The following is a 72,089-nucleotide window of genomic DNA, read 5'->3' as shown; positions in this document are numbered from 1 at the left end:
TGCTTCCGCCTAAACTCATCGTAGTTCCGCCGCCAGGGACCCATGTACGAGGTGTTTAGTTTATGAATTAAAAACTGGTATCTCGGCAGGTTCATATATTCATCCGGATGGTTTTCCAGATAACCGGCCGCAAATATGAGCATGCCCTTTACCCATTTATTATATGAACGAAAGGCCTCCTCGTTATAGGCTCCCTTCTTTCTAGCTGCTAGGAGGGCCCGCCTATCCTTGCTTGTTAAAGCAAAGATGTCCACATACCTGCCTTTCTTAATCCTATCCCTAGCCCTTGGGGCACAAACCGCGCTTTACAGCGGTGTTTGCGCATTGCACGGTGTCTGATTCTACCGATACATTTGATGAACCTGAGCTATGGGACCGATAATTCCGACGCCTCTTCTTCTTGCGACGCCGCACACCGCCGTCCGAAGATGAACCACCCTCGGATGACGTTGATGCCAGCGAGGAGTCGGAATTTTGATGTCTGCATCGTCTCTTGCGAGACTTGTCAGACCTCCTATGTTCAGACGCCCCTCGTGAATAGGAGCTCCCCGACCCATCACCAGTCAACACAGTGTCACCCTCATTTGTCCAGTCAGGGTCATTTGTTGACTCACCCGTATCAGATGCCGCTGCTCTTTGTCTTGCTCCTCCATCGCTGCCACAGATTTTTTGACGGCCTTTCCATAACTTCCTGCTCCGATCCCCGACCTGCCAATAGAGGTTCAGTAACAACCCCTATAACAGACGCATTGGCGGGTGATGGCCTCTGAAGCGAGGAAACCCCTTGTTCGCCCCTAGCCGCAGCAATGCTTGTCGCTATGCCTCTGGCTATGATGTCAGACACTGAAGCCACTGTGGCCGTAGGAGCAGCGCTCCCCTGCCCGCCTGGGCCGGCGGTCATCAGAGGAGCCACTGTAGACACCACTTCCGCACAAATTGATGTTAGCGCGGATGCATCTAGCGACACTATATTCCCTGCCGCATTAGTTCCCCTTACCGCATCCGCATAAGTGCGGCCGGGTTGCAACCCAGCCGTTGGCGAAGCCCTGCTGACCTCTGCCGCCCTATCCGCTGCTAACCTTCTACGCTCACGGCGCCTGGCCTTAGCATTACTGCGGTTGTTCCCACTATCTCGGACTGTTAGCAAAGAGCCCGTTTGATCCCTCTTGCTTCCCCTTCTTGCCTGGCTGCTCCGTATCCCACTGACGTACTCCCATCTCGCTGTCCCTATCCGATTCATCCCCCGATTCAAACCCTGAAGATAATGATTCATCCGAATCCTCACTAGAGTCCCGGCACAAACCTATAGCGGCCTCTTCTTCTTCTTTTTTTTTTCTCTTTTATTATTATTTTCTTTTCTTTTTTTTCCTCACTACCCGGCGTCCGCCCGCGCGAACACCGCGGGCGGACGAAGCTGCAGCCCCTCTCGCCACGGCGTCCACCCGTTAGGGAAGCGCGGGCGGGCAACACCAGCACTGTGGGCGCCGTCAACGCACCTCCTTTACTCTGCGCTCTGATGGGGGGATTCGCGGGGGCTACAGTATCCTCAGCCCCCGTTCTGCGAGCTGGTGAAGGGGATAAGCCCCTCTACTCGACGCGGACGGGAGGCCTGTTTCTAGGCCTACCCGAATTAGCCCCAGCGTATCTAGTGGGAGCCCCCACAGATCTTTGGGCCTAGTGAACATATTTTGAATAGGATTAGAATAGGAAAGAAATAGAGGAAAAGATTTTGTAGTGGTGAAGATAATTTAGCAGTGAGATTATAGATAACTGGGGTGAGAGAGAAAAAAGATAGATAGAGAGAGTATAAGAAATGTTATATCTCTAACACAGGCTAATAATTGTTCTGTACTCAACAGTCCAACGTTCCCTGAAGCAAGAGGCAGAATCTTCTGGAAGCAAGAACATCACCCCATCAATCTCCACCTCTGACCTCAACCAGCCTATCCTGAACCGTCATTCAAATCAGCCAACCCGTCAATCAAGATAAGCCGAACCCCCGGGCCCAGATCAAGTGTGTGAGCTAAGGATTCCTGCCAATAGCCAGGTGAGTTTATGCTGTTTTCAGCCAGACAAGCTGGCTTCTACAGTCTTTATGTAATAGTAGTAGAAAGATAGTGAGGGGGGAGAGATAACCATTACGGATAATGTTAGCTCTTGGTGGTTTAGACCATTATTTTTAGGCATATAAAATGAGTTTTCTTTGTACTGATTGTGGTAATAATAACTGTAAATTCACTTATTATTAATAATAATAATAATAATAATAATAATAATAATAATAATAATAATAATAATAGAGTATATTGGATTGTTTTATACCTGTACATTGTTTAATGATTTGCCGTACATTTATCAAGAGAAATGCACATAATTAAAGAAAACAAAAGAGTAAACATCATGAATCTTGTAACCTCATTGTTTTGAGAAGCAGCACTAATATACTACAGTATATAATGTGTCTGTCAGCAGTTCCTTTAATCATGCCTCATTGGAACATGTTTTCTACTCCATTTTCCCAATAACTAAACTTTGATGCATAATGCTATCAATCAGTGCAACGTATAGAGGTCAGTACACTATGTACTGTAAGCAGACAGACCTCTCACTTGTAAGTGCTTTTCTGGCGTATTTTACAGTCAAATTCCCGAGATAACAATTTCAATGTCAGAATAACAAAAGAAGAAAATGGCAAAAGTTCACAGCTTTTAACTTAAAATGAGCACATCTGAACAGTTTACAATATTTTGTAATTATATTCTGGAAAATGTTATTTAGGAGTCCAAGAGTAACACTATTCCTAGCAAGTCCAAGAGTAACACTATTCCTAGCAAGACGCCCGATAAACCGTGGTTAGCTGGCATTGTAGGAATAGGGGTTGACACGTGTAGTCTGTGTTCTTCCCAATTTCTTTACTTATTCTAATAGCCTCACTACCTTCCAATTCTAATGATGTACTGTACACATTAATAAAGGCATAGCATTTCCACTATGCATCCAAAAATAATCCACCCAATGGCCTTTTGTGGCATATCAAAGAGGGGAGTATTTTAAAAATGTGAAAAGCAAATTCTAACTTTTTCTAGTAAATATTAAGGGCCAGATGTATCAAGCTTTAAAAAGTGATAAAGTGGAAAGTGATAAACATCCACCCAATCATCTCCTACCTGTCATTTTTCAGACACAACCCTTGACAGGGCAGTTACGAGCTGATTGGCTGGCTGTTTATCACTCTCCATGTTATCACTTTTCAAGCTTAGTACATCTGGCCCCAAATCATTGTGTTTGATTTTTTTTTTAAACTAAAGTGCAAATTTATAGATGTAGAGATGTTGCCCACCACAAATTAGATGCTACGTATTTATCTTGTACCTTCTAGAATTTGTTTGGTCTCTATGAGCGACTAGCTGTAGCCCCTCCTCTATTAAAAATAGACCCACAGGATCCTCTGAAGTGCAGCCAGTGTTGACAAAAAAATCCTGTCACCACCATCAGCTCACTCATCTCCCAGCTCCCCAATGTAGCATCGCCCATTCACCCATGCCACAAAATGAATGTCTGAAGTCCAAACCACTGCATGGCCAGTCTGAAAACTTGTCCTGAATCTGCTTGAGGCTTTGCCGTCGAACCGTCTGAAGCTCCAACCGCATATCACTCGAAAGTCCATCCCACATCCCTTCCAAAGTTATTTCTTACCATCATTGTCGGATTTCAAGTATAGAATTCAGGACTGCTTCCTCCTCAGGTAAATACTGCCACTACTCTGTCAGTGTCTTTCTACCTGTCACTCACAGACACTACAGGTAATTTCTTCCCTCTGGGACTGACAGATCAGGATGCGATAAACAAAGAGATGGCTTTTTTTTTAGAAAACCACTCTCTGCCTTTTATCCATCCCCATCCATTTCTACGGGCTGCAGCTGATGCAAGCCACAGAAGCTGGGGGCTTATACATGCATAGTCACACCTGCCAGATCCATTGCACAAGTGCCTGGACCCAGGATTGGCTGTCTCCTCTCCTTTTCAGGCTCAGGTGCAGCAGCACCCCCTACTAAATGCATGTGGCAATTGGATGCAGGAATATTGTACTTGGAGAACAACAATGATGGCGCTTGACTCCAATTGTAGAGTGATGGTGGACCAATTGATGAGGTGTATATATAAAACAAAAATATAAGAAAAATTTGTGTCAGGTGATGATTTTTTTCTAAACAAATAAGTGAGGTGAACGGAAGTGGTGACTTAATTCGTATTGAACTGACAAGGTTAATTGTGAGGCCCCGTGTATAAAGTTTTCTTTAGATGGACCACCTTCTGTGTAAAGACACTGTGGGTAGATAATATGCTGCGTACCGTACTCACTAGTGAATAGAGCTTTATACTCTCATAGCAGTTTCTTTATCTCCCATCAGACCATCCAATCAGACTCCATACATGATTATACATGGGTGTATCAGATGATGGAAAAAAAAAAGGGAAAATATATATATATATGTAATTCAGGATCGTGTTAAAATCATTTTTGCAATGGGGTATTTTGCAATATAGTCTTGACCCTTATGCGTACCGAACTCACACAGAAATTAGTAATCACCTGTTCATAAAGGTATCTTTAAGGGATATCACCATCTGTGTAGGTACATCCTTTCAACAATGATGCGTACCGTACTTACAGCCAAATAGCATTAAAAAATCACATCAAGGTATCTTTGGGTGCCAGATCATCAGACCAATCGTCAGTCTCGTGAACGGGGGTGTATTAAAAATAAATATAGGAACCGTCTTAGGGTCACATATAAATTTAATACAATAAAAAACAAAAACAATTAAAAACACTTAAATACCTGGGTAGGTGGCTGGGAGTGGGAAAAGCCACAACCCAGGTGAAAGTAAGATCAGTCACTCCTATTTCCAACGCATTTCAACAGCTACCTGCTGTCTTTATCAAGGCGCATTGATAAAGACAGCAGGTAGCTGTTGAAACACGTTGGCAATAGGAGTGACTGATCAGACTGATATACAAGTGGTTAATAAGTTTAACAACAGTGCACACAGTCATATACTGATTGAAGTGGCCAGGTACTGGCTGGGCTGGCAGGCACTGGCAGTGCAGAGCATACAACAGAGAGCAGAGCAGACTGTGGCACTAGTAGGCACTGGCAGTCACCCCAGCAGCAAAAAAAAGACAGCTCTCTAACCTAGCTAACCTAACAAAGCTCCACACACAGACTATCCCTACTCTAACAAGCTGAAACCATGAGTGACAAATGGCGCCGGATGCTCGCTATTTATATAGCGGTCCGGATCTCGCGAGAATCCGGCACCGGGCAATGACGTTTTGCCTGCGCACCCGGATCCAAGTCAGGTGGGAAGTGCTCGGATCCAGGCTCGGATTAGTGACGTTTGTGCGGGCTCGGATCTGGGAAATCCAAGCCCGCACATCTCTAATATACAGTCAGATCTGCTGCAACTGAAAACACAGCACTTATCTACACTGCCTCCACTTCTGAATCAGGACTTTGCAGCAGTTAAATGGACAGAAATTTAACACTGGAATAGATTGCAGCTTCCTAGCCAAACATCTAGTTTCAATAACTGACCTCACAGACCGCACAGAAGGCAGGGATGAAATCAAAAGGTCAATGAATGCAGCATTTGTGCTAAAACACAGATAATAATTAATGACTGCAAAACCCCATAACCTTTCTCTGTATAACTACAATTTTTCCCAGAAGGAAGATAGATGGAATCACAATTTTTTGAGTAACACAGAGTAGCTCAATTAGTGTGTAAGTGATAGAAACCATTCATGAGGGCCTATTTGAGTCATTCCAATTCTACAACTCCTTAGAGAAATGTAATGCTGTACCCCATTTGGGAAGATATGATCACCACATATTGATAGAAATTCTCACAATTGAGCCCAAGACTATCCTAGATCCTGACATCTAAAGTTAAGGCGGCTATTCACTAATGCGATATGGACACTTTTTATGGGATTCCGACACATTGCTGCGATGTATCTCATAAAATTAACACATCGCATGTCATTTACCTGAGATCGTAATGTGAGGCTAGTTCCAGTGCACCTGACATCGCAGTTGCAGATCCTATGGCTGCCATGAACATTTGTTGCAACCCGTAGCCCCTGCTAGAATCGCATAAGATATATTTTGTGCAAAAGGACCACATACAATGTACAATATATGATCATGCCACCTGACAGCTACCAAGTGAGTTGGCGGGGTATTGCATGCGAGCTACCACATGTGATACCTCGCACTAGTGGATGGGGCCTTTACCTGTATGCTCATAGGACAACATAAGAAATCCTTGATTAAATCCTAAAACAATATAAAGAAAGCTCTAACCCCTTTATGTGGAAGGTCTATTTTTGCTGACAATTTCTATGATTATTGCTCAATTGTAGTTGATAGCTGATGTTTAGATACAGTACTGTATACAAACATTTATATGTAAATTAATCACATGGCTAATGAAACTTTGTATTTTTCCCATACTACATAGGTGTTCCCATGTTTCCTATGCATAATGAGGGGGTCATTGCATATATTTTGGGTTAATTAGTAGTTTTCAAATAGTTTTCGAGCATCACTGTGCTTCCCCAGAGATCTTGGATATTTATTTTTATAGAACCTTTAGCCAGCCCCCGGTCCCAGTAGTTGTTAACATTTCCTGTATTATCCACAATGGATCCGCAGCACCCACAAGCACAGCACCTCCCAACAAGAGGAAGTGTTGGGAGTAAGTTCAACTTTCTGGAGAAATTGAGGGCATTTATCAGTATGCCCTCTATGATAAAGAAATTAACAAATATGACTTTAATTTAAAGTCTCTCAATTACAATATTTGTAAGCATCACAAAGTAACAGGCCCAGCCAATGCATCATCAGTTCCCCTTCTTTCCTTTTGAATTTGTTCATGGCTGGGGCAATCAATAAAATGTGGTTACTTATACACCTTTCATATCGCACAAATGATCTAGGGCCGACCCGGTTGTTGCCAGGTCGACTGAGATGAATGTGCGGTATGAAAGAGCCTTTTGAAATTTCCTGGGTTGCTGTACAGTGTGAACGGATAACATATTCATGCGACCCGGGTCCCGTTCACACTATAGGAAGGAGGCAGCATCAACTCCAAGCGCTGCCATCTTACTTGCCCTCCAATGACATGCCACCATCTCACCATGCCCCCATTCTGACCTCAGCCACCTGGCTTATTGCTGTAAATGACTATCATTGCAAATGCCAGGTCCAACCTGGCATTTGCAATGTGAAAGGGGTATTAGTATATCAAAGGTGAACTTGAAACACTGAATTTGTAACATAAAGGGGAGACTTAGCATAGCATGGAGAGAGATAAAGCAGAAAAAGATAATGGGTGGAATTTAATTGGATGAGAGATTCAGGAAGTGAGAGATTTGGTAAGAAATCTCACATATTTTTTAAAGCAGCAATCATTTACACTGCAAAATCCAACTGGTTTTGCAGTGAAAATGATTGCCACTTAAAAAAAAACCTGGAGATTTCTTACCAAATTGCCCATGTTAGTGGTATAAACCGCCACCATAGAGGCTCGGACAATCATTACAGAGTGCATTGTTTGGTCCCTTGATTAGTATTTATATTAAATACTGAAAGTTCGTGCATGATAATGTACCAGATTAAATAATGCAATGCCCTCTATAGTTCTGTGCAGTATATTATAACATGTGTAATGTATAATTTGACCACTTAGGGCCAGATGCACTAAGCTTCAAAAAGTGATCAAATGGAGAGTGATAATGTGTTTATCACGCTCCATTGTATCACTTTTAAAGCTTAGTGCATCTGGCCCATAATCTGGAAGCTGATCCCTAGAGGCGGGCCTTCAAGTCATGGAGAAAACTAGAGGTCTCCCCTGTACCAATGTGGACCAGTCCAACCCTGAACATCCCTTCTCATCAATGATGGAAGTTGTGTGCATGTTACCAGAGATGAGGGACTATGTTGAGGGTACCCCAGGGCTAACTTAGGTGATGTACATGTTCACATTGAATTTATAATGTATTATATATATATGTATATATGTATTTTTTTATATATATATATATATATATATATATATATATATATATATATATATATATATAGCAGTCTAGGCAGGCACAACCAAGATAGCAAAATATAAGCACAATGATCCGGTGCCCTCCAGAATGGGGATCCACTGGCGTGGTCCACAGCATGTAGTAGCAATGGGGGGATGGCGGCACTCGGCAATAAAGAAATAAATTCACCCGCACACAGGCAGTTGTAGCCAACGTTTCAAAGCCTCCTCGGCTTTTTTATCAAGGCAAATACAGAGAACAACACATACATAAATGAATCTTACCTATATAGTGTCCCTCTAGGATCCATTCCTGCTTCCCGGCCCGACGCCGGCCTGGCGCGCCTGCTGATGACGTCATCACGCTCGGCGTCCATCGAGGAGCGTGGAGGGAGCAGTGTCACCTGACCGCCACGGCCAATCCAAAGAGTCCTGGTTGCCGTGGTGACCATCCTACACAAAACATGAAAAGAACGTAGTGAATAAATGAAAAAAACATTAAAACATTCTGTGCAAAGAATACAAGGTGCCTGTGAATATTGAGCAATGCTGAAAAAAGATGTTCGGGAAAAAAAGATACCACAAGGTTTCTTTGTTAAAAACGTCCCCACTATTGGCAGGTTTAACATTCCCTTCTGTAAAACGTGGACCTCAATCCTCAATAAGTGCCTGTTTGATTTAATGGTGGCGGTAACTGAGGAGGTTTCATGAGAACTGACCACTATTCGAAGCAAGATCGTGGATTTAGAGCAGCAACATAAGGAGGCCCTCAGATTGGACACAAGCACAAATTGGATTGAGAAACTCACGCTCCAATTAGACAAATACAAAAAGGAACTGATCAATTATAAAAGAAACAAGAAGGAGAAAGTAAACAGCGACTATGACAAACACGCCGTTTACCTATGGCTTACGGGTGGGGACACCAACCAACGTCCTTTCAAAAACAGACATTCTCATGCTTTCATCGCACAGGACATTAACTCATCCAGGGACGATAACTCATCAGCTAGTGAAATGGAACAACCATCTACTAGCCAGAATCAGCTCCCTCCGCGGGCCCGCACAACAAAATATTCTCTGTGCGGGCCAGAAGGCATACACGCCAAGGTGGCCAAAACAAGAGGTCGGGGCCGGGGTGTCAAATCCCGCATACAACCCAAAAGATTCCCGAAGAGCTAATATTTAATTTGTCGGACCGTCCCTTATCCACCATGGAACATCGAGTCTTGTCCAAAGGTCTTAATTTTATTCCTGTGTCTAAAATGGACCCCTTCCAAGTAAAAACTGAAAAATACAAATTGAACCGCCAATTAAAACTGCGCGAGTACTTTCAAGACAAACAACCTACCGTACAATCATCTGAGGTCACCAAATCATACCCCAAAGCTCTACATACAAAATCAAAATTCAATCCCATCACGAACAATCCGTTGATTAAAAGTTTTTCTCGCATGCTGGAGCATGATAAAGTTGCCTGTGGGCAACGAAACGCATCAGGCAAGGTGCTACAGCTCTGATTATTGGGACTCCAGACAAAGACTATCTGACTTGGACCAACTCTCCTCCATTCTCCCCTTCCCAAGTTGTTCATCTGGGATATTCATACTGGGCATTGCAAAGGGACACCACCACCTGAAAATCACCGGAGCCTTCTAACCAAGGACTGAGATCAGTATCCCCACAAAAACCAGGATCAGGTTCTACTTTCTCCGGTCAGGTTTATGGACACCTGCCAACCCAGTCTTCCCCACAACCAATTGGGAGCATATACATATTTCGATCTAGGAGAGTAACCTCTGGAAACAGTGAGATAAACTGTCTAATGTCTATATCTATATCCCAATTTACCAAATATATCAGGCTGTACACCAGTGTTTATTGAATTATATCAGTGTTTATTGATTTATATCAGGCTGCATACCAGTCCCCGTTATTAATGTTATTAATTGTGTGCAATTGCTTTTATATGTGAAATATCACAAAAATCTTTTTTACTAGTAATAAAATAACTTGTAATACCCAATATTTTTCCATTTCGAGCGCTCCACCACCCCCTATATACCAATCGTTTCCTTCTTTTTTGGGGGGTTGACCTCCCCACGGTGGTAGCAGCTTGCCAAACCACTCAGCTCAAAGCGCCTGTCACATTACTCCACCTAGGTGGCGTAATAGTTACTAGCATATATATATATATATATATATATATATATATATATATATATTACCTGAAACATGTTTGTAAATACAAGCGGTATTCTCTAATTAAAGTTAACCCGATGCACCTGAGCATCGGGTATGTGAGGTGACTGAGCGACGCTAGGCCAGCCCTCTGACGAAGTCCTTGTGATGAAACGCATAGGGGCGTGGCCTAGCGCCGCTGAGACCGGAGCCCAGATGAGAGAGACCGAGAGACCGCTCTGTATTGGTAATAGTGCTGTGCACTAAATCTTTTATGCTGTTATTCCTGTGGTGTTTTATACCGCCAATTGCGGTACGTTACCCCATGTGATTGGGAACGTCGTTATCATATAATAAAACCGAATTTTAAAGTGGTATTGCACTATGGAGCGCCCGTTTGCTTTGTTTTAGATATATATATATATATATATATATATATATATATATTTATATATATATATATATTTACAAATATATATATATATATATATATATGCTGGGATGGATGTAGGCGGCACTCTCGGATTTAGTGAAGCAAAGAAACATTTATTGTGGCTCCAACATGTTTCGGGCGCAGCCCGTCCTCAGGGAACCACTGCGCCCGAAACATGTTGGAGCCACAATAAATGTTTCTTTGCTTCACTAAATCCGAGAGTGCCGCCTACATCCATCCCAGCATCTACAAGAGCTTACTAAAGCTATAAGGAAGGCACCGGGTCATACTAAAAGACATCCATAGGAGTGCCGGGCACTTGGAATGATATATATATATATAGATATATATATATATATATTTTTTTTTTTATATATATATATATATATTTATATATATATATATATATATTTACATTGATATTATACTTGTACAAACCCTAACTCCCCCCCCCTTCCCGCAGCCTAACCCAAATTCCCCCGCTAATACCTAAACCTAACCTCCCCCCCAGCCTAGTGCTAACCCGCCCCACATACTCCCATTCGGGATGTCAGCAGTTGGGATTCCAGCGTATGCATTCTCATCAATGTTGTCATTCCAGTTCTGGTTTTGTGGCTGCAAGTTAGGATGTCCGGTATATATCTTCATTCATGTGGATGACTTTGCACAAAATCCAGGAAAATTCAAACATTTTTAAAGTGATACCTAACAAAGGAAAGTATACGGAAATGGATCAATGAATATTTGCATAAAAAGTTTCACTGCCACTATCATAGATTACAGACCTTTCTATAGGAATCAAGAACAGGATGCCAAAGGACCACAGAATTTCCATGGGTTTATGATACACATTACCCTGCTCTGGCTCATATTACTGCGTCAAATGATGTGACAATGTGTTCAATGAGGAGATGTGGCGTTCACACATGCATGCTATTTATGGTAGGATTTGCAGCACATTAACATGCCAGAGAAGAGAAATCGCTTTAGTTCCATAGTTTCAGCAGTGAATCAAGATTTCATTCTAGAAGACTTACTTCTGGAAATTATTAACTGGCAAACAGTAAATAATAATAATAATAATAATAATAATGTATTGACATGGAAATAGAAAAATGTCTAGAATAATATCAACTGGATCTTGACATTAACATTAATGCTTTGGGCGGAGGAACTTAAGCATTGGCCATTAGCTTGCTGACTGTTTGGGCCCAGTGCTTGGCTGCAGTGCTGGTTTTCAAAATATACGGGACCCCTACTGTTTGTCCCCCATATTTTGGTAAACAGGACTGGCCCCTTTTTTTTATTGCTTTTGTCTGGGCTCCAGTTTTGGCTTTTATCTGTGCATGCATACTGTATGTGAAACCCCTTTTACCTCTCAGTGTCATTATTTGTGCCTCCTTCTGCCTCTATTTGTCCCCCTAATTATTATTATTATTATTATTATTATTATTATTATTATTATTATTATTATTATTATTATTATTATTTATAATTCCCCTGTGTGATTCAATCTGTAACTTCCTACTCCCTCTCTGTGGGATATATATGGATGACCAGCGTTTGGGGTGCTGATGGTCAGAATACAGATGCCAGCATTCTGATGGGAGGAAACATGACAGGGGTAAGGCAGGGCCGAAACTAGGGTTTCTGGTGCCCGGGGCAAGACATTCATTTAGTGCCCCCCCCCAAAAAAAAGATATATATTTTACACTGTATTCTGAAATGAAATATATATTTATAAATGATCCCTCTAGAAACTATATGAAACTGAAAACAGGCTAAAAATTTAGGGCATGTTTTTTGTGGGGGGGGGGGGGGGGAGAAGTGGTGTGGTCACATAGTAGTATCAATTCACATTATAGCACACACCGTAATGCCCAGTACACATTACAGCACACACCGTTATGCCCAGTACACATTACAGCACACACCGTTATGCCGCATTACACATTCCAGCACACACCGTAATGCCCAGTACACATTCCAGCACACACCGTAATGCCCAGAGCACATTACACCACAAACCGTAATGCCCCCCCAGTACACATTATAAGCAATGGTTAATTGCTACTGCCACTGGATAGAACACTGTCCCTGAATGATACACAATATGCCACACTGCAATGTCCAATATGTCACAAACATACCTCCCAACACTGGAGGCAGAGGAGAGGAGGCAGAGTAGAGGAGACATCTGCGCGTGCCGAAGGCAAGCGCCCAAAATTAGAGCGTTCACCTACTACCGTGGTACTCCTGCGAGACTACATCCCCCATTTTTTCCGCTATGAGGGCATGGTCAGCTCTCTAAGGGCCTTATTCTGGTTGGTGCGGCCGGGCCGTACGCGTACGTCCCGGGGTTTTTTATGATCTGCGCATGCGTACATTCGCTAATGCGCAGGCGCGAACACTCCACAACGCTTACGGACGGGTCTCTACGTGCGAAAAAACCTATACGCGAGTGTACGGGCATTGGGGGCGGCATAGGGGCGTGATGAGGGGAGTGGCCGAAATAATGAGGGAAAATGGGCGTAAATATGGGCGTACACGGGGGTGTGCACCAAAAATGAGCGGTGCTACTACCGCACGATCGACTAAAGCACCGTTCATTTCGGACACAAAACAGGCGGCCGACAACCGCCATCTCAAACCACCCCTACAGATACCGCATGCCAGCGTGCGCCTGGGTTTGCTAATTTACGCTGATTACTACCAAACACATACTGTACACCTGAATGTAATAACCAATGCTGCAGTCTATTAAGTCCAAACCATGATTTCACTACCTGCAAGCCACACACAGCACTCAAACACATTGGAAGCTTATCTTTCGAAACTTCTCTACATTTAAAGGTTTGCTTAATTTAAGGTAAGAATCTTTGTAAGACCTGCTTATATATGCTAAGGTAGGTATTTGTTAAACAGTTATACACATTCACTACGTGCTTTCATAGACTTTACACAGTAGCACACTCAATCTACACAAGTCGACATGTGTCAACGTGTTCACTCTAATACAAACATAGGTTTTGTATTTAGGATACAATAACATAAACCACATCTAACACCTACAAAGGATGTTTCAGCAATGTTTTAAGCCCATGGCCACTATTTTGCACATTAATTAATTCAATCAAATAATTAATTTTCATAATTATAGTTGAAAGGCAAGATTTGCAGGTCCATATATGTGAAGGGTATGTCAGCGTACACGGACGTACGCTCACTCTCACGAGCGGTGACATAAGCTGACTTTTCTATTGAAAACAATAGGGACCCGTCCGTGCAAGCTGGCGTACGCTCAGATAGCCGCAAGAAGTCGGTGGGAAGACGGACGAGAGACGTCCGTAAACGGTGGTGTACGCTCAATTGTACGCCAGTTGTCGGAGTGTAAGGGCTGGCCCGTCCGTGTACGTTGGCGTACGCACAATTGTACGCCACTCCCCTTCGACGTTGTTTCTGGCCGTACGTATGCGGCTGAGTTGTGGGTGGACTTAACCCCAACGGCCGCGTACGGATAGCGTACATTAATAGCGAACGTACGCACGTTTGGCCGCTCCGATCAGAATAACCTCCTAAGAGCTGTAGCCACATGGGGTGCGGCCATAGAAAATGGAGGTGTGATACACATATGCCCACAATAGTGCAGTGCCAGATACACATGACCCCAAAAGTGCAGTCCGTGATGCCCAATATACCTATGCCGCATACTGTGATGCCCATTATAAATATGATCCGCACCGTGATGCTCCATTATACATATGCCCCACACCTGGATGCTCATTATACATATGCCACACACCGTGATGCCCATTATACATATGCCGCACACTGTGATGCCCATTATACATATGCCGCACACTGTGATGCCCATTATACATATGCCGCACACTGTGATGCCCATTATACATATGCCACACACCTTGATGCTCCTTATTAATGAGTGGGTGGATCATGGGTGGAGATGTTTTACCAAAGGCATAATGCCATGACACCACAGGCTGCTTCCCCTGTACAATAATAATGACACCACAGGCTGCTCCACCTGTATAATATAAAAGTAATGCCATGACACCACAGGCTGCTCCCTCTGTATAATATAATAATAGTAATGCCATGACACAAATTATTATACAGGGGGAGCAGCCTGTGGTGTCATTGCATTATTATTAATATACATTAAACAACAGATATTTCATTTTAAGTGTTTAATATTAACTTACTGTGTGTAATTTCAATTCCCATGCGCTCCTGTCCTGCTGTGGCTCCACTCCAGGAATTTCAACTATCCTGCGGTCTGCGGCCTCCTGCTGCGGCCCCCACGATTCTTCCTGCAGCCTGCGCCTGCCTGCCTTCCTGCACTCTCTGCAGACGCGTGGGTGGGAGGCGTCATCGTCATGACGTCCCCACCCAGCGTCTGCCACTGCCGCTGGCCGGGGAATAGAGGAGCCGTGGAGCCGAGGCTGGCGGCCATGTTCCTGTGGCCGCGCCGCATACACATCATGTAAAGGACCACAGGAACATGGCCGCCGGCAGACAAAACACGGTAATGCGGCCTCGGAAACGGCCGCGGCCCGCGCAGACCTGCCAGTGCGGCCTGGGGGGCAAATGGCACCCTGCCCCCCGGCCCAGCCCGCCGCTGCTGACAGCGCCCCCCCCCTCCAGCGCCCGGTGCGCGTGACCCCCCAGCCCCCCCCTAGTTACGGCCCTGGGTAAGGTAAGTATACTTAACCTCCATCCATGAAGCCTAACCTCCCCTTTGTAGCCTAACACTAACCCCCCCTCCCAGCCTAACCCTAAACCTCCCCACTTGTGCTAAACCCTAACCCCCACTGCCTAGCATTAGCTAGCCCTCCTATTTGGGACATTTGCTAGCCCTCCTATAGAGGGTCTCCCACTAGTCAGACACCAGCACGGCAGGACCCTTAATTAAGAATTTGAAATCTACTAAATAACAAGAGGGCACAAGCCAAGGTCCCCTCCCCCCTGAAACTGCCACTACAATATACCTACTACATTTTGGCAAATACATTTGTAGTAAAGGTATTGCTAAAAGTTAACTTAAAAAAACCTTGAGACAAATGCAGACTTCTTGTGTCCAGACCATACCTCACCAAATGCACAAGTAATGCCACTTTTTATTTTTGCCACTCTATGACAGATTCATATCATATTTTACTAAAAGAAAATTAATGACTATGTTCTATGCTGTAATAATAACGATTGAAATTCAGATCTCTAAATAAGTCAAAATGTAAATAGGTTAATATTAATTTCAACACAGATGGTTTTACTATTAAACACATGATTTTTAAGTAGTACATTGTTTTAAAACACACACACACACACACACACACACACACACACACACACATATATATATATTTTTTCATATACAAAAATGAAAAAATAAAAAGATTCTAGACTTTTTAATGCATGAAAAATAGATGTCCCATCTCAGGTAATCCTTGCAATAATTTTTTAAGCAGCAGGGCACAGGACTATCAGACTGAGTAGATAATGATATCAGCTGTTTTCTTCCAAAACAACAGGTGCTTTGGCATGAAAAAGTATATCATCATACTGAGATGATGACATCAGTTCATACTTCAGTTTAATTATAAACTACCTCTATTAATCCTCAGTTAATTAAACCTTTGTGTATTATACAAGGTGAAATATAAACATAAAAAATTAAATTACCGACCAAGAATAACAGAATTTATAATAGATGTCTACATTAGCTGTAACCTCATCTAGACTTTGGCTGTTATCTTACAGAATATATATAAGTTTGTTCTACAATTTACATATTGTTTTTTTAAAATACTTGATTTTATGCTGAAATAATTGTTTAAATGTACGCTGAGCTGCAAGCCATAAAAAATCCTCCTAATTCAGCTGTAAGGCGTTAGTATGGCAATTGAGTCCTTGCAATATAACAAAATCTTTTATCACCAAGCACAACCTTCTGGAAAGATGATTCTGTAACAACGGGGGATGGTATCACATTCTGATGACCTAGAGAAGCATATTGCAGCTTGATCAATGGCTCCATCTTATCTTTTCATGGAACTGGTATTAATCATTGTGTTTATGATCTGTGGCAGCCTATTATACACAAAAAATAATTCAAAGAATAGAGACTGTGAGATCAAATTAAATCAAAAAAATCAGTGCTGATTTTCAAGCAGTATCACTATTATTATTATTATTATTATTATTATTATTATTATTATTATTATTATTATTATTATTATTGTTTCATTGTCCAATATTTGGAAACTGAATATTATAAAAATAAACGTGCAAATTAAAATTAACTATATTTTGTAATTATCTTAATTTCTAAATATAGCAAACTAATAGCAAGAGATATTTTCTGTTATTATTCGGACAGATGCAAGATGTGTTTGTTGCATTTGGTGAAACTCCAAAACAACAATTGTAAAAATGTTTTTCAAGTTAATTATAAACTTAGTTGGACACATCAACATATATTTGGTGCACCCTGGCTGGAAAGGATATTTCTAAATACAATTTAACTTTGGTTTATATTTAAATATCACAAATAGTATACAGATGGCTTTTTGTTTCTTATTTTCCTATTTACTTATTTATTTCAATATTTACATTTAGAGACATATTTATGCTAAATAGCTCACCAATAATTTGTTTAAAATAATATTTTCATGATTATCAGAAAGTATGTCTACAATGTGTTGATGTTATTTTGGAGGAGATTTTGCAAAAATCTCCTTCAAGCTGTTAAAATCACATCCTTAATGAGAGCTGATCACATTTCACCAAACTATAATTGGAAATCTGATCATTTTTAATTTACCAATTGTGAAATGTGTTATATTTTTATATAGAAAAAGAAAACACTACACAGTCAATCCCACCTCTGCTTTACCAGTAAAAGCAGGATCTTCTCAGATCACTCCCTGTTCTCCTCCCATGCCCAGACCCCTCTCCAGCTTTATTGGTTTTACATGGGCTAACATATTAATGTTAACTGATGGAAGGGGAGTTCTTTACTGTCAGTGCTAAGCAGTGGCGGCTCCTGCTATTGGGCTGCAGGACTGCAGCCCCTCCAGTGAAAACCAGGAGGTTTCCATTGTATAACAGATAGCCAGCATCAGAGCTCCGGTGTGCGCACGCGTTCACTGATGCGTGTGTTCGCGATTGCGGATGCACGTGTTCATAGGTGCTTGCGCGCAGTAGCGCATGAGGTGGTGTGCATTCTTCCCGCGGGGAAGGGGGGGGTTGCTGAATCTACCTCACTGCTGGCTGTCTGTGTCTCTCCCAGTCCTCATGTGTCACATGATCACATGTCTTTCCTGTCTGGATTCCCAACACCAGGCTCCATGTGTGACCTCCTCTCATGTGGGGAGGAGTTCAGCATGTACTAGCTTCCTATTGGAAGCTGCTACTGCCCATCATACAGAGGACGGAAAACTCCTCCCTCACTTGGGCTGCCAGTACATGGAGCGATGACAGCAATAGCTTTCCAGCAGGAAGCCATTCTGTGCACATCACAAGAGCTACAGTGCTTCCATAGGCTGCTGCCTATGCAGCCCAGCAGAAGCAAAATCCTCTCCATTGAGCATGCCCAGACTTCAATGAGTCACTCAGTGTGATGCAGCTGAAGGAAGGTATGCATTGCACCAGAGAGGTGCATGGAAGTTTATTTTATTTTTATAATATTTGAGCCTATGTGAATAATATTTATTTAAACTATTATTTGTGTGTAGATCTTTAATATGAGTATAGTTTTCTGTACTTTAATTAATATTAAAGTTATTCAAACAAAGGGTGTATTTTGCTCTTTACCTGTGTGCATATGAGTACATCATTTGTTTACAGTATATGCACAAAAACACTGGTACAAAGCAATCACAATCAAGGTTACTTTATTCCATAGTTTTAGGTGAATTAAAGTAGATTTTCTGTATGTTGTGTTCCGTTTGCAACGAGCAGTACCCAGACAACTGCAGCCCCCCTTAAGACTTAAGGCAGGAGCCGCCACTGGTACTAAGTACTTGAAATTCTCAATAATCACATGGATATATACTGGGCCAGATTTTCCGTAACTGCTATTTAGTGCCGGGACCGCATTTTTATGCAACAAATGTCCTGAAAGTTTTTATTTAATTCATTCCAGCTTACATATTACTGTTTTCAGTGAGATTTTCTGCTGCATTATCCCATGCAAATCTCTTATTGGAATAAGTGAAAATAAATCTTTCCCTTCGTAAAAGGACCATGAGAAAGTATACAATATTGATTGCTTATTGGGGGGTAAAAATTATATGGGACACAATGAAAATAAAACAAAAGAGCACTTAGTGATGAAATTGCCATGAACATTTTTAGAAATCAGTATTACCTTTTAATTCTGCTTCTGTAAACAGGGGAGTAAAATATTTTACAATTGTTATTGTTTGGAATATGATTACTATCAAGCCTTAATTGGTAGTCATAAGCATTACATGTAAATCCTTAAAAGTATAGATTTATTAAGCAGCACATTTGGCAAACTGTAACATTTAAAGCAATAGTATAAAATATAAAACATGTCTGTGCATTTAATGGTATTGTCATTTAAAATTTTAGGGTCAGTACTGACAAGAATCTTCAGCTTGAAAAAGATTATTAAATCTAGCCTCAAGTCTATCTTCCATGAAAATGCTTCCGGGAGCCCTCATAATTTTTTATGTGAATGAATGAACGAATACATACATTCATTAATTATTGTTTGCCCCCAGCCAAAAATAGCAACTAAAAATATTTATTTTAATGTTATTGTGAACAATGTAGAACATTGGAAATGATAAGTTAATTATCAATAGGAAACTTAATTTACACTCATTAGTAGTAAACTAAATACATTATTTACTTAAAACTGGGATGCGGCTTACTCCCACATTTATACTTTTATTTACCATAAAGTATTTATTTGACAGTGCACCAGGATTACTAAACTATACATTTTGTTAATACCAGTTGTGAGGCTTTTCACTTGCAACCTCTAGCTGCTCATATACAAAAAAATAACCAGCACCTGTTAGCAGTGGCGTAAGTTTGTTCCATTTGACCGGAGGCAAGATATATGTTGGTGCCCCCCAAACACACACACATACACAACACAACCCAATAAAACCTTATATAAAATATATATTTCTGTTAAGAAATATAGATAGATAACACATATATCTCTCAGAACTCAGCCACAGAAGCAATATCGTTGACTTTTAAATAACTAATTTATACTTGCAGGGGGAGGAAAGGTGCCCCCTTGGGAGCAGGAGCCCGGCGGCAGATGACTCCATTGCCTCCCAGAGTTCTGCCTCTGCCTGTTAGTGTGTACATTAATATGCCAAAAGTAGGTGAAAAATCAGGCAAACTTGATGAAGTTGATCAAATTCAACCAAATACAACCTGGATGTATTTGTATGGTTGCTTAAAAATGTGGTGACATTTTTTTGTGCAATCTAAAGCTTTGTACACATGGGGGCGATAGGGGCTGAAATCGCTGGAAATATAGTCGCAGGCGGCCATATTGCCAGTGATGGGAGTGTGCCCTTATCGCTGGGTGCGCGCTCCCGTTTTCAGCCCCGTTCTAATCGCTGGTCGCAGGAGCTTGCTCCTGCGACCACCTGATTACCTCTGCGGCACCGCCGGCAGAGGTTCCCTTTCTGGTCGCTGATGAAAAGGAGAAACTGAGCAATATATTGCTCAGCCATATATTGCTAGCAATATATGGCTGAGCAATATATCTCCCCCGTGTGTACGGGGCTTTACACTATCAGGCAGCAGTGCGCCATTTAGGTCCAAAATCCCCCCAAAAAATTTTGAAGTTGATACTTCTTAACTTGCAGATGGTTATTTAATCAAATAAGGGCATATTTATCCATTTGAAGAAGTCCAAGTACAGGTATACAAACACATTTCAGCTAAAAAAAGACTTCTTCAAGAGAATTAAAGTCTATTTTAGTCTTTTTTTAGATGAAATGCATGGGATACTTGTACCTGGACTTCTCCAAATGGACAGATAAGTTCTTATTTATTTAAAATCTTGTACATTTTTTGAACCATTTGTATGTCAATTCAGTATTAAAACACAGTCTTTAACCTTTATTATTATTTATGGATTTTGAATTATGGGACTGGATGGCTACTTAAAAGGTTATCTGTTGTTGAGATTATTTAACTTTTCAGTGTAAAAATCGGTACTTACTGTATGTAGTATCTGGACGCCCGATTTTAAAATCGGGTCGGAAAATCGAATCGCATCGCATCCAATATCGCATGCGATATCACATGCAATGCGATACCACATGCAATGCGATATGATTTTCCATAGGATTGAATGTTAACATAGTCCTGTTCATTTCTCCACTAGTTGACTTTATAAAGTGTGGCGAGCGAAGCGAGCCACCGAGCCCGAAGCGTGGCGAGCGCAGCGGATTACTTAAAATGTTTTCCGCATCCCCTCGCAGGTCTCGCCACACTTCGGGCTCGGTGGCTCGCTGCGCTCGCCACGCTTTATAAAATCAACTCTATGCCCACTTGGATAGTGGGGAAATGAACAGGACCTTGTTAACATGGAATCCTATGCAAAATCGCATCACATGCGGTATCGCATGTGATATCGCATGCAATATCGGATGCAATTCGATGCGATTTTGCCGAAAATCGCGTCGAATTGCATCTGATTGTATGCCTTAAAGTAAGGCATACAATCAGAAAATCGGGCGTCCAGATACTACATAAGTACCTAAAAATCATTACACACTATGTTGTTTCCCTTTTTCTGTTTTACATATTCCTTTCTACTGGTGGTCGGATAATTGCAATGAAGATATAACAGGACTGGCTTAAAATCTTGGGTCTTCAGGGGGATTGTTTATTAAGCAGGATAAGTAATGAAATAAATGTTAAATAATAACAATAGAAATAAAAAAGCATAATGAATAAAGTGGTTATTCTACCACTGCTAGTAGCTTCTCTGGCAACTAACCATTTAGCCCCAATGAATCGCGCTCCTGCCCCCAAATCCGACACTTATCAGGGATAATGCAAAGATAGCCATCAGAGCCCCAGCCATCAGAGCCATGATTACACATAAGATCAGGAACTTATCCCATACACTTTAACGCAATTAAGGCTAATTTTTCAGCCAATAATTGGATGCCCAAGGAGAGTGTCTCTCTGGTTTTTATCTTATGCTGGCACTGGGACTTTTGTACTTTTACTGATATATAACATTATGTACTGAACACCTTCTGAATATATTTGTACACATTATACAGGTGTATTGTACTATTATAATATGCCAAAATATTATTTTTCTTCCAAGTTTGTTTCACACTTAGCACAATAACTGCAAAAAAACCCCACATACTTATAATTATTATTATCATTATTATTATTATTATTATTATTATTAATATTAAAATCATACCATAGCTTATTAATATGAAAATCATACCATAGCTTACAGAGGTATTAATGCATCTTGCATAATGAAAATTGGCAGCAAATGACCCTTATTTTTCTCTGTCTTCTAGAAGGAAAGGCTATGTTTTTAGGCAGATGTTCTAGGAGTTGTTTTCTATTTTGGGAGGCAGATGTATGCTTGACAGTTACATATGACAAATACTTTCATCGACACATACATTTATAAATTAATAAATTATGCATTGGTCATTGAGGGTGCATGGCTCATGCAGGCATCACTTATGTCAATGAAAGTGTTTTGTCCAAAGTTATGATATTAATAATTCAGGGTAGATAGCATTTAGAAAAATAAAAATAAAAAGCATTTTAAGGTTTACCTAAATAACCTTGCATACAGACATTTTAATTATTTATTTAAGTTCTCAACAAATAATTCACTCTTTATCAGTAAGTAATGCTATTACTGTGGCTTCTTGTTGTCCATGATAATAGTGTGTGTGTGTGTGTGTATTTGTGCATGTGTGTAAAGCAAAAATATATAACATTAGTAGGTATATGTATATGTGTATATATATATATATATATATATATATATATATATATATATATATATATATATATATATTAGAGTTTTCAAATAATGTTGAAATAAGTTTATCTGCAAATGGAAAACATAAAGAATTAGTTCTATACACATATATTAATGTTCACTTTCAGTGGCAACCAATTTCTACAGCCCCTTAAACATATAATAAAAAAATGTCACCTGCTTTTTTGTGTTCTACAAATTTATGTTTTAGTACCTTGACAAAGAAGAGTTTTATTTCCTGCTTGTAAAATTTTATATCATACGTTTTAGGTAGATTTAGTTGAAACATTTGGATGACCATATGGAACTCTCAAATGCACCATGGGGTCCTTGGTTATAAGAAATCTGATCACTATGTCCCAAGTGACAGCTGGGATCTTTACAACATCCGAAAATATTTCGGCTTCTAATTTGTCATAACTACCTCCCGTGGAAATTAAATATGTTATGCAGTTTCCTTGCATTGCTATTTACAGAATAAAACTGGAATCACTGATGATTAGCCACTTACCAATAGATTTGACTTTCTTATGGAATAAAACAAATATTTGTTCATTTTCTAGAGTTTCTGAGCATAAAATTGTGATGACTGTAAAATGCCACCTAAGTCTCTATGCAGTATTTCTATTTCCCTATTTTTCATTTCCTTAATAATTACAGAAACAACAATTATTTTTTGTGTGAATCAGAGACAATCATATAAATGGCCCTTATTCTGATCTAGGCGGTACGGCCCGCGTGCGGCCGTACCGCCGATGTTTTCGCTCTGCACATGCGCAGAGGTCACTCTGCGCATGTGCAGGGGAATTCGCCGCACACAAATTTTATACGCCGCAAAGGGGGCGTATAGGGGCGTGAGCGGCTTAATAGCCTCATTTACCTATGAATACGCCCAGCGTTTCATGGGCGTTCCCATGCAAACGCGGGGCGTATGCATGGTAATGAGGCTATGACGCCAGTGATGGGGGCGGAAAGCTGACATCGCCGGATGTCAGCTCTCCGGCCCCATACAAGCTTTCACACGGACGATTGTCCGTGTGGTCTAAGCTTGCGTGAGCGGGTGGAGCGTGCGGCCCTGCCTTCGATGGTCGTCGACCATCGAATGCAGGGGGCAGCTCCCACCATGGTGGAGGCGTACGCCCCACCATTTTCATGCGGATCGCCAGCCGTCCGTGTACGGACGGCCGTGGCGATCCGTCTTGGAGGCGGGGATTGGTTTGTGCGGCCGGAGCAACGTATGCGGCTCCGGCCGCACAGATCAGAATAAGGGCCTAAATCATACAATAGAAGGCCACATTTTGTAAACAATATTAATTAGACACCACTCAGTGGGGTATGCCAAGAAAGCATTTAGGGCAAATATATTACTCTGCCCCTTTACTTAGTGCTAAAAGACATCCTATTGTACCTTACCAGGCATTGCCAGTTGCTAATCAATTAATACATACAGTAGAACAGCTTTCTTGATTTTTAGGGGCAGACATCCTAAGTGGAGAGAGATAAAGTACCAACCAACCAGCTCCTGTAATTTTTCAAATGCAGCCTGTAACATGGCAGTTAGGGGCTGATTGGCTAGAACTTTATCTCCCTCTAAGGCAGCAACCACCTTATGCAGTTGCTTCTTTCGACATAATATTGCACAGTGTCTGGAATACCCTAAATATATTCTCCACTTGCTTGAGTAATACATGGAACCATGCAACTCAAATTGTATACATCAGATGAAAATATACCTAGCTGCAAGTAAGAGCATACGGCGACCTATACACTAGTCAATCACATTCCTATTTGAATACAGAAAATAAAGAACACTACTTAAATGCTTCATAGTCTATAGCCTATAAGGCTTGCCTGCCATCTAAGCCTGCATCTTAAGCATGTCATCTGAAGCATGAGTTGATTGGAGAGAAGTTTTGAAACTATCTCATCTTCTATTTTACAGGTACATGAATCCCATTTTGAACATCTGATGCTTTTCATTTAAAGAACAGTCTGTATTGTAAATTGTTTTGTTACTGGAAGCCTGCAACTTCCCCCACTATTAATTAGCTTGTTGAGCATTTTGTGCAAACACCATCCCCCCCCCCTGTACCAGCTGACCCAAACTTTCCTTTAAAATTGGAAATATTTGGAAGCCTGCTCAATGGCTTACCTACCATCTAAGCCTGCATCTTAAGCATGTCATCTGAAGCATGAGTTTGATTGGAGATTGGACTGGATTTGGACTTACATCCACACATTGCATCATGTTATTTTTATTTTTCACCAATTACCATCTCTCTCTGCCTCCAAACTGATGAAAGCTATGTATTACTTTTTTGTTTACTGTTTCTTTACCATGATTTGTACCATGTACCTCTGCCACCACTGTATGCAAAGCCTGTATGCTGTACCATCACTGGTTGCACACCCTGCCAGCAACAAGCTGGCAGGGTGTGCCATCTATGGAAGAAAAGTGCTATATGAATAAAATTATTATTATTACTGCTGCCTTTGAGCAGCATGATCAAGATGGCGCTGCAAATGGCTGCCTAGTAACTGTGCCACTCAGCCATATGTACCCCTTTGTCTCCCCTGTCTTGCACACTGCATAGCAACCTAAAACTGTACTGTCCCTGCTTAACTGTTACCTACCTGGCTGTTGCAATTAACAGTGGCTCCACTTTTGGCTACCTAGGCACTGTGCAGCTCGAAGGGTAGGTGTTCCCTGTGTCTACAATCCCCAGGGCACATTGAGCGTATACCTGTATGTGTCATCTATATCTGTACTGTCTCTGTTTAACTGTTACCTAAATGGCTGTTGCACAGCAATCCAAATTCCTAGTATACGCAAGTATACCTGGCCAATAAAGCTGATTCTGATTCTATTGATGAAATACTACAATGTGCAGTGTAAATAAGCCATTGGTAGTTCTTAGCATTTATATAATAAACACATTGAAACAGTAAACTCTGACATACCCTATATATTGGCTAGTAGAATGTATTATTTCTCTGTATTCATAGATTTCATTTTGTGGTTTAATAAATGGTGTACAACATGTATATGGATGTGGGTGTGGTATTCACAGTCATTACTCAGATGTCGGAATCCCGACTGCACAGCGGGGGGAGCGCAATGAAGCCCCTTCCGGGCTTACTGCGCTCGCCACGCTGCGAGCCACCTATTCTATTCCCCCTCTATGGGGGTCGTGGACCCCCACGAGGGAGCAGTCGGGATTCCGACGTCGGAGTATTGACTGTCGTAATCCTGACTGTCGGGGAGCTGTCCGGCATCCATGGATGTATGGATGGAAATCTTACACTAAAGATTTTTATTTCCTTTTTCCCACTATACAATATACAACTTATCATGCTCCCTCATTCACTAAATAGACTTGTAATAAATTTGCCAATATCGGCACGCTGCAGGTCAATGACTGTTGCAACTGAGACACCAAGGCCATGAGCACTGCTTCCAAAGATGCAGTTGCTCGCTGTGGTGAACTCTTAAAATGTTTGTGACACACCATCATTTTAGTTACCACTTCTTATTACCTCCCACAAATGGTTACTGGCTCTAAATCACTTTGCATCTAAATCCACATTTGGAATATATGCAGTGAGGCTCAGAGGTATGTGCAATAGCCATTGTTGTGGCTGAATCTAAACCGTGTCCATTTCTGATTCAGGGCTAAAGTGTGGAAGACATCATTGCTTGCAACTGCACAAGAAAGTAAATACCCGGTGTTAGCAGGACCCAGATTAAAGCTTGTGGGGGCCCTAGGGCAATAAAGTTGTGAGGGCTCCCACCAATAAATGAAACACTGCTCCACAGTGCACCCCCACATGTTGCACAGTGTCCCACTATATTCCACCTTCATGGTGCCCCCCTATGCTTATTTATGCTTCATTTCCCCCATATATACCCAGGCCCCAGAAGTTTAATTGTACATACCAAATAAAGGCCTCCATCTTCTTTTTACTCTCATGTCTGCCCAACATTGGCTCCTCTGTCACTGAGCTCAGGCAACATTGTGTTGTCAGGCAATCATCAGGTGTGCAAAGGCACGGGGTAGAGACAACTGCTGTGTATTGAATGCTGTGAAGACCAGATATATACACAGCCATCTGCGGTACCTTGGTATATAAGAGGCCTAAGTCCTTACCAAGGGTGAAATAAGCACAGCAAGGTAATTATATGCTTATTTCACCATTGGCATAAAAGACACCTTGCCATGTTTATGTTACCATCTACATGTGGTGATTGAGGAATGCTAACCAGTTTCTTACATTGGAAATCATTTGAATAAAAACACAATTGTAAACAATATGAAAGAGAAAAATTGCCAGCGCTAGCTGAAATCATGCAAGACTGTTCAAAATAATATAAATGTATTATTCAATTGAACATAATTAAAAATTATAAAAATATAACAAAACAATAATGAATAAGATATAAAAATCGATGTAATGACCATGACGTTAGACTATCTCTGCTTAATATATTTAAGCTTAAATAAAGTCAAACTCTTCCAACTCAAATAAACTCAAACTCTTATAAACATTTGTAAACAAATTTCTGATTTTGAGAACTTTGAATTTTTGGATTCAAATGTGAGAACCCCTCATTAGTTGAGTGTTGAAGCCGGCCACTTAGTTCTCACAGATATCAATCGTTTTGTATATCACTTGTTGTAAATAATTTTACACATTGGTCTCTTTTGTTTGTTTCCATATGTCCTGAGTTAGGGCACCTCATTAAGTTTCCATTCATTGGAACAAAAACATCTCATCTATCCTAAAGAAGTAACACCAGGAACAAAGGATGTACTATCATATATATTGTATCTACCAGCTATTTATTTTGTGCCCCGTGATTGTGTCGTACCCCCCCCCCCCCCATTTTTGGAGTTAATGTACATGGCCCATAAGAATAAAATGTTGTGAAAGTAGGAGCTAGATAAAATGAGGAGTTTAGGTCACTTGCAGTATAGCCAAATAAAGCAGTAAATTTGGAGGTAAAATGGGCTAAAGTGAAAATGTAGATCTTAATAGAATGATTGAAAAATTGAAGTTTGAGAGTTGATGTTGGGCTTTTACAGACATCCTTTTCTGTTCCTTATTTGGAAAGTAGCATTTTATCTTAGTTGGAATATGGTGACCGGAATTAAGAGTATTAATATATATATATATATATATATATATATATATATATATATATATATATATATATATATATATATATATATATATATATATATATAGTAGGCTAGAAAAGGGGCGCTGCCCCGAAACGTTGGTTTGCTGAATACAAATTTCTAAGAAAGACCTACGAGTGCTAGTCTTCTTTTCTAGCCTACACTGTTTACTGAGACAGGCACCGGGGCCATTAACCTTTCGGAGTGAGTGCCGGACCGTACTGCGACTATATATATATATATATATATATATATATATATTAATTAGAGTATTATTATTATTATTAGTAGAAGTACTAGTAGTAGTAGCAGTAGTAGTAGAAATAGTAGAAGTAGATGTAGTAGTAGTAATTTTTAATTATTATTAGTATTATTTTTACTATAATTATTATTAGTAGTAGGCATCATTTATTATTATTATTATTATTATTAGTAGTAGTAGTTGAAGTAGTAGTATTGCTTTGTAATACATAAAAGTTATTATTATTATTATTATTATTATTATTATTATTATCTCTATACTTTTGTTTATTTTTTATCTTATAGTTCTGTTGTAGTAATCATTCAATTTGAAGTGTGAAAAAAACTTTGCCTATTTATAAAGAAAGAAAATAACAGATATTCCAGTGTATTAAAACAAAAAAATGTAGAAATTGACATATCAGTTTTAATTTCATAATCTGTAATGCTCAGTTGGCAGATCCTTCTGGAAAGTAGTGAAGAGGAAAAACTTGTAAAACATGTCAAATAACTCAGTGATTAAAATCTAAGCGAGCAATATGACATGCAGTAGCTAAGTTGTAATTTACTTTGAAAAGTATGACATGAAATTATTTTAATAAGTGCCCCTATAATAGCTACCAAGCTAAAGAAAGAAATTAATATATCCATTTTAGATACAAGGTGTACTTTACATACTTTATATACTAAGTTTCTTCGTACAAATATACTCTTATTCTTTCTGCTGTTCTGTGGTCAGTGCTTTATCCATGGGAGATTCACAGCAGGGCAGGCTACAAATATATCGCTGAATTATGTTTATTGGTGCAGAATAGGACTTTTCTACTCAGCGTGTGAAGCTCAACAGTCTGCGTATTGGCGACAATTTGTTTTAGCACTGGTTTATGTCATGCTTTGAATAAACAGTTGGTAAATCATTGATTAAAACCTTACCTTGTAAATTGGTCTATCTGAGTACCCTGTAGTAATCCTGATTTCAAGTTGCATATTTATATTTTAAATTCTTTTTACATTGTTCAGAATCAGAAATCCCCCTCCCCCCCGATAACTATCATCCCTTATCTTGATACTCACTGTGATAAAGGGTCAAGAATCAGAGCTATTTAACATTCTTTTGTGCTGGGACAGCTGCTCCAATAAGCAGCTGTCCCTGCAAATGGTGACACCTATAATTTTACTCCTGATTGCAGCGGCAAAAGATTACATTCTGTACATCTGTGTTCTTTCCAAAAACGTTCATACCCTGAGAGCTATTTCCAAATGAAAAAGCTGCTAACTCAATCTGAAAGTAACTACAGCTATGTTGACTAAATGTATCATTTAGACATCCACATACAGTATCAAGCAATATAAGTTCCATTAATAGGCTTCTAAATTTCTAAAGTTAAAGAAGCTTATTTATTTTCTTAGTTTTACAAATACATACTGTAGGTTATATTTCCATTTAAAACTAAAGAACTGGAACCCTGATTTGAACTTAGGTTCTTGGGTATCTGGTGGTCTGGTTTCCATTAACGAAGCTACCGATGATGGTCACCTACTGCCGTTTAGCCAACTTCAATCCCGCTTCTCCCTATCACATAGGGACTTCTATAAATTCTTACAAATCCGCCATTGGCTATATAGTCTAACACAACCCCCTATAAAATTGCTGCAATCCCATACTACCTACAGTACATGACTTACTATATAGGGAAGACAATAAAGGAGGTTTTAGTAAATGGTATAATTCCATTGTAGTTTATTCTCCCCAGAAATTAAATGCCCTGGTAAGGTGGGAAACTGATCTCTCCTGCTCGATATCAGCTGAAGAATGGCATGGGGCAATTTATACATGCTTCCAGGTATCCAACTGTATATAATCCAATTTTTATAAATTGCTACACTGTCTATATCTTACCCCTGCCAGGCTTTACTCTATCTGGCCGTCTCACTCAAATACTTGCTGGCACAATTGTGGTGGCGTTGGTACATTGCATCATACTTTCTGGTCCTGCCCTGCCATCATGCCCCTCTGGTCAGCAGTTTTTGCCCTTATATCTTTGCATATTTACTTTGGTGCTCTTTCCCTGGGTGATAAGTAAGTAATGGGCCATATAGTGATATCGACTAGGTTAGGGATTGCACAACATTGGCGTACCCCCCAAGGCCCTACCCTGTCAGAGGTTGAACATGCAGTACATTATCACTATGAATATGAAACTGTGAGTCTACTCTTCTCCGGTGGCCCATCCAATCATGCCCTTCGATAGTCCCCATGGAATGTATATAGATCCCTCAGTCCACTGAGATAGGCCTCTAGTCCATCAGTCTTAACCCCTTACCGCCGCAGCCTGTTTTTGCCTTCCTGACAGAGCCCTTTTTTTCAAATCTGACATGTATCACTTTATGTGGGGATAACTTTTTTTTGCTTTTACTTATCCCAGTGATTTTGAGATTGTTTTCTCGTGACACATTGTACTTCAAGTTAGTGGTAAATTTTGGTCGATACAGTCTGTGTTTTTTTGTGAAAAATACCAAAATGTCGTAAAAAAATAGAAAATTTAGCAATTTGCAAAATGTTAAATTTTCTGCTTGTGAGACAAATAATCATACCACTCAAAATAGTTAATAACTAACAAAGACCATATGTCTACTTTATGTTGCCATCATTATTTCAACCTCCTTTTAATTTTTTGGGACACTAGGAGGCTTAAAATATGAATAGCAAATTCTCAAATTTTCAAGAAAATTTCAAACACTGATTTTTTTAGGGACCAGTTCAGTTCTGATGTGACTTTGAGGGACTTGTATGTGAGACACCCCCATAAATGATGCCATTTCAAAAACTGCACCCCTCACAGTATTCAAAACAGCATTTTGGAAGTTTGTTAACCCTTTAGGTGTTTCACAGGAATTAAAACAAAGTGTAGGTGAAATTTCAAAATTTCATTTTTTTTGCAGATTTTCAATTTTAATACATTTTTCTAAGGAACACAGTAGATTTTACTAGAGAAATGTGACTAAAAATTGATTCCCCCAATTCTTTTGTTTTCATAAATATCCTATATGTGGCCCTAGTGTGCACGTTGACCAAACCACAGGCTTCATAATAGAAGGAGCACCTACTTGATTTTGGAGCCTCCTTTTTATGAGATTATTTTTTAGGCACCATGTAGGTTTCTAGGCACCATAAGATGCTAAAAGTTAGGAACCCCCCCACAAGTGACCCCATTTTGCAAACTACACCCCTCAGGGAATTCATCTAGGGGTATAGTGTACATTTCAAACCCCCAGGGGTTTCACCAATCAATTTTGGTACAACTGGGCTGTGAAAATGAAAAATTACATTTTTTTACACAAAAATGCAGTTCTGGCTCAAAATTTTTCATTTTCACAAGGAATGAAGGAGACAAAGCACCCCAAAATCTGTGCCGCAATTTCTCCCGAGTACGGCAATGCCTCATATGTGACCAAAAAATACCATTTGGGTGCATGGCAGGACTCAGAAGGGAAGGAGTGATATTTGGATTTTGCAGCACAGATTCTGGTGGAATGAATGGTGGGTGCTATGTCGCATTAGCAAGACCCCCGAAGCACCAATACAGTGGAACCCCCCCACAAGTGACCCCATTTTGCAAACTACACCCCTCAGGGAATTCATCTAGGGGTATAGTGTACATTTCAAACCCCCAGGGGTTTCACCAATTTTGGTACAACTGGGCTGTGAAAATGAAAAATTAAATTTTTTTACACAAAAATGCAGTTCTGGCTCAAAATTTTTCATTTTCACAAGGAATGAAGGAGACAAAGCACCCCAAAATCTGTGCCGCAATTTCTCCCGAGTGCGGCAATGCCTCATATGTGACCAAAAAATACCATTTGGGTGCATGGCAGGACTCAGAAGGGAAGGAGTGATATTTGGATTTTGCAGCACAGATTCTGGTGGAATGAATGGTGGGTGCTATGTCGCATTAGCAAGACCCCCGAAGCACCAATACAGTGGAACCCCCCACAAGTGACCCCATTTTGCAAACTACACCCCTCAGGGAATTCATCTAGGGGTATAGTGTACATTTCAAACCCCCAGGGGTTTCACCAATTTTGGTACAACTGGGCTGTGAAAATGAAAAATTACATTTTTTTACACAAAAATGCAGTTCTGGCTCAAAATTTTTCATTTTCACAAGGAATGAAGGAGACAAAGCACCCCAAAATCTGTGCCGCAATTTCTTCCGAGTAATGCCTCATATGTGACCAAAAAATACCATTTGGGTGCATGGCAGGACTCAGAAGGGAAGGAGTGATATTTGGATTTTGCAGCACAGATTCTGGTGGAATGAATGGTGGGTGCTATGTCGCATTAGCAAGACCCCCGAAGCACGGTGAAATGATGAACCTAATAATCCATAGATGTGTGGTATATTTTAAAACACTCAGGGCCGGTGCATGGCACCGGAGCGCCCCAGGCGGGGGGGTGCCCCAGCGCTCGCCGGCGCTCCGTGCGGTGGGGGGGAGGGGGGGAGGGTAGGAGGAAGAATTTGTCCGTCTGCAAGTGCGGGGGGCAGCGGTGCGGCCATCGCTCCGTGCGGGGGGATGTGTGGTGTGTGCGGCCGTCGCGCCATGCGGGGAGGGGACGGTGCCGGGTGATGTACTGTGCAGCCCGGGCATTGCTCAACAGGGAGGGGCGGGTAGGGGAGGGGGGAGATCGGCGCTCACCTCCATCTAGACCCGGCGCACATCCGCTCCATCAGGGGGGATGGTTCCGGGTGATGCTGGGCGGGCCCCACCGCATCGCTCGGGGGGGGGGGGGGTGTCGGATGCGGGGGGGTGTTAGTTGCTCACCTCTATGGGGGGGACCTCCTGCTCCTTTCTTCCGCCCTCCAGTGGCCTGAAAACACTCCTTCATACATAGGCCGGGTTTGTCGGGGCAAGTTTCACAGTTGAAAATAGTTTGCTTTCTTATTCCCTTTTTATAGCAAACTTTGCACCTTTTTTGTGTCCTGCCCTTTTTTCCAGTGGAGGGGATTTCGTTAGGAAAATGCTGCCCTGATACAATACGGGGGCCAGTACTAGAAGTACTGGGGCCCTCTGCCTGCTGTTTCCCAAATATTAGGCCCTTTATGACTTCCTCTTGAAAGTGCATAAATGTCCCCGTCTGGCTGGTAGAACGGAATAGTACGTAAGCGTTATACAGTGCCATCTGGATGATATACACGGCCAGCTTCTTATACCATATTTTTGTTTTCCGCAGGGCACTGTACGGCTTCAGTACCTGATCTGAAAGATCCACTCCGCCCATGTACTTATTGTAATCTAGGATACAAATAGGTTTTGAGGTGTGGGTACTGGTACCTCGTACAGGGACGGAGGTGGTACTGTCTCCGTGAATTGTTGTCAGTATAAGGACATCCCTCTTGTCCTTATATTTGACCAACAACATATTTTCGGTGGATTGTGCCCTGCTTTCACCCTTTCTCAGTAATTGGGCAACGTGCGTTTTTGGGAGGCCTCTTTGGTTCTTGCGCACAGTACCGCAAGCTGCTGTACCTCTTGAACCAAGGGCCTTAAACAGGGGGATGCTGGTGTAAAAGTTATCCACATAGAGGTGATAACCCTTATCAAGGAAGGGGTGCACTTAATCCCAGACAATCTTTCCACTAACACTTACGAGGGAGGGGGGGCATTCTGGCGGTTCAATTCTTGTGTCCTTCCCTTCATATACCCTAAACCTGTGGGTGTACCCTGAGGTACTTTCGCACAGCTTATACATTTTTATGCCATACCTTGCCCTCTTATTGGGAAGGTACTGGCGGAATTTAACCCTTCCTTTAAAATGTATAAGTGACTCGTCTACACAAATGAATTTTTCGGGGATGTACATGTCAGCAAATTTGGTGCTGAAATGATCAATGACCGGCCTGACTCTGAATAGCCGGTCAAAGGTGGGATCATCTCTGGGTGGGCACTGTGCATTATCGTTGTAATGCAAAAATTTAAGGATCGTCTCAAAACGAGTCCGGGTCATGGCCATACGATGAAGTGGGGTGCTGTACAGAACATCTGTACTCCAATATTGTCTAATTTCTGGCTTTTTAACTATGCCCATATGTAACACCAGACCCCAAAACGTCATCATCTCTACTGCATCTACAGGGGTCCACCTAGCAAATGATGACGTGGGGTTTTGGGCAATAAACTGCTGGGCATATAAGTTACTTTGGTCCACCATTAAATTTATAAAATCATCAGAGAAAAAGACTTTGCAAAAGTCAATTTCTTTGAGGCCTGTAGTATCAAATTGGATTCCTGGGTTGGCCAAAAACTCAGGAACCTGGGGCTCAAAATTGTCTGGTGGTGGGGTCCATACGAGATGAATCATTGGGGGGGGTCTCAGCTGCTCTACGGGGGGCATCTTTGAGGGGGTCCCTCATCACTAGAGGAGGAAGAGGAGCTTAAGACGAATGCAAATTCATCGCTTACTTCACTGGCTGTGTCAGTGTCAGAGGCAATAAGGGCATATGCCTTCTCCGCTGAAAACAGTCTTTGCGATGATTGGGACATTTTTATTATTTTTGTGTTTGTGTAATTGTAGTGTTTCAACACGTGTATAGTGTAGGGGGGGTACAAACTTTATTTCAACACGGGGGGTATGTAGTGTGTATGTAGTGCTTTAACACGTGTAAGTTAAAAGAAAAAAAAAAAGCTCCTGCGCCAAAAATTGAGCACAGATGTTGGTCAGTAACGTCCGTCACCGATCAACGCTCAGCGGCCACAGGACACCCACAAAATCACAGTGGGTGTAAAAAAAATGTAAAAAAAAAAACCCACAGCACCCTCCAAAAAAATAAAATAAAAAAAAACTGCTGATGAGTCAAAGGCAACAGGAATTTGATCCAAAAAAAAAAAAATTAGATCAACCCTGTGCCAAAAATGCTGATCAGTGATGTACGTCACTGATCAGCGCTTAGCGGCCACAGGACACCCACAAAATCACAGTGGGTGTAAAAAAAATAAAAAAAAAACCCCCACAGCACCCTCCAAAAAAAAAAAAATTAAAAAAACTGCTGATGAGTCAAAGGCAACAGGAATTTGATCCAAAAAAAAAAAAATTAGATCAACCCTGTGCCAAAAATGCTGATCAGTGATGTACGTCACTGATCAGCGCTCAGCGGCCACAGGACACCCACAAAATCACCGTGGGTGTAAAAAAATGTTTTAAAAAAAAACCCCACAACACCCTCAAAAAAAAAAATATTTAAAAAAACTGCTGATGAGTCAAAGGCAACAGGAATTTGATCCAAAAAAAAAAATTAGATCAACCCTGTGCCAAAAATGCTGATCAGTGATGTACGTCACTGATCAGCGCTCAGCGGCCACAGGACACCCACAAAATCACCGTGGGTGTAAAAAATTTTTTTTTTTAAAAAACCCACAACACCCTCAAAAAAAAAAATGCTGATCAGTGATGCAACACTGATTAGCAGTGAGGGGCAGCAGGCACACAACTTTTGGTGCAACCTGACGGGGTATATATATAAAAAAAAAACCTGCACCCCAAAAAAGTTGCAGATCAGTTAATTTATACTGATCAGTACAAAAGGGGGGCAGCAGAGACAAAATTATATTATACAATATTATGTTCTATGACACAATGACGCTGCTGCAGCAGCAGCAGCACAAGCACCAGGAAGCAACAGCAACCAGGAAGCACCAGCAGCTGGCAGCACGGATGCCACCAACGCTGATCAGGTCAGTATAAGGGGACAGATGGGCACAGAGACTGCTCTGCACGCTGTTCCTGACCGGAATGGCGGCTGCAGGACTGTCTCCGTTATTTTCTGTGAGGTGTAATGGCTGTGATTGGTCCGTCGGTCCGACGGACCAATCACAGCCTTGGGGGCAGGTGGGGTGAGGTGGGGTGACCACCAGTGACCCCTTTACACCCGGTGGTGATTGGTGCTGTACTTAACAGCACCAATCACCACCGATCCCTGTGTTACCGAGCGACGTTATTCGCCGGTACACAGAAAACGCTGTAATTGGCTGTTCACATTTGAACAGCCAATCACAGCGATTGCCGATGGGGAGGGCATCGCTGCCCCCCCTGGGCAATGAGGGAAGATGTCTGCTGTCAGGGACAGCAGCCATCGTCCCTCTGTCACCGCGTCTATAGACGCGGTGACAGTTTACAGTCATGACGTACATTTATGCCATGTGTCGGGAAGTACATCCCGACCATGACGTAAATGTACATCAAATGTCGGGAAGGGGTTAAGGTACTTCCCCTGAAATGAGCACCTAGATAGCATATGAGCCTTCTAGTTGTTATCACCCTACATTGAAACTACCTCTTTTTCCATATGACCGGCATATGTATGTGATTGTTTGTATAGGTTTATTGCTACACAATGTTTTGTAGCATTTTTTGTATTACCTTTTTGTCTCGCGACACTGCATTGTAACCTTGCGATTATGTCCTATTTCCCCATTGCCCCACCCATTTTTATTTCTGTAACCACTTCTCCCTTTATATATGTATATATGTATCCTGGTATTAGAACTGGCACTCCAACGTCATAAGTGCAGCTGCCAGGGTGCTTGCTCAGAGAGGTCAATATAGTATATATATAATTATAAAACGTTAATAAAAATCCAATTCTGAAGGAATAAAAAACTAAAGAGTTAGTGCTCTAAGCTGCAAGATACACACACTCAAACACAGAGGGCAGTATTCAATGAGACTGATTCGCCATGTTCTATGGAGAATGTATGCTATTTTCATGCTCTAAGGTGAATGTTTTTCTGAAAAAGTGAATCACCCTATTCAACGTGCAATATTCGCCGACGGCGAACAGTGAATGACGGACAATTCACCGTCTGATAGCCTCCGCAATTCACTGTGAGTTTTCAATGGGTTTTTCAATGTGATTCGTCGTGAGTGTATTCAATGATCAGATGGCGAATTGCTTTCTTAGTGATTTTCGTCATGTGTCACCATGTAGCAATCACCATCTTTTTATGGTGAACTGGAATGTGAACTTTTAAAATAAAGTTGTTTTTTAATTTGGTGTAAAAAAATCAGGAATTTTATTATGTGAAGGAGCATTCTATTTTTATTAATGTGCTTACAGCACATGAATATATATTTAATTAAAAATATATATATATATTTTTTACACATAACAGCCAGCAGGAGGCCGAGAGCCAAGAGCCGTTCATTACATATTCATATATTCACTGCCGCCGATCATTACATATGCACGATCGGGAGCAGTGCAAGCGGCTAACCCTGCTAGCTCTCCCAGAGGGCAGCTTGTGCTGTCTGGGTCCCGGGGAGCCCTCCTCCCCCCACATACATTCTGGGGCAGGCAGGGAGACTTCCATCTCCCTGTCTGCCACCGTCCCCGGCTCCCTGCGGCGATTAAGAATCGCCGTCAGGGGCAGTGAGCACCTGCGGCATTGAATACTGTGACAGCGAGGGCTGGCAGTGAATGCTCCAGCCCTCCGGAACACGGCGACTGTGCAGCGAATCCTATACAGGATTCGCTGCACATCGCGATTATTGTCATTGAATACTGCCCAGAGTGTTCAAAGGAAAACTGTGTCCATCACATAAGTGTTCTAAGATTCTATATAAATTCTTACTGAATGACACAATGGGAATTTTGTTAAGCTTTAAAAAAATAAATTTTAGTCCTTTGTTACTAAAAAAAACAACATTTAAAACTTTCTCTATGGTTTAATTTTCAGGTAAACTTCTAATGTAATGTATGCAATATTTTGCTTATTTGCTCTGAATTAAAAGCAGGATTGTAAGTATTATAAGAACTAGTATTGCCTATAAGTGTTATCTTTCTTATATTTGCATAAATATGTATCTCATAAAAATGTAATCCTGTGGAAGAGTATGTAGGAGGCCATTCTGGTTGACTACCAAAGCAGTGGTATTTCGCTAATAATGCTGGGCTGGACGTGCAAATGCCCTCCCACGCTAAATGCCAAATATCCCCATCTCACTGTGAATGGATGTTTTGCATAAACATCCATTTGCAGGCTTGCATGCGGGCCTAAAGTCATTTGATGGGCGCCGACCATGGAATATTTTCTGTAGTGCTCGCAAATCTAAGTCAGTATCTGCTGGCTTAGGTTAGTGGCGACCTGGTCCAAGAACAGGGCGGGCAGCTGACATCCGGTGACGTCATCCAGCCACCCCAGAAGCATTTTCCTGGGCGCACGCAGTGTTTTTGTGGGCATGTCCAGAAAATGCATGCGAATGCCCCCTTCCCACCTCCTGCAAGATCCCCCTTTGTGAGCACCTTGAAGACTATGCAAGTCTCTGAAGGTTCCCGCATAGAAGCCCAGCACATGCGCATAAGCAGAGCTTCAACATCGAGCTCCATGTGTGAATGTACAGGTGAGTACGCAAACCAGAATCAGGGCCCTAATCTCCAGTACATAAATGATGGTGTTGTATAAAGGGTAATGCATAGTCATTTTACAGATATGGAACATGTAAATTGTACTACTACAAAATTATCAAAATTGATCAAGATCAGACTTGAACTCAAAAGTAAAGACGTTGCAATTAAAATAAAGATGTATGTATTTACTTTGGTTGAGGTCGTAAGTAGTTTTCAACGTATTTATTGTTATTCTTATTGAGCAGTCAGCACTGCTCGCTGTCACAGCTCACAAAAGCATTGAATATACCCCACTATCTGCATACAGAGACATTCTTTGGTTTTATCAATTTATGGTGATGGATGTATACAGACCGACCCTACCATGATTGGCCATAATTTGGCCATTTGTCGTTAATAGTGAATGGTTTTGAAAAATTGTGTCATTCAACAGATTATTTGATGAAAAGATGCCATATATACATTATATAAGCCAACACTATTTCAAATGTCACTATTTATTAAACATTATTCCATTTAATGGGTCAATTGTGGCCATTCTGCTGTACACTAATTTAGGCCCTATGACTGCATATAATGCTGGGTACATACTTTACGGGGTGTGTACCTAGAAACAGCATGATTCATCACACTGTCCGTACTCGCTGCACAATGCAATGGATGATGCTGTGATGTATTATTGGCAGCCGCATGCCCTTTTTTCCTAAGTCATCCCATTGGGCATGCAGCACTCCTAACAGGACAACCCAGGGAATGACCCAGGCACAGGAGCATGCAGTCACGGGTACAATCTGAGTGAATTGGCCAATTTATCATTCTGATTCGCAATGGAATGATACATCATCTGATCTATTGCCTAGTGGCTATCTGATATTACAGATGAGGCAGTCATTTAATTAAGATTTGGGTTTATTTCCAATATTCACTTTGTTTTGACTACATTTTTAATTTTGTGTGTGGAAGAAATTTAAACTGTGTTTGGTATGTATATAATTAAATGCATTCAAAACAATTTACTTATAGATGTCAGTGGTTTTCTGTTTATGCCAACACAGATTCTTCAAACTGCACTTGGTTATTGCTTCTGCTGGTGCCACTGTTGTATACCGTTTGTATTCTTCTCACACTGTGGCTCCGGCGCTTGCCCAATTTATAGTTTGTGTTTGCCCAAAAACATTCATTTCACCTTGAGGGAATTTCAATTAACTCTAAACATATTTTTTATGAATTTTTTTTATAAGGTACAATGGGGGTTATTCAGGTTAGTTTGCAAAAGCAAACTCCTTCTTTAATGGACAAAACCATGTGCACTGCAGGTGGGGCTAATGTAACATGTGAAGAGAGATTTATATTTGGGTGGGGTGTGTTCAAACTGAAATCTAAATTGCAGCGTAAGAATAAATCAGCCAGTATTTTCCCTGCACAGAAACAAAATAACTCACCCAAATGTAACTCTCTCTGTACATGTTACATCTGCCCCATCTACAGTGCAGCATGGTTTTGTCCAATAAAGAAGGAGTTTGCTTTTGCAAAGCTACCAGAATCCCCCCTGTGTGTGTAAAATATTTAACATTCCTTGTTCCTTAATAGTTATTAGAAGGGTTATTTGAGGACTTTTGTGTATTATTAACATTTCCTTCAGCATTAATCACTTTGACTGAGCTCATCAATTAAAGTGACCTATGCAATAAAGGCAATAAAATACATTTTTGTCTCTTATATAAATTAATATATACAGTAAGTGACCCCAATGTTCTTCTGAATTAATATAGTCGGTTACATTTCAAGACATCTGCAATTTTCTGTCCAACTCACAGTCACAAACGTCTTCAGTGTTTCGTTCGGTTTTTATTTTTTCCTTGAAAATTTGCTTCATCTGAGACATAAAAGTTTTTAGTGCATGCTGTAATTTCTCAATATGCCTAAAGAATGAAATAATGTTTTTACCTCAGGGATCTGCCGAAAACATAGAGACCTAGTAAACACTTACAAAACTTCCACAGCAAGTTAATTCAGCACAGCTGGCAGTTTGAATAGATCATTTAGATTGTAGTCATTTAACCATATAGGGCCTCATTTAGCATTATATGTAAATCCAGCAAAAGGGTGCACATTTGTTATAGGACAAATCATGTAGGGATGCAAGAAGTCTGCAAGCTATTTTCATTGCACGCAGCAAAAAAAAAAAAAAAAAAAAAAACTGCCTGCTTAAGTATGTATGTAGAACACAAATTCCAGATTTAAATTGACTTTGGATTTTAAACTTTTTTTTTAAAATGACCTTGTTGAGAAATTAAGATTGTTTTGTAAATAAGGACCAGATTAATTAATGATGGAGACATGCTCATGTGCAATGTAATTGGTGTCAATCATGAATTAATGTGGTCCTAACTAACATAAAAGTTGTATTAATGGCCATTGAATAACTTACTGATAATATTGATTCCTTAATATTTAGCATTATATTGTCCATAAATTAAAAAGCTATTTTTATTACTATAGGTTGAGTATCCCTTTTCCGAAATGCTCGAGACTACAAGCATTTTGGATAAGGGATTTTTTCAGATTTTTGAATACATTATTTTTTATACTTACCTGGTCCCCTGGTGGTGCCCCGATGGTCCCCCGACATCCACGGTGTCCCCCTGCATCCACAGCGGCCTTCAGGATCCTCTTCCGTGGCATCTCTGGTTCCAGGGGTGCATTGTGCACCTGCGCACTCACACATTGCCCCCCTGGGAACAGAGATGCAGATGAAGAGGATCCCTGAGGCTGCCGTGGACATCAGGGGATGAGGTACAGATGTGTGCACATACATCTTGGTTTTATTGCGCCATGTACTGTATGGCACAATTTGGCACACCTTGGACTCTGCAAAAGCCACGCTTTGTTATTTTTCAAAAAAATTGCTTCTCTAATCTATTACTTTATACAAATTCTACTGCTGCTAAAAAACTTTAGAATCCATCTACTTGCTAAATTTGGAAAAACAGCTAAGTTTTACATGTTTTGACAAATTGAGAAAAAAAGCCAAGATGTACAGTATGTGGACACATCTGTAAGTAGGAAAAAAAAGGGTGGGGGTAAAAAAAACCCGAAATATTCTGAAAAACCATGGTTTCCAGAATATTTCGGGTTTTGGAAAACATGCATAAGAGAGACCCGACCTGTACTTAGTTTTAATATCTCCAATTTGTATATATATTTAAACTGCATTTGTGATATGCAGTGATTCCACTCTCAAAATGTAAAACAAAATTGTACACTATCTACACTGGTACTAATCACTGTTGGCAAGTCACTGAGAGTCAGGAGGAGGGCTGAGTGACATGTTGTTGTGGTGCCTTTGTGCAGTGCTGTCTCTAAAGGTTAACAATATAAATTCTGTAATGCTGAGGATGGAGGGAGGGTGTCCTGTAAGTCCTGTAAGTCCCTTATACCCCACATCCTGTACTGTGCAATGGTGGTGGCATCTCCCGTTAAGCTCATGCGTTAAGATGGTCCTGACTGTAACTTTAACTTAAATATGCTAAGAGGCATGTGAAACAATCATTAGACTGGGTCAAGACTGGATGGGAAAATTCAGGAAAAGTGGTAGGTAGGGACTATGGACAGAACTCAGGAGTGGTAGGAACTGCGATCAGAACACAGGAGGGAACAGGCATATGAGAACTAAGAATCAGGAACAACTCAAAATGCACCCAGAAGCACAAAGGCTTGGGTGCCGGAGTATGGTATGGTAGCCTATACTCTCAGACTGGGTAGTGTTCAGAGGCTTTCTTTTATAGGGTGGGAGCATGAAATTGGCAGAAATTGGCATAATTGGCCCTTTAAATTATAGACAGGGCAGTGCATGTGACCATGTGAGAGCTACATTTTCCTGTTATCTGCCAGGGACAGAGCAGCAGGAGCCAGGTTATGGGAACTGCCAGGCAGAATACATCACTGCATAAGGTGCCACCAACTCTCCCACAGTGGACCTACTGCAACTCCAGGACACCAGAGCTGCAGAATCCAGTACATGAATAGCAGGTGCACAGTGACACTTACTCTTTAATGGCAATCACCAGTACTATTCTCCAGATCCATTTAGATTTTTTCTAAATATAATTTTAGTATTTGTTTTCTTATTTAGTTTACAAACGCAGCATTCTGTTCTAAGTGCCATCTTTTTAAATAGTTCATTTAGTTTTCAGAACCTACTTCTTGTTAATTTAGCACCTTTTAGAATATAATAGATATTATCTAATTGGTTGCCCGTAACCATATCCCATGTGAAATAGAACTCCCATCTTAGTATATTTCCCCCAGAGTAGGTAGACAAAGGTTTAGATGATGTTGTGTCTAAAATGCAGTCACAGCCCATGTTCCTAAAAACTGGACCTTTGTGTGACAGTCAATGGTGTGAGCCCTAAAAACTATATTCAAAGCTAAATTGTATCATTTCCATTTTATATCTGTTAGTTTAAAAATGAGTTTAGATGCCAGTATTTTTCTTCTTTCAATACTACTATATAATCTATTTTTATTACACCTATTTGTGGCAAATGCAGTGTTTTACTTCTTCTGTTACATTTTATATATTCAATACAGCTCCCCTTCTACATTATTTGTATTTCTTTTTTTAATTTTCTTGTGCAGCATTGCATACATGGTAGGATGAGGCTCCTATACCAATAAAGAAAATGAATCATTATGTATATTTTATTTGCAACAGGAACCACTTATGGTACAGTATGTCAGATGCTGTCACCAGTCATCAGTCAACACTGATGAGGCATAACCTCTCTACCTTTGGCTAATACATTTTGATGACAAAATCATAGGCACAGCAGGAGCTCTGCAAGTAAACATATCTGGTTGTCACTGCTTACACTGATGACACCTGAAGTCAGTGATTGGTTGCTGTCATTTGAAGCAATCGGGAAAGTTATTTTAAAGCAAATAGAATTCAATGTGAGTTGAAAACATTAGACTTAATACATGAATACATCTTAGTACATCTCAAAGTGAGAAAATACAATGAGTGACCAGGCTAACACACAACGACTACTAATCTATCTATCTATCTATCTATCTATCTATCTATCTATCTATCTATCTATCTATCTACCTATCTATCTATCTTCCACTGTTCACATTTCAAAAATGCTTAAAATGTTTTAAATTTAAACTCAAACATGTGGCAAATGGAATAATCTTGTCAAACCAGACTATGATCAAATCGGATGCATTAAGTGATTTTATGCAGTAGTATATGCTTGCACATTACTCCATCACACCAATAAGGTACACAGGCCCACTTTGGCTGTCACACCTTTTGGAAAAGAGGAAGTACAAGAATTGTCAGGGAAAGCCACATCTCATTACACCATACAAATATAGCATCCTAAAACAGCTGATTACCTTCATCTGGCTTCAAGTAAAGATGCAGGCAACGGATCCAGCTCATTGGTTAATAGGCAGCAGCTGAAATTAAGAATTGGGTGTTTAAAGGTGCCGATACACTAGTCCGATTTGGCCCAATTTCACCCTATCGATCGGGCTGAGAAATCAGCCCAAATCGGATGTGTTTCACATTCCCCGATGTGCAGTTCGGTGGACTTTGGACCTGAGCCGGAGGTCGGACCTGATTCCTGTCTGATCTCTGACACGGCCCCCCTCGCGGATGGTAGGGAACAGAGTCGCATGTGATACATCGCATATAAAAGGACAACATGCGATGTATCATATGTGATCCTGCTGCCTGGAAAGGTCCCGGACGTCTCAGGTGGTTTGGATGGCCATACACTGCTGCGATACATCACAGTGGTGTATGGCCACCTTAAGTCATCACTCATTGTTGTCTATCCATGCTGTAAAGGCTGGTTATGGGGTGTCTGCTTTACACATTTCAAATGTAGCATGTAGTAGCAGGGAATAGGGTTGTGGCTAGAATCACTTCTGTCTACTGACTTTTACCATCAGCCACTGAGTCCACAAGGGGACAGTCCAACTGCAATACAATAAAATAACCTACATCTATTGAAATTGATGCCTTGATAAAGGACCTCAAGTACGAAATGCGTTGGATGGGTGATTGTGGACGTTTAGACAAGATCCGGTGGGACTTTAGACAGCTACCAGGGACGCCTGTGTACATTCTATCCTATGCTGTGTTGTCTGCAGTTTACATGTAGACCATACCGCTCAAACAAGATGATGTATGTTTGCTATTGACTAATAGACCACAACCAGTACAGTTACACACATTCATTCCACATATAGAAATATTGTCTTAACATATTACACCATTGGTTGTTCCCCTTTTCTGTTTTTCATGCAATCTTTAGAAGAAAACTGAAAGGGAGAATAGACCAGGTCCACTCTGTTGATTGTGGAAGCGCTTGGAGATCTGTCGGTATATTCCTTTTTTTTCATGTGATTTGTATATGTTGGTGACATATAACTGACAGTATAGCTGCCTCCTAGCGCTCTAAGATTTGCTCTCTCACTACATTGTCACATATGGAAATTATAGATATAATAAACAATGCTATGAGGGCATCTACAACTTCGATCCTCACATAATGTCACATTCTCGTCAAAGAATAGAAGTGGTTCTAGACAGAACCGGAAGTGGGTAGAGGGTATGTACAGTGCAGTTTCCAGTATTGGGTCAGATTCATGTGTTTTAACTACTTTTTTCCATTGTTTTTACAAGGATTTAGCAAATCTTGAAGTGCAATAAAATGTAGAAAGATATGAGGGCCTATGTTCAGTTCTAAAGGGTCCATGTACTAAGTGTCACAATCTGTGCAGTAAATCATCCCTGCCTCTCTAGGCATTGCAGTATGTGGAAAACAGCTGATGCAGTTGAATCTATATTCCCTTACTGAAGAGGACCCGGACCTGATGTCAGGTGAGGACAGAAGTTCTTTGATGCCCGTACAGCATTTATACGAAGTCTTAGTGACGAAACGCGTCAGGGCGTGGCTAACTACGCTTTGTGTGGCTGTCTCCTTCTCCGGTGAATCCAACGTACCTGTCCTCTCCAAGCAGCGGCATCGCAATCCAGCGCGGCGGCGTCTTGTGAGCTGTGGCAGCAACTTCCCGGCAGTATCGTGAGCAGCTTTGCCCCTTGGCTTATATTATAATATCGTGTGGTATCCAGCCCACAGCTGTGTGTTATGTGGTACGAGTCCCTTACTTTGTGTACCTTGGAAGTATCTTTTATCCATTAAAGTGTTTTGTGATAATACACCATGAAGCGCATTTCTTCTACCTTTGCCTAGATATATATATATATATATATATATATATATACACTCGCAGACTAGCAAACAGCGAATGCGGGTTTGCGCATGTACATAATATGCATGCATGCGCAGACCATGTTCAGTTATAGATTTCTGGTTTAGCCCTATTTTTTATGTTTGCTCCAGACCCCTAGTATCATTTAATGCTGCTAACCTGCCTTACCTTGTGCACCCCTGGAGGTGATCAGAACTGCAGTATTATTAACCTCAACACATATAAGTCTGGCTTTTATCTGCCTCTGTGACTTTATTAGCCAGTATAGCCCTGGTTGTAATCAGAACCACATTATTATCAACTGTTTACTGTGACTACTGTTTACTGCTCTAACACAGCATGTGACATGACAAGTAAGAGCTGGTTTTCCGGTACGTTATCTCTGTCTCATATCTCTCCTCAAGGCGTAGTACATACAGTAGGCCTCAAAGTACCAACCACACAATTCCTAACTTTTATTATTCAAATAAAGCCAGTAAAATGACAGTTAATCTATTAAAAGAGATGGAGCCGCTGGAGAAGACAGCCCCTACTGTTGCATCGCCAGAAGGGTAAGTATAGATGAATTGCTGCTTATTAGAGTTATATATATTGCATTGATCCAATGCAATCTATAGTGATAAGTAACAATTAACTTTTTGTTTTTTATAGGATTGGACCCCATAGACCCCTCAGCACCGTATCATAAAACTGCTGTTCCCTTCACTAAGAAGAATATCTATAAAGGAAGCATAGAATAACAATTATTTGATATCAATTATAGTCAGCAGATGCCTTTGTCCTGTTTTCATGGGCCTTGCTTTTTCTTGACCAATGGTTCCCAAACTTGATCTTTAAGAACCTGTAACAGTCCCCATTTTCTAGGTCACCTGTAGATTTTTAAAATGTGACAGTGATACAATGTGCACCTGTTGGGTGACATCGAAAACATGAAATGTTAGGGGTCCTTAAGAACTGGGGGATGTATTCTAGCGGTACTTTCTACTTTGCCTCTTTACTGAAGCAAAGCAGGAAGACACACCAACAAGATGTATTAACATCTAGTCTGCAAGAGTGGGAGAGTGAAAACTCCCCCCTTTGATGATCCCTGCCAGTTTAGTGCTGTGACACTGTGTCACTCTGCCTGGCTGGCTCCAATGTTACTCACACATAACAATCTCACACTCAGCCTGGAGCTGGCACCATCCACAACCAGAGAAAGATGACTGTTTATGCATTACACTTCATATCAGTGTGCTGTCTTTTAGATAGCAGCAATGCTATAGACAGGGGCACATAGAGACACATTCATATATAAAATGATACCACGTCTTCCCAGAACATTGATTAATACTTCTACCCCTGAGTTTGGGAACCACAGTATTGCCTGTCATTATGATGGGGACATTCGGTGTTTCAACACAGTGAATAGAACCAGAGGGGCCTTCACCGGAAGGGTCCAGAGAGTATATACACACATTATACAAGTGTGAATATAAAATAAATGTTGCAAAAGTGGTTTCCATATGGAAGTCCAAAATGAAAATTTGCTGTACCAGTTATATCCTTCAGACCATTAGATACTATTGGAGAACAGTCAAAAGAAAAAAAATATATTAAATTATAAATTGCTCCCCTTGGAATTGCTCTAAATCTAGAAAAGTACATGAACATGCCCCGAGGTAGTAAGGTAAGATCAATTAGTGTGTAGAAACACTTGTACCTAATATGTTTCATATGTAACAACAAAGAGCTTTTATCATGTTTTCCACTTGATCTGCTGTTTTGTTTTGTGGCTTTTCAACAATCCACTATGTGTTTGGGGAAATTAAAAGTATTGTAAGAGTCATGCTAGTGAAAAATATTATCTTTTTATTTTCTGAGTGGTCTGTTCGTTGGTACACTCAGATGATTTTGTGTTTCTTTTTTTACATGGTAGGTTTAAACATTTTATGGCATTGGAGATCAAGCATAAAATAGCTTAAAACAACTAAAATATACTGTAAGTGCTTAAAATCAATCTTGTAGACAAGCTGGGCCTTGTAAGTTTAATGTGTTACATGTCACATAGATGTACCACTTTTAAAATCAATATTGGGAAGTTAAAATAAAATCTCACTGCATTCAGTTTTAGTGTCTGTGAAGTCAAAGTGTGTTCTTGCTAGGGGATTAAATAGTGTAAATTCAGATTTTTAACTGTTCTATATAGAGTTTTAAATTTTCCATAGACACTATTTATGCTATATTTTTAATAATTAACTTTTTTTAATGAAATAGTGAAACTCAAAATGGCACAATTTATTTAGCATTTTCATGTGATTTTTGATATTGCTGGAATTAACTTGTACTGAATTTATTTTTTTTTTTGGTTGAAAAAAAAAATATTTTTATGCACCATACTTCTAAATATATTTTTCATTAATGAGCTTTAGATAAATAAAAAAGGCAATAAAAAATACAGCATGATTTTCTGCTTAGCTACAGTATATTCCGAATGACTGAAAACAAAAATAGGTTCCCAGTTTAATTCTGCAACTTTTAATATTCTTATGTAAACTATATGTAGATAATGATTTCATGGCATGGTATGTGTTTTGGTTCAAAGTAAAATATTTAAGTTAAGGCAACATTTTATTCACATTTATGTATTTTTCTTATCAGAAACAGTAAATAGATATTTTTTCTTGGCCCTTGTCAAACCATTTTTCTCCGTTCAGCCACTTTGAAAACCAATGTATGATCAACTTACCACTTTGTAGCATTTAATACACTAAAGTTATTTACAAACTATGAAACATGAAGGTGTGACACTGCCTAGTCCTCTTTCTGGAGCAAGACAAAAATAATTCCCATACTGCACTCTCTAACTCTCTCTGCACATGTTATATCTGCCCCAACTGCGGTGCACATGGTTTTTTCCATTACAGAGAGAATTTGCTTTAGCAAATCAGGCCCTTAATGTGCAAACCTTTGCAATTGTGGCTGAAAATGAGAACAGTAGAAAAGTGGGTACTTATGTAGTAGCCGGGCGCCCAATTAACATACGTACGCTTGCGGAAGGAAATCGCATCACATGTCCCGTTTTAGTGCCATGCGATCCATGCGATGCGATTCCACTAGTTTATATGCATAGAGTACTGATATACGTTTGTCAGTTACTGTAGCTATGCTTTCTGAATAAGCTTAAGCTACGGAAATAGCGTAGTCAGTCAGAACTTGCGTAAGTTCTCCCGGGCACTCACTCTGAGAATAGCTGACAGCGATGGATGCTTCTCAGAGTTCTCTCAGTGTGACAGTGACCAGTGTGCAAGGAACAGGCATGGCAGGTGAGCAGATGTCCATGTTCACCCTGCCTACATCAGAGGAGGAGGCTGTGCTGTTTTTTCAGCAAAAGTAATTGCTGCCCGTTACGCAGGCTTGCGTAAATGGCCATCCAATGAGGCTGCCACGTGGGACATGGCGCTGCCACATTAAGTGTTGCTGGAAGAAGGTCAGCGTTCGAGCAGACCACTGGTTCCCTGGGTGCCGGTTACCGATCCTGACCCTGGTCCTTTTTCTGTATTCTTGGGCACAGGAGCTGACGAGTGTGCAGTACTGTGAGAGGGAGCTGCACATGTCTATAAAGACAACGGTGCAGTATAACGCTCTCATGAGGGAGGCCTGCACCATGGATCTCTTGTCCCAGCCGCAGACACAAACTGGCATGGTGGTGGAGGTGGAGGAGACCCTAATTGTGAAACGGAAATACAATGTTGGGAGGATGCTGCCCCAGAAATGGATGTTTGGCGGTATATTCAGGGAGACAGGGGCCTGCTTGCTGACCACTGTTGAAAGGCAAGATGTCACTACCCCTCATGGCTGCTATCAAGATCATGTGACTCCCGGGTCTGTAATATATTCGGACTGCTGGAGGGCGTATAATACCCAGGAACTGCAGCAGGCAGGCTACGAACATACCAGGGTCAACCACAGGTTCCATTTTATGGACCCTGACTCAGGTGTCCACATACAAACTATTGAACGGATGTGGGGGGCTGTCAAATAGCGAAATAAAAGGCAGCGAGGCACCGCAAGACACCTCTTAGAATCTTATTTACAGGAATTCATGTGGAGGAAAAGTTTGGGAGCTGAGAATGCCTTTGAAAGAATTCTTCATGCGCTGACCCTACTGCCAAAGGCTACTTCTGTGCCCTCACAGTGACTGATTTTCTATAATTCTTTACTCTTTTAAAATTGTTATTATTGTTCTTGATCTTTTTATCTTTCTTATTGTTCATAAATGTTGTTATTAATGTTCTTTATCTTTTTATCTTTCTTATTGTTCATAAATGTTGTTATTATTGTTCTTTATCTTTTTATTACCAGTAAATTCAGAGTTTAACGTTAACACGTGTCCACATTACTGTGTCAGATGTATTGTATGGCTGGTGTGAAAGTGTTCCTAAACCCCCCCCCCGCTATCCATGCCACCCCGAAGCGTGGCAAGGTACTTTACATGTATTGGTACTTTACATGTATTCCGTGGCCCCTCGTGGGGCTCGCTGCGCTCACCATGCTTCGGGCTCGGTGGCTTGCTGCGCTCGCCACACTATATAGAATCAACTCCACGCCGACGTGGATAGTGGGGGTATGAATAGGTCAGGAGGACGCATTCCGCCGACCCTCGTGGGGCTCGCCGCGCTCGTCACGCTTCGGGGTGGCATGGATGTTGTGGGTCTGCAAAAAAATAACAAAAAAAAATGCATGAGTGCTTCTACAATGAAGCACCCATCATATCTCATAGCATGGGTGGCCATACAATGAAATATCGGATCGCGCGGTGTGTATGGTACCATGCGATCCCATGCAGTATTTCATTGTATAAGCACTCTTAAACACTTAATATTACTATCATGGGTGGCCATACAATGAAATATCACATTGCATCGGATCGCACGCTGTGTATGGTGCCATGTGATCCCATGTGATATTTAATTGTATAAGCACTTCATATTAATTAAAGGGACATCTCATCGCATCGGATTACACGGCACCATACACGGCGTGCAATCCAATGCGATTTCACTACGGAGAATAGCCCAGTACGCTAATAGCGTACTGGGCACCCGGATACTACATAAGTACCGAAAAATGTAATAACTGGGTTCAGTTAACTCATTTATGTCTAGAAATGAATCCTGTGAAGTAAAGATAATGTAAAAGGTATAGTGGCAGTTAAGGAGTATGCTGCTCAAACTGTAGCAGCCCCAGAAGATAGTGGGATCAAATGGGGGGACGGGGATGGGGGGGGGACTCCAGCACTTCGTCCAACTTTAGTCTGAAGATATATGGATTTATTTTTCCAAAATAAAAGAGGAAAACATACAGTATATAGTGAGCACTATGTAAGCCCAAAAACATACACTCAATATTATATATACTCTTCCATTCTTGAATGGAGCCTTGGGTAATTACTTGCCTTGTTACTTGATAAGGACTACAGCCTCATGTGGTGAATCAGACAAAATAAATCCTTCAAGATCATAGACAAATTTTATAAATGTGTTATTAATGAGTTAATTGTCAGAGGGGGCTTTAAATGCCTGAAAGGCCATAGGTTAAAGTGGCCCTGGATATTACTCTTTAATTTTGTGTGAATTTTGCAGAGACAACTGAATATCCACCTTAGCAGTATTTGATAGGAAAACTCAGGCTTTAGTTTCAAAGTCTAAACTGAAATGAATGGGGTGATTCAGACCCGCTCATAGCAGGATAAATTATTTCCCCAATCCCATTTTAGGGGTTTGCACATGTGCAGGCGTGAATATGCGTCACATGACATCAGCGCCCCCCCCCCCACACACACACACACACACACAAATTCAGCCATATGCAACCAGAAAAAATGTCAGTCTAGACTCTATTTTATTAGAGAATAGGTGAAAAATCATTTGACGGTGAGCGACCATCAAATGAAATCTCTCCCATTCGGCCGCATGCCAGCGGACATATATGCAAATGCATGTGTTCACATGCAAGGGAGAGAATCAGCCAGGGGGGCATTTGGCAGGGCGGTGGCCGGAGTTTACCTGCGCACTAGGCCGTGAATACATGCAGCCTAGTGAACAGGTCTGAATCACACCCTAAAGCAGGGGTCACTTTTTACCTTTTACCCCAAAATATATTTTAATATGTCGACGTTACCGCACTGCACAGCTGAGCATTCATATAGAATCTATATATAGATTTTATCCGGGCATGCATATAGATTCATATGCATGCTCAGCTGGGACTCAGCAGCGCGACTGTACATTACCCCCAGGAATTTCATTTTTACCCCATTTGGGGTCATTTACTGTTCCCTGACCACTGCCCTAAAGCCATTAGAAAAAAAAATATTATGATTCTGCAATCAAGTTTCAAATATTCCTGAATTTTAGAAAATGTGGTGATTTTTTAAAATGTTTCATTAAAACCAAGTTAATTATATACAATGCTTCTCTTACCTCCTTCCTAACACTTGAAATCCCATCTTAATTTGCCATATTCATTTAACTAGGTTTACTATTGTGAGGCTATGAAAATGACTTGTAATAAAACACATATGTAAAACCTTTTAATTCACAACATAATAAACTATAGATTTTTTTTCTGTTCACAGCATGATTACAAAGTCACAGCTTTTAGTTTAAGTGGCAGAAAGGTGTATGTGTTGTAAACCCATTAATTGTGCAGAATACACAATAAAACACTTTTCGACCCTCTAACTCAGTATCTAAGAAATGTACAAAAGATAGCTTATAATTCTAAGGATATTCAGGATCATAGATCAATGTAGTAGTTGACCTTTTCAATATACTAACATTTTATGCATTATGGCGCACGCTATTTATCCATTGGGTCCTAATATACTTGGAACAAACTGGTTACATTTAACCTGGTGTTCCTGCTGTGTAAGAAAAAAGACAGCATTAAAGTTCATCTACAAACAGATGTGCTGTGACGTGGCAACATTGATTTTCTAAGAAAGCACTTGATATTTTTTATTAAGAAAAAAATAAACTCTATTAATGGAATTTGGCTAATAGAAAACAAACTGAACGAATAAGTCTGCACTGGCACCAAATGTATTTGAAATTATATTTATATATATTTATATTATATTTATATAGTTTAAGATTTGGCACCTGAAGAAGATTAAATATTAACCAAGCCATTATCCAATAGATATGTAAGGAGTAAAAAAAATAATTCTATTTTTTTCTTTAAAATAAATGAGAAAAAGCACATTTGAAGTGCATAATTAGAGAATTGGTACTTGTGAGTTATCTGGACGCCCGATTTTTTGATTGTATGCCTTAAGTTAAGGCATACAATCAGATGCGATGCGATGCGATATCGCATCGCATCGCATGCGACCATCGGATGCGATGACCCGATTTTTCCATAGGAATCAATGTTAAAATGGACTGAGTCCATTTTAACATGGAATTCAATTGGAAAAAGGGGTCCTTTTCATACCCCTACTATCCAAGTGGGCATTGAGTTGGATATAAACCTGTGGCGAGCGTAGCGAGCCACCGAGCCCGAAGCGTGGCGAGCGAAGCGAGCCCCGCGAGGGGCCGGTATTCTGTGTCCCCTCGCGGGGCTCGCTACGCTCGCCACGCTTCGGGCTCGGTGGCTCGCTACGCTCGCCACAGGTTTATATCCAACTCCATGCCCACTTGGATAGTAGGGGTATGAAAAGGACCCCTTTTTCCCATTGAATTCCATGTTAAAATGGACTCAATCCATTTTAACATTGATTCCTATGGAAAAATCGGGTCATCGCATCGCATCGCATCGCATCCGATGGTCGCATGCGATGCGATGCGATGTCCCGATCCGACCCGATTTAGAAATCGGGCGTCCGGATAACTCACAAGTACCAGAGAATTATAAGAGTTCACTTTAAATCTGGTTGATTTTGTTATTTAGGTGATCATACTTTATTTCATTTATGCTATTGTGTAAATGTGCCAATTTTACCTGCATCCGTATAAAGAGGTATTTTAATTTTCTAGATTTGGCTTTTTAGAATTATTTTAATGCAGATTCATTGGCTGGTTTGTTCATTTAATAGTCATGCCACCTTTTTGTTCATCTAACTTAGGATAGTTTTGGCTACAATTGGGAATCCATGAGCTTAGGGTCTTGCCAAGCCTTATTAAAACCTGCCTTGGTCAGTGTCGCACAGTTGCCTTTATAGAGGGCACTGTAGTCACAACATTAGATTTACAAACTCCCCAAATCATTGTTCATCACTGCAATATGAAATATTACATGAAATCTTTATCCCTCACTCATTACCCTCCAACAGGAAATAACTTACCATACTTAATTCCTTATCCTTCATAGTCCGATGGAGAGAATGGTGGATGATAAAGGTGCCTACTGTCACAATTGTACTTTGACTACCTGCCTATTCAGCTCGGGAATTGGCTAGACCTAACGCAGAGGTGCGGAGTCTAACCGTGCCAAAGGTTTTCTGCCAGTGACCCCTCCAATTGGGATTTGGGCTTCTGCGGCACTCGACACGTCAGTCGCGGTCCTCTGGTTAGGTTTCCCTTTATGAGCTGGAGGCCGGAGTAGATAATATGGAGAGGCGGTCGTCTAGCTGGGTCGGTATCTATGCGGTCAGTTAGGAGCCCAGGGGAGAGGCAAAGAAGGTCCAAAACAAGCCGGGTCATACACGGGAGACACTGTTTGCGGTACACTGGGATGAGACGGAGGGATAGTCGGGAGCAAGCTGGGGTCATACACGGAGAGGTCAACGGAGTACCAGGGGTTAAGCGAGAGGGTTGTCAGGAACTAGCCGGGTCAAAACAATAGCAAGTGTGATGAGGTACAAGCACAGGAACGCTGGAATAGGTGTGAGCCTATACTCTGGCAGAGTTCCCCTGCCAGGGACTTCCTTTTATTCCCTGCAGGCTGCTGCCTAATTTCCTGCCTGTGCCTTTAAATCTTAGAAATTGCGGCACGTGCGCCCCTAGTGAGCGTGCGCCCGTGTACCCGGAAGCCGGACACACGCTGCCGGAGCTCCGACAGAGGGAGACCCCAGCAGCCTGCTGACTCGTCAGCTACCGCCAGCGTCAGGACGGCGATACCCGGACTGAACCACCCGTTGCCTGGACGTCTCAGCCTGACGCCCGCCATGCCCAGCCTGCCGCCCGCCATGCCTAGCCTGCCGCCCGCAGAACGCACGTCCCCGGACCCGGTAAGAGACTCCCGCGGTCCGGGAGACTGTGACACCTACCTTATGTAAGCCATGCAAGGCACCCTGGGTCGGTCCTTCACCATTACTCAATAATTAATGGACAGCCTATGAAACATCATTCTATGAGCTATTATCAAATTAAACTCTTGTGTATTGCCTATTCTCCAGATTTATGTGGTCCTGTAGCCATTTCAATTATTATAGTCCACGCTTAACACAAATGTGCTTTTTTTTCTCATAAGTCTGTATTTTCCATCCCTTAAACAACTTCTAGGTGCATATCATATATATAGCAGTGACTCATATCACCATATGCATTGGACCCATAAAATTTAGATTAAAGGGGCTTTTTACCTCAGTTTGCAGAACTTTAGCAAATTTTACCTGGACGAAAATAATTCACTTAAAAGGAAAAAAACAACAACAGAATCACCCAGCTTGAGGCAAAATGTTAACTTGCTGGAATATCTATATGTATATCATAAAAACTATGCAGTTTCTTAGCAACCACTGACGCGTTCTATTGAGATTAATGTAAACACTACTGGTTTTTAAAGACTTATTATAAATGTGCAAATACCATAATAAAAACAGTTTTACTACTTGCGAATAGATGTTTTCTGGTAAATTTATAGTTTTAACAAATTCAATACCACAGTATGAGAATGTAAAAAGAAAGCACATGGGAAGGCTGCTCTACTTTTGTGGAAAAATAATGATAAATAATCAACTGCACATTTCCATTCTAAAGTTGTACTAATCATAAAACATATATAACAGTTTCTAGGTATATTCACACATATGATAGATGTTAACAGTTTATTGCAGCTATTGTGTGTGTGTGTGTGTGTGTGTGTGTGTGCGTGTGTATATATATATACACACACACACACACACACACACACACGCACACACACGCATACACATACAAACATAAATGTTTATACTGTATCTATAATCTATATATAACATCAAAACAACTGACAGGGAAAGTGCATACTGTTGATTATCTTGGGGAGGGTGAAATAAGTTAGGCAGCAAGCAAACACATCAGTTCTTCAGCTGATGTGTTGGAAGCAGGAAGAGTGGGAAGGCGTAATCCTCTGAGCGACTTTGACAAGGACCAAATTGCAATGACATACAGATAACTGGGGCAAAGCACCTCCAAAATGGAAGGTTTTATAGAGCTTTTTCTGTGATGCAGTGATTAGTACTTATGGCAAGGGGTTCAAGGAAGGACGATTGGTGAACCATTACCCAGTGGTCATTGCTGCACATGAGGAGAGAGGGCTACCATGTTTGTTCTGATACCACAAAAGAGCTACTGTAGAACCCAATTGGTGAATCAGTTAGTGTTAGATATGATATAATGTAAATGTTTCTGGGGGGAGGGGGGTACTGGATATTAACTGCTGGTCCTCTGTAAATGCCTTTTGGTGTTTTATAACTGACCTCAGGTAAATTGCAAATTACATATTAGTAAAGATAGCTGCGGTTCAATGAACCATACTGCAGGGTTTGTGATCACTGTACATTGCCCGAAACCATACTTTTTTACCACACAAATGTTAGTAAATATCTGCTATATGCATTAGGCTGTAATACACAATCATCTATATATGTGTATATATATATATATATATATATATATATATATATATATATATATATATATATATATATATATATATATATATATATATATAGACATTGTAGTGGCTCTGCACACACTAAATTAACTGATAATAAATAGTGGAGATTTGGTTCATGAATTGATCAATGCTTGTTGGTAGCTGCTCACCTATAAAAGCAAAGTGTGCTGTGAGCTTCAGACCAGATAGCATGCCTGGAATCAAGCATTGATGTGATAGCTATGTGTATTATAGCCATTTTCAGCGATAGTGTTAGGACCTGCAGAAAAGTGGGGTCCCGTGAAGGGGGCTGCAGGCTTAAATGCATTGATCAATTCATGAACCAAATCTCCACTATTTATTATCAGTTAATTTAGTGTGTGCAGAGCCCCTATAATGTCTGTTTAAACAATGTGGTCACAAGCCATAGGGCACCCCAAAACTAGGAAAGGTGAGTGCCGATGTTAAGTGTATATATATATGTATATACAAAAACAGTACAAATATTTTAAAAAAAACAGTGTGCTTTTTATTAGATAATTTTCACATCTGGAAATGGTATCCTTTTCGGAAATACAAGCAACCCGACGCGTTTCGTCTTGAAAAAGACTTCATCAGGGGTTTAGTACATTGTGATATTAAAATGCTTGTGCTAGCATGTGTTTCCTCAGATTAGCGTATACAATAATGCTGTTCTTCAGTGGGGCAGACTCAGAAAAATCGGTAGTGATTTTAACAATGCTTCTATCAGCTTGTATTGCTCCAAAATTCCTAGGATAGTGGTGACCTCCCTCAATGGGGTAGATTTCGGATGTCTAAGGAAAATTCAATATATATACAGGCGTCTAATATCTTGTTTGAGGGCTGTGGTGGTCTTCTCTTCAACGAAATAATTAACCGAATTATCCCTTTTGTAGGGTCAAGGTAGCCCCGGTGTGTTCCCAATCTTTAAGAGTCTTGGGTTTTGCTCAGTTTTTAGGTTAATGAGGAAAATTCTGTGTTGGACCTGGTCCAATGATAGGGGTCCACAATATCTAATGGTCCCTTGGAAACGCAGAAGGCAGAACAGAAGATTCCGTTTCTGGTCTGAATGGAAAGTGAATCTGTCTGCCAATACCATGTTGTTATTGGCAGACAGATTCACTTTCCATTCAGACCAGAAACGGAATCTTCTGTTCTGCCTTCTGCGTTTCCAAGGGACCATTAGATATTGTGGACCCCTATCATTGGACCAGGTCCAACACAGAATTTTCCTCATTAACCTAAAAACTGAGCAAAACCCAAGACTCTTAAAGATTGGGAACACACCTGGGCTACCTTGACCCTACAAAAGGGATAATTTGGTTAATTATTCCGTTGAAGAGAAGACCACCACAGCCCTCAAACAAGATATTAGACGCCTGTATATATATTGAATTTTCCTTAGACATCCGAAATCTACCCCATTGAGGGAGGTCACCACTATCCTAGGAATTTTGGAGCAATACAAGCTGATAGAAGCATTGTTAAAATCACTACCGATTTTTCTGAGTCTGCCCCACTGAAGAACAGCATTATTGTATACGCTAATCTGAGGAAACACATGCTAGCACAAGCATTTTAATATCACAATGTACTAAACCCCTGATGAAGTCTTTTTCAAGACGAAACGCGTCGGGTTGCTTGTATTTCCGAAAAGGATACCATTTCCAGATGTGAAAATTATCTAATAAAAAGCACACTGGTTTTTTAAAAATATTTGTACTGTTTTTGTATTTTGACAATCTATTGGTGGTTAAAAAGCGCTCTCTATACCTCCTTTCTTTCCATTTCTAAACATCGCCTCCCACTAACAGGGGGGGCTATAGAGTAGCTGCTCACAACTTAAGGGCGCACGTGGGGTCATTCTTTTGATATATACAGTATGTATATATATAGACAATCCAAATCTGCCGGCACTCAATGTATAAAGAAGTAAACAAGCAACGGGCCCCGGTGCCCAATGAAAAATTCATGCACAGACTCCAAAAAGAATGGCACTCCGGAGGCAAGAATACAGCATATAAAAAGCGTGTATTAAGAATTCAAGCTTTCGGGGTTTGATCCCCTTCGTCAGGATACACTACAGCTGTAGTGTATCCTGACGAAGGGGATCAAACCCCGAAAGCTTGAATTCTTAATACACGCTTTTTATATGCTGTATTCTTGCCTCCGGAGTGCCATTCTTTTTGGAGTCTATGTATATATATATATATATATATATATATATATATGTGTCTAGTGTCCTTGCGGCTCAGGAACACTGCCCTCTGTTGGCAGCAAGTGAAATTACATTTACTAGCTTCGGAAGCATTTTCTTCGAGCGGGCGTACACTGCAATCTGTTGGCAGTAAGTGAAACTACATCTAGTAGCTATCAAACATTTGCTTCTAACGGGCTTACTAATATTGATATATATATACCACTTGCAATCAAAAGATTACCTATTTTTTCAATAGAAAAATACATATATGGATCATATATACCAAAAAATACTTAAAAGTAAAGTAAGCCCTATATCAAGCAATTAGCTATAATTTCATTACTAATAGGACCAGAAATGATGTGTAGCATCCATGTTATATCACAATCCTCTACTTTGAATAAATGTGTAATTATTATTTTATCTGTGCATAGAGTGGAGCACTTGAAGAGAATCTTGTTGTGAGGACCTAAGTAAGACTGCAGCATGTTGTGACAATTACTACCATTGAGATCAAAGATAACACACATATTTATTATGTACCAGCACTTGTAATGTACAGTAGTATTTAGTTTGGCATGAGGTAAAATCACCTTTAGAAGGCAATGAATAAAAGGTATAATAAGAAAACTTCGTTTGTGAATAAATATTTGCAGAATGCAGGTTCTGTGAAGTCAATCATACTTTGTTAGAGGGTGTTTTATATTCGGTAAGTTCAGGATGTTGTGTAATGTTATGTTAATGACATAAAATACATTTCTATTGGTTTTCTTCTGAATAAAATGCCAACTTAGAGTAATATTTTTACAAATTGCATTGTAACAATATCCTGCTGTCAATACTCCTATTTGGCCTCAATGGCACACACCTAGTGCCTGAAGTAAACTCTACCCCCATAGTGTCTGAACTTAATTGTGCTCACAGCCTAGGACCCAGTCTAATGAACCACAGGTCTAATGCTCATCTTATCATGGGTCTTTCTCCAATCTAGTGCCCAACTCTATGCCACAGTCCTTAAGCCTAACACCATGGCAGTCTATGGTGGTAATGAGGAATGAGTGATCCTCTGGGACTATACCCATTCTGCTGACCTTTGTGAAAAATGTTGTATGAAACAGTGTTGATAAAAACACCAAGGGCCAAATGTAATAGGGTGTAAGAATCAGAAAGTTAGATATTTTGGAGGAGTTTTCCCTTTTTTTAAAGCTGCAATCAAGAACATGGCAAAATCGACCTGGTTCTTCAGTGTAAATGATTGCCGCTTTAAAATATAAAATATTGACAGAATATGAGTCCATCTCAGGATTCATAATCAATAAATCAAAAACCAAAGCAATGGCACTTCATAAAGGTGCTAGAGCAGGGGTGCCATATAGATTCCTGTTCTTGTGGGCAGAAAAGTAGGCAGAAATCACCTACTGTATCTTGGTCTGGCTATAACAGCAAATCCAGGAGACTTATATGCTACTAACTACCCTCCAATAATAGGAAAAATGCTGGCAGATTTTCGATCATGGAGCTCCCTTCCCTTATCATATATAGGGAGAGGGCACTTAATCAAAATGATCTTTCCACGTATGCTATATATGATTCAAATGTTACCTATTTTGGTTAAAGACATAGACATACAGATAGTAAATAGAGCAATTAGTAAATACATCTGGGCCAGAAAAAAAGCATGAATTTCAATGTTTAAACTAACACAAGCTACTTCATTAGGGGGGATTAATCTTCCATGTATTAAAAGCTACACACTAGCAGCAAATCTTAGATATGCAATAGATTGGATACACTCAACGGAAAACTTTGTAAACCTTACAATTGAACAAGGTCTGAGCCCTGAGGTATCTTTACCAGGTTTATTACATATGAGACCATCAAAATACTCTAGGGAAATATCGAACAATTTGTTAGAATTAACATGTGCAGCCTGGCGAATGGCTAGGTCAAAACTGGGAATATCAACTCATAACACAGTATTTCAACCACTAGGGTACAATATTTCAACAGATACGCAGATACTACAGGACACAAGGCTGATCAAGGCTGATAAGGTGGGCTTATGCCTCTTGATACATGTGATGGATAAAGAATGCACAGATATACTATCTTATCAATCATTGTGTGAAAAATATGCTAATGTATATCAATACCCATGTTTGTATACTTTCAATTGAGAAGCTATGTCACAAGCGTTATAGATAAGACACCGACAACAGAAAAAGGGGGCTAGATAATATGATAAGACGAAGTGAAAAAAAAAAAAAAAGTAAACGGCATTAATATATCTGTATATTAAGAGACAATTATTGTTAGAAGGGACAAATACAGATCTGTTAAAATGGACAGAAGACTTCCCGAATGTAACACCACAGAGGCTACTATGTGCCTTTGCATGCCTAAATAAAACATTAGTAACAACAACATACACAGAAATACAATACAAATTACTGCATAGAGCTTACTACACTTCTAAAAGGAGAATGTAGATGGGCATAACATCAGATTCAGCATGCTACAAATGTAAGGAAAAGGACACCGCTATACTACACTGTATGTGGCATTGCCCAGAAGTTAAAGCCCTATGGGGGAAATTAATTGGCATATACAGAGTAGATATAATATAAACATTACTCTAACACCAGAATTACTCTAACACCAGAACCATAAACAAAATAACTCACACAAATCTAACTCTCTCTGCACATGTTACATTTGCCCCACCTGCAGTGCACAAGGTTTTACCCATTTTCCAAACACATTTTGATCTGAATAAAGGCCTTTGGCTCAAATGTGATTGGGTGTGAGAATCAGAGGGATTTTGGGAGAGTTTTCCCATTTTTTTTTTTTTAAATTCATTTTTATTAGTGTAACAATAAAGATAAAAGTGAAAAACCTACAGATCAGAAATATCTTTTTTATAGAGTGGAGCCCAAAACTGGACACTGTATTGTAGATGAGGCTTTATCAATGATTTATAGAGTGGCAAATTAACACTGTTGTCCCTAGCCTCTATGCCCCTTTTTATGGCTGCTAGTACCTTGTTTGCCTTGGCTCCTGCTCCATGACATTGGGAACTACAGCTAAGTCTATTGTCAATATAACCCCCCCCCCCCCCCCCCACGGTGCCGGATGCCCTCCCAGCAGTTGGTATTCTGACGGTCAGTATACTGACATCAGAATCATGGCTGTTAAATTCCTCAGAGCTATTCTCCTTTATGGGGGTCCACAACCCCAATAGAGGTAGAATAGAACCTGTGTTGAGAGCAGCAAGCTACTGAGCCCACTTTGATGCACTTGACAGAGTACCGGTACTTGTCAGAGGACCGGCAGTTGAGATTCCAATGTACACCCCCAGTCCTTCTCCATGAATGATCCCCAACATCTTTCACATTTAATTTAGATGTTTCACTCTTGTTTCTTGCCCCAAAATGCATGACCTTACTTTTATCTATATTAAACCTCACCCTCCATATTGCTGCTCTATATTACTATAGAGTGGCAACATCCTGATCTGATTTTAATACCAGTTTAGTGTTTTCTGCAAAAATGGACACTGCCCACTACACCATCTACTATGTCATTAATAAATATATTAAAGAAAAGTGGCCCCAGCAATGACCCCTGAGTTACACCACTTAAAACTTTAACTGAATTTGAAAATAATCAGTTTACAACAACTCTCTGTTCCCTATTCTTGACTCAAGTACAGATGTTGTTACCTAAACCCAGCTTGCCCATTTTGTGGATAAACATATTGTGAGGCACAGTATCAAAATCCTTTGCAAAATCTAAGTAGACCACGCCCTGGTCTAAGTTTACTCTAATTTTTGCATAGTAACTAATTAAGTTAGTTTGATTTGACCTATCTCTCACAAATTCATGTAGGTTCCCACTAATAATCTTATTACACACCAAGTCATTCTGAATGCCAAATTTGTGAAAAATGAGTTGAACTGTGGCTACCACATATCATGCCTCCACAGGGATCATTATATTTTATGTTTTGCTCTATTTGACTTTGGAGAGGCCTCACAAGCAAATTAACATAGGACTCAGGGAATTTATGACACAAGTTAACCATTACAGATGAGAATTAAATAGGCATCCCAGTTTTAGACATTGTGCTGCCACAAAGTTAGCGATAAGCTGAATAACCTTTCTAGTTTCGGTAGATATTGTGCTGATGCCTCTATAGAAAGCCATGACTGCAGCATGGTAAACAGCTGGGGAAGAAGCCAAGAAAAAAGGATGAAACAGCACTTATTGGATTAAAAAAAATAACAAACTTAGGGCCTTATTTTGGCTCATTCTTTCTGACAAAATCCTTCTTAGATGGGCAAAACCATGTGCACTGCATGTGGGGCAGGTGTTACTTGTGCAGAGAGAATTAGATTTGGGTGGGGTTTTACTTCAAAGTGAGATCTATATTGCAGTGTAAAAATAAAGCAGTCAGTATTTTCCCTGCACAGAAACAAAATTACTCACCCAAATCTAATTCTCTCTGCATATGTTACATCTGCCCCCCCTGCAGTGCACATGGTTTTGTCCATCTAAGAAGGATTTTGTCAGAAAGAATGAACCAAAATAAGGCCCTTAGTGCCGGCAGTGCTTCTCAGTGCTGTTAATAATTAATCAGAATCAGCTTTATTGGCCAGGTATAATTGCGTATACTAGGAATTTGATTTGGATTGCTGTGCAACAGCCATTTAGGTAACAGTTAAACAGTGACAGTACAGATATACATAATACATACAGGTATATGTTCGATGTGCCCTGGGGATTGTGCCCTGGGGAATGTAGATGCTGCCTAGGTGCACAGCACCTAGGCATCCATCAGCGGCGCCACTGGTCATGGCAACAGGTAACAATATAAGCAGAGACAGTACAGTTATCACACAGGGAACACCTACCCACTGATCTGCACAGCGCCTAGGCAGCCAACAACGGCACCACTGGTCATTGCAAAAAGCCAGGTAGGTAACAGTTAAGCAGGGACAGTACAGTTTTAGGTTGCTATGCAATGTGCAAGGCAGGGGAGACACAGGGGTACATATGGCTGAGTGGCACAGTTCCAGTGGTACATATGGCTGAGAAGACAGTCTCTATTTGTATATATTAGTTAGTATATAATATTAGTTAGGCATAGTAGGCAAGTGATACGTATTCCCTCCAAGTTTCAAGAAGCTCCACTTTTCATAAGTAGTCAAGGCTCAGTTTCCTATGTGTGTCCAGGAGAGTGACTATGGCTGCTGGTACTTTCCAATTGTGCAGTCCCTTTCATGCACCTCCTCTCTAAATACTGCCCGAGGACTGAGTGAGTAGGTGCCAAATGTCTATTTCATCAGCTGCTATTTCAAAAAAAAGAAACCCATGCATTATGTAGCATTATGTAACAAAACCCAGAGCATAAGCAATGATTCACTATGTAAGAAGGGAATAAAGTCCCTTTTAGCAGATACTGTAACATGAAAGACAAAGCAATAGTTAAAAAAAATATATGGTAATTGTAGAACCAGAATTAAAGTTCCTTTCAAAATGATAGTGGCAGTGATGATGGTGGCATGTTGAACCAGGTCCTCATGACAATTTAAACATGAAGAGGTATGTTATCATTTATCTTTATACAGGGGGAGATGCTCTTATCATTATACAGGGAGAGTAAATTTTTTTTTTTACTTAGGAGTGTGACTAAGTGCTATGGTCAACTTCTACATTTGATCTTTCTCAAATGTTCAATCATCTCCCCCAGTGGCGTAACTATAAAATTTGCTCCCCAAGCCAAAAAAGTTTCCCCATAGCATTCTGGTGAAACAAACAGGGCTGTTTCTTGACAATATGGCACCCAGTTTTAACAGTAAAAATGTGCCCCAACAATATATATTTCAAAAAAGTATGTGCGTCCTCGCTTCAAGGGTTAATGCCCTTTACAAAAATGCTGCACACTGCATTGCCCATTAATAATAGGTCACCCATCGTAATGTCCCTTAAACATTATGCCATACACCGTAATGTCCATTACACATTATGCCACACTTTGCAATGACCATTACACAATATGTGACACACCGTAATGCCTATTAGTCATTATGCCACACACCGCAATGCCCATTACACAATATGCCAAACACCACAATGCCCATTCCATATGCCAATACACTGCAATGCCCATTACACAATATGCCACATAAGTGCCACTTACCTACATGCTAATTTCTACAGGTTGCATATTTGATGCCAAGGGTTGCACGATTGTTGCCAGGGGGATTACCCCTCCCCCTCACTGTGACGGTGAAGGAGCCAGGCAGTGCAGTGCACGACCCACCTGGCAGTCAGCAGATATTTCAAAACTTGTGCAGGCTCCGGAGCCACCACTGCAGCTCTTGATTGGCTCGTGACTGAACCAGCACATGTTTTGAAATAGCCGTGGACCTGCCGGCTGGGTTGCCCATCGCTCTGCCTGGCCAAGCATACCACTTTGCTCCAGGGCTATGCCGGCTGGAACGAGCGAAAAAACAGCGCTGGGGAGAACACTGTACACCAATTGGAATGTAATTGTGTGTGATTTTTAATGGTCACTAGCATGTGTAATTTGGGAGTGTGATCCTGCTACAGCAGAAACCACTTTACTGCCTGCTTACCTCCTCTCGGCTTAAGAAGGCTTTTATGGGTGTGGCCTGAGGTCGATGACCAGGGTTTTAAATCAATTACTGAGGAACAGGACCACCATAGCTATCTGAATATCCCTGCCATTGACCTGTACAGACTGACAGCTGCCCGGCCGCATCGCTATGAGGAGGGTTGGAGGAAGCAAGCAGTACACGGAGGAGGAGAATAGAGAGCGCAGAGCTGGGGATGTGTGCACAGCCTGGAGTGTTCTGTGTTTTCTGCGTGCTGTAGTTAGTCTGAATCAGCGTGCGAGCAGCGCATGCCGCACAGTGCACTCACCTACAGAGCTTGTTACTGCTATTCCCTGCAGCCTGCCTGCTCAGCCAATCACTGAGGCTGCTATATCAAACACGATTGGACAGCTTAGCCGTCGCTCTGCTGTCCTCTACTTCTATATGGCTCCGGCGGCTGTCAATCTCTGCAGGGAACCTGAGCAGAGCGCTCAGCGCATCGCAATGACACTGCCTATCCCTGACAGGCGCTGGCGCCCACCACAGACCCCGCTGGTGCTGCTCCTCCAAGCAGTGGTGGGGGCTACGCCACTGATCTCCCCCACAAAGTGAAAATGTACAACAAGATGGTCCTTGGGTCAACAATCTATTTTGTAGGTCAACAGTCACTTGACCGACCACTAATGGTTAACAATGACTAGGTCGACACCTGGAAATGATCAACATACCATAGGTTGGCATAGACATAAGGTTAAGGTCAACATGGTTGACACTCAAAGGGCTGACTGATGAGTTTTTCATGTGTTTTGGGTGTAGACTGACTTTGTTTATACTTTACTATCCAAGTGGGCATAGAGTGAGAAAATAATAGTGTGCCGAGCGCAGGGAGGCACCATGTCCAAAGGATGGTGGATGCAGCAGAACACTTATATGGTGTTCATGTTGACATATGTCAACATAAACACCAAACCATTAAAAAGCTTGTGTTGACCTTTTGAGTTTCGACCATGTCCATGTTGACCGTAAGCTTTTGTCGACCAATACTAGAGAACACCTACATGTTAGCTTTTAAGCATCCTTTTTTAGCCTTTACTTATTGTGATGTGCTGCTTACTGCACTCACAAAAAAACTAAAATTAAGCAAAGTGAGATTTGGAAACAGAATTTGTACAAAGAATGCAAGTCAACTCCGTGAATTGTTAATCAAAATGTGCCTGAATTGTGGTCACAGGGTCCCCATCTCCGCTACAGAACAGTATACTTACTCGGCGGCTGTCACTGTGGAGTGAGCAATGGGAGAGAGGACAGCGCTAGACCAGGTAAGTATGTGTGAATTAATTTAAATTATAAAAGGGGTGTTTAATAAACATACATTTCTGGGTGTGTGTCGCCTTATTTATACATTATTTTTACAGGTGAACTACGAGACACTAATTGTTGTAACTCCCCCATGGACCACAGTGCTCATAGTAAAGCTGTGGAACCTTGTATAAAAAGTGTTCCTTCAGCTGTGGCATGACACCACTGGCTGTTGGAATCTAGTGTGGGTTTCAAAATAAGGGGACCTCCCGTTTTTTTGTCCCCCATAACTTTGGAACGGGACCAGTCCAAGAGCCCAGGGCTGGTTCCTGAAATATGGGGGACCTCTACGCTTTTTGTCCCCCATGCATTTGGAACCAGGACCAGCTCAATGAGTCCGGGGCTGGTTTGGCTTAGGAGGGGGGACCCCCAATTTTTTTTGTCAAATTTTCACTTTAACACATTTTTTTGCGCAGAACCATGCACAGATCTCACTGATTTGTTTTGTCATTTTTTGGTAACGATTACCAAAAATCGCACCGTTACCATTGCGAATTCTATACTTTATAGTGTGAAAACATTTGGATGCGAATTGTAATAAAACATGCAATTTTTACAGCTGAATGTACAAATTAAATTGCAATTTGCACACTATTACATTTTAAATTGTTTAGAAACGTGCAAATTCTGCCATTTTTTACCCAAAATCACACAAGTCACAAAATTGCACCCTATTACATGTCACTTGTGTCTAATAGGGTAGAGCTTGCTTGTGTCCAGTGTCAGTTATAAAGGCTCATTTATTAAAACTGCAAAGTACACTAGACAAACAATAGTCAATTGCTGGCTGACTGCATTAATGAAGTACACATTCTAGAAACAGTGAAGCAACTATATAAGTGTGAATTGTGACTACATCACTCATCGTCATGCATCCACAAATCCATTTGCAATTCCCGGCTCTTCGAAGAGCCGGGGAGGCTTTGGAGAGCCCCGGCCAAAGATGACAGGTGCTACATCTGTATTTATATAAATCAAGTTTCATCCTGTATTATAACAAAGTTTTTTTCAATGTATAAACTTAGGTTTCATTTTGAATACAATTTCAGTCCTCTGTGTTTCTACAGTATCTTCTACAATATCTTCACCAAATAATGTCTTCTGGCTATATGAAATAAGGGGCCACTTGCGGCCACTTTATAGCTAAATAAACATTTAATCAAACACATTCTATTACCATCTCTTCATGTTAGCATGTTATCCATTGCACAATCACACATCAATCTGTACTGGTTTAATTGCAATTGGTGCACCAAGTAGGTGATTAAGTAAATGCCAGCACTAGTATTAATTCTTATCAAGTGTTTATTATATAAGGCATCTGGACAATTTACCACGGCTCAGTCCATTTCGAATGTTTATTGTCCCAAAGAGGTACACATTCATTCATTTCGTCACTGTAATAGTTTGATTTCTTTAGTGTTCTCCCCGGTTTACTATTTATTTTATCTTTTTTGTTTATGGCCAATTTACATTGAATTACTCAACCACATTCAGCATAAGTTATAATTACTATGTATGCACACAGTAGTCCCAGTTGGCATTTTGGATGATTATGGCCTTTGTTAAGATTCCGTCCTTTGTCAAGACACACAGAGGTAGATTTATTAAGCTCGGTGAAATGATAAATTGTCTGGTTTTTATCACCAGCCAATCAGCTCTTACCGGTCATTTTTCAAACCAAGCCTGTAACTTCACAGTTAGGAGCTGATTGGCCGGTGATTAAAACAAGACATTTTATTACTTCACCAAACGTAATAAATCTGCCCCATAGCTCTGGGGATCAGAATCGAATGGGAAACGTCGAATGGGAAAGAGGTCTCTTTATAAATTTGGGGATGTATGAATAAATATTAATTTACCTCTACTAAATGGTGAGTACCCTTCCTGGACCTATTCAGGCCCTATACCTTAAAGGAGCACTCCGGTGATGTTGCTGGCTGATTCACTACTTTTATTGTATATATATATATATATATATATATATATATATATATACATATATATATATATATATACATATATATATATACTAGCTAAGCCCATTTGAAGCAAAAGCTTCAAAAACTAGTCTTCTACCTTGGGATTGCCTCTGTGTTTCTGTATGTGTGATTGCCTCTGTATTTCTGTATGTGTGAAAGAGAAAGAGTTTAGTAGTTTTACTTGCTGCCAGCAGATGGCAGTGTTTCAGTTACACATAGACACTAGACCTATATAGGAACAGAGGACGGCACTCACAATAACCAAGACACGACCACTGCTGTAATCTCTTACAGCAGTGGTCGTGTCTTGGTTATTGTGAGTGCCGCCATCTGTTCCTGTTTGTGTTCCCCGCTGTGGGGCTCATGGATGGCACCCCACTTTCTACCTCTATCAAGGGCTGCTGAGGACGCTGGGTTGCGCCGAAGGTAGGATGGAAGCCGGAGCCAGGGATATCAGCGTGAGGAGACGCCGGGACAAGAAGAGAAGCGGGTATCACAAGCCACGCCCAGTGTCTGGAAAGCACTGAGTAAATCTGTGGCCAACAGCAGCAGAGATTAAGAAAAAAAATGAAAAAGGCAGGCTGGCCGTTGATTGGTTGAGGGTGCACTCTCAGCCAATCAATGGCCAGACTGTCTTTGAATGTTTTTTTTTTTTAAATTCTGCTGCTGCTGGCCGCATGGTACCTGCATATCAGTGCTGCCCAGATCTAGCTGCTGCCCGCCCCTGCACATAGGTGTGTGCCAGCGGTGCTTGACCGCTGGCACACACAGATTGGAGCAACACATCGTGGGTGCTAAAAGACCCCACAATGTGCCACTGATGGGTCCAATTGCGACACATCTTATGTCCCACCGGCGAGACAACAGGGTCAGACCAGTGTATGGGGGCCTTTACACTGCAATTTAGATTTCAGTTTGACCACACCTCATCCGGATCTATCTATCTCTGCCCATGTTACATCTTCCCCACCTGCAGTGTACCATCGTTTTGTCCATATGCAAAAATTACAGCCTTGCTAAAAGGCCTGAATCAGGCCCTGTGTCCACCAAATGTGAAGAAGTGCACACCTCTGCCCACAGTTTGACAAAAACTCGGAATCAAAGGATGAAACATTATTAAAAGCAAACCTAGAGTATTATTGAGCACTGATCTGAATTATTACTCCCAACTGCAAGCCCTTTGTAGTAAATCAGACATAAAAAGAAAAAAAAATAGAGAAGCAGTGCTGCTCAAAATGATATAATAAACTAATAACAATTAACATTTAAAACATACACAATATTGGCCAATATTAATTATAGACAACCATTAATACATTAAAACATTCTAATTCTAAGCTCAGACCTAATCCTACATTCCGTCACGTCCTCAAATTAATCATGCATGTCTCCTTTAATTGAGAGGTTAGTGGTGGATATTGCATGCAGTGCCTTATAGATGCTCTTTTGGGAATATTGTTAGTTCGGTTAGTAGACAGAATTCCACAGACACTCTTATATGAACATGTCCCCCGGGGTTTATAAATGCTCAGTCCCCCACATTATTATGCAGACATGATGAACTGAATTCAGTGTATAATTAGAATTATTTTCCAATGGCAGGTATAGGTCCAGCTCCAAGACTCCAGTGGGTGTCCCCAGCCGCTGGTGCCGTCCTATTTTGTGGCCTTTTCTAAAATTTCCTAACTGGTCCCAGACTCTCTGTAGCAAGTATGCGTTCCCCATCCTCTACGCGTTTCTCCACCTACAATAGTCTCAGTGGCTTCCTCAGGAGGTGTATGTTTTAAACTTTATTAAATACTACTTTATTATATCATTCTGAGCAACGCTGTTTCTCTATTTTTTCTTTTTATAAAAAATGATTTGCTTGAAATCTGTTTCGATATTAGGGTGTATTCAATGCGGCCGGCTAGGGGGTTAAACAGCAGGGATCAGAGCAATCCTCCCTGTTTAACCCCCACACCAGCCGCTCACCCTATTCAATGTTCTGGGGGAATCCTCGCTGTCAGAGTACAACAAGGATTCCCCCAAACAGCGAGGCTCGTGGCTAATGCAGGGAGCCAGCTTCATTTAGCCGCAAGCCTCATTGTTTTAGCAGCCGCATACGCCGTCTCCCCCTCGCTCCAAAAACCTAGAGAGGGGGAAACGGCGTATGTAGGGGGTCAGTTGAATACTGACCCTGCGAGCTGTGACAACGAGCAGGCAGCACTGCTCACTGTCACAGCTCGCAGAAAGCATTGAATACTCCCTTTGTTTATTGCAAATTGCTGTAAATTCTTTAGAATCACATGCCTTCTTGGAAATATGATGATATTACATAAACCTATGTGCATGAATTTTGAATTCTGTCACGTGACTTGGATAGATGTCTTTTAATGAGCTATGGATTCACTAGTCAGATTACTGCAGTTTTTCATTTTTTTCCCCCCTGTCCTGTTATCTCATGTCTATATACTATTGGTTTAATTCACCAAAGTACAGTATATAGAGCCATGTGTACTGCTTTTTGCACTGAGCAACATATGTAACATTCATTTATTGGTTGCATAGAAACACAGGAGGGAAGTGCTGAAATGCATTCTGACCCTAGACACATCTGTGGTTGATAACGGATAATTATCATGCTGTGGACATTGACCACATTTAGGAGGCAATTCAATTGATCATGGTAAAATTTACAGTTAAGACAAAAATGCAATTTTACACATTTTTTGGGATGATGTTTTCATTAGGCAAAAAACTTTCAGGTAATGAAACCTTTTTTTTTTCATGGTAAAATTCCCCCCCATCATGCCAAAAATACAGGATATAGGATAAGTTCCTTGATCCGTGTGTTTTTGCAATTGTGGCTGCGATAAAACAGCACTTGGATTTTGTTTCTCCTGCTTCCCTGATGGTGATGGCTATCGTGGTTAATTGAATAACCCCATGAGGATCATAGAGTCATTGTAATTGAGTCTCATTAACCATAATATAAACGCTAACCCTAAACCTCCTGGAAATGTTGTCATTATGATCATGTCAACATTTCTTATGTCAATATCACAATGACATCTCAACATCATGTTATGGCAATGTCAACATCTACAAGTGTTGACATTATAGCCATATCGATATTAAAAACTTATACTTTTTCCAAAAATATAATCATGTGGTTCAAAATCACAAAAA

This window comes from Crinia signifera, chromosome 3 (genome assembly GCF_055691185.1).
Source record: "Crinia signifera chromosome 3, ASM5569118v1, whole genome shotgun sequence".
Classification (NCBI taxonomy): domain Eukaryota; kingdom Metazoa; phylum Chordata; class Amphibia; order Anura; family Myobatrachidae; genus Crinia; species Crinia signifera.
The sequence above is the reverse complement of the archived record's forward strand: the minus strand, read 5'-3'. Positions refer to the sequence as shown.